Source organism: Eschrichtius robustus, chromosome X (assembly GCF_028021215.1).
Source record: "Eschrichtius robustus isolate mEscRob2 chromosome X, mEscRob2.pri, whole genome shotgun sequence".
NCBI lineage: Eukaryota > Metazoa > Chordata > Mammalia > Artiodactyla > Eschrichtiidae > Eschrichtius > Eschrichtius robustus.
In genome coordinates this window covers 60,130,896-60,202,984 of record NC_090845.1, presented here as the reverse complement: position 1 = coordinate 60,202,984, position 72,089 = coordinate 60,130,896, and the positions used below count along the sequence as shown (strand labels likewise).

Here is a 72,089-nt window from a genome sequence, read left to right as displayed (position 1 = left end):
ATTTATTTCTGACCTGATCTTTATAATTTCTTTCCTTCTGCTGGCTTTGGGGGTTTTTTGTTCTTCTTTCTCTAATTGCTTTAGGTGCAAGGTTAGGTTGTTTATTCGAGATGTTTCCTGTTTCTTGAGGTAGGCTTGTATTGCTATAAACTTCCCTCTTAGCACTGCTTTTGCTGCGTCCCATAGGTTTTGGGTCGTTGTATCTCCATTGTCATTTGTTTCTAGGTATTTTTTGATTTCCCCTTTGATTTCTTCAGTGATCACTTCGTTGTTAAGTAGTGTATTGTGTAGCCTCCATGTGTTTGTATTTTTTACAGATCTTTTCCTGTAACTGATATGTAGTCTCAGAGCGTGGTGGTCGGAAAAGATACTTGAAACGATTTCAATTTTCTTAAATTTACCAAGGCTTGATTTGTGACCCAAGATATGATCTATCCTGGAGAATGTTCCATGAGCACTTGAGAAAAATGTGTATTCTGTTGTTTTTGGGTGGAATGTCCTATAAATATCAATTAAGTCCATCTTGTTTAATGTATCATTTAAAGCTTGTGTTTCCTTATTTATTTTCATTTTGGATGATCTGTCCATTGGTGAAAGTGGGGTGTTAAAGTCCCCTACTATGATTGTGTTGCTGTCGATTTCCCCTTTTATTGCTGTTAGTATTTGCCTTATGTATTGAGGTGCTCCTATTTTGGGTGCAAAAATATTTACAATTGTTATACCTTCCTCTTGAATCGATCCCTTGATCATTATATAGTCTCCTTCTTTGTCTCTTGTAATAGTCCTTATTTTAAAGTCTATTTTGTCTGATATGAGAATTGCTACTCCAGCTTTCTTTTGCTTTCCATTTGCATGGAATATCTTTTTCCATCCCCTCACTTTCAGTCTGTATGTGTCTCTAGGTCTGAAGTGGGTCTCTTGTAGACAGCATATATATGGGTCTTGTTTTTGTATCCATTCAGCCAGCCTGTGTCTTTTGGTGGGAGCATTTAGTCCATTTACATTCAAGGTAATTATCGATATGTATGTTCCTATTCCCATTTTCTTAAATGTTTTGGGTTTGTTATTGTAGGTGTTTTCCTTCTCTTGTGTTTCTTGCCTAGAGAAGTTCCTTTAGCATTTGTTGTAAAGCTGGTTTGGTGGTGCTGAACTCTCTCAGCTTTTGCTTGTCTGTAAAGGTTTTAATTTCTCCATCACATCTGAATGAGATCCTTGCTGGGTAGAGTAATCTTGGTTGTAGGTTTTTCTCCTTCATCACTTTAAGTATATCCTGCCACTCCCTTCTGGCTTGCAGAGTTTCTGCTGAAAGATCAGATGTTAACCTTATGGGGATTCCCTTGTGTGTTATTTGTTGTTTTTCCCTTGCTGCCTTTAATATGTTTTCCTTATATTTAATTTTTGACAGTTTGATTAATATGTGTCTTGGCGTGTTTCTCCTTGGGTTTATCCTCTATGGGACTCTCTGTGCTTCCAGGACTTGATTAACTATTTCCTTTCCCATATTAGGGAAGTTTTCAACTATAATCTCTTCAAATATTTTCTCAGTCCCTTTCTTTTTCTCTTCTTCTTCTGGGACCCCTATAATTCGAATGTTGGTGCGTTTAATGTTGTCCCAGAGGTCTCTGAGACTGTCCTCAGTTCTTTTCATTCTTTTTTCTTTATCCTGCTCTGCAATAGTTATTTCCACCATTTTATCTTCCAGGTCACTTATCCTTTCTTCTGCCTCAGTTATTCTGCTATTGATCCCATCTAGAGTATTTTTAATTTCATTTATTGTGTTTTTCATCGTTGCTTGGTTCCTCTTTAGTTCTTCTACGTCCTTGTTAAATGTTTCTTGCATTTTGTCTATTCTATTTCCAAGATTTTGGATCATCCTTACTATCATTATTCTGAATTCTTTTTCAGGTAGACTACCTATTTCCTCTTCATTTGTTACGTCTGGTGTGTTTTGACCCTGCTCCTTCATCTGCTGTGTGTTTTTCTGTCGTCTCATTTTGCTTATCTTACTGTGTTTGGGGTCTCCTTTTCACAGGCCGCAGGTTCGTAGTTCCCGTTGTTTTTGGTATCTGTCCCCAGTGGCTAAGGTTGGTTCAGTGGGTTGTGTAGGCTTCCTGGTGGAGGGAACTAGTGCCTGAGTTCTGGTGGATGAGGCTGGATCTTGTCTTTCTGGTGGGCATGTCCACGTCTGGTGGTGTATTTTGGGGTGTCTGTGGCCTTATTATGATTTTAGGCAGCCTCTCTGCTAATGGATGGGGCTGTGTTCCTGTCTTGCTAGTTGTTTGGCATAGGGTGTCCAGCACTGTAGCTTGCTGGTCGTTGAGTGAAGCTGGGTCTTGATGTTGAGATGGAGATCTCTGAGAGATTTTCGCCGTTTGGTATTACGTGGAGCTGGGAGGTCTCTTGTGGACCAGTGTCCTGAAGTTGGCTCTCCCACCTCAGAGGCACGTCCCTGATGCCTGTCTTTTTTTCTTAATCACGGAGTGTTGGGTATCTTTCGTTTTTTGACATCTATTTAGATGATCATGTGATTCATGTGATTTTTGTCCTTTATTCTTTTAATATGGTATATTACATTAATTTTTGTATGTTGAACCAACTTTGCTGGGATAAATCCCACTTGGTCATGGTCACTCTACTTAATTTCAGGGTTATGGTCGTGAAGATTGTGTTGTATTAGCAAAAGGATAGACACATAAATCAATGGAACTAAACTGAGTCCAGAAGTAGATGACACAAATATGATCGATTAATTTTTGATAATGTTATAACAGCAATTCCATAAAGGGTAGTCTTTTCAACAAATATATTGGAACAATTAGATATCCATATGTGAAAAAATGAAACTTGACCTAAAACTGACACCTTATACAAAATTAATTCATCACTTATAACCCAATAAAGCTGGGAAAAAACAAAATTAATTCAAAATCTGTCAGAGAACTAATCAGAATTTCTTGACCCACACAAAATTGCCCCTGGTTAAGAACCACTGACCTAAATATAAAATGTAAAACTATACAACTTTCAGCAGAAAATACAGGAGTAAATATTCATGACCTGGAGTTATGCAAATAGGTCTTAGACATGTCACCAAAAGTACAATCCATAAAATTAAAAATTGATCATTTGGACTTCATCAAAATTAAAAATCTTTGCTCCATGACAGATACTGTTAACAGGATAAAAAACAGGCTACAGACCAAAAAGAAAACTGACAACTAAAAAATAAAATATCTGTTCCCATTGTCAAATATGCTGGACAAAACAATACACTGTAAAATTACATAGCACTTTATTACAAAGTGCTTTCACATACATAGTTCACTTAAGCCTCATGATGAACTCAGAAATAGGGATACTATATTCCCATTTCACATATGGGGAACATGTGACTTAGTGGAATTGACTCCTTCCAAATTGTTTATATATTATATATACATATAATACAATAAAATAAACAATAATATATGTATATATAGCCAGTCTATATATCATATATATATATGATATAGTCAGTGGCCAAAGCCAGGGTGAAACCCATTTTATCTGATCCACAGTCCAGAGCTTTGCCCACTTTTCATGCTGCCTCTTCCAACTCAGACTTCCAACCTTTTAGGTATGAAATCCAGGGCAAGTCACTTCACCTTAGTGTCTTAAATTGTAAAATGAAGATGATAAAGCTCACTTGACAAAGACGTAGCAACGTCTATTATGTTTTTTATTCCTCACGTCTCTTCCTATTGGGACCTGTCCCTCCTCCACTGTGTGATTCCTGACAGGTATCAATCTACAGGAGTCCATCTCCACCGCCACAGAGGGAGGCACTTAACCCAAAACAATCAATCGGATTGTTGCATTCCCCTGGACACAGTGTTCCAAGAGAGTGCAAATTAGCCAGGCAGGGTTCATCCTTAGGAGAGGACTGTTGCTGTGAGAGAGAAGGTCCCAGTACTTCAGAGAGATTGACTTGAGCCTGAACGTAGCCAGCCCTTTGGACTTCGAGTTAAGTGAATATATGTATAGCTTCAGTTAGTTGTTTTCCAGTTACTTGTAACAAAAAGTTTAAGGATATTGTAAAATTAAAGAGATTAGATATGTAAAATGCCTAGTTCAGTGCCTGGCACATAGTTGCCACTGAATGAATATGAGTCCTTTTTGTTCTCAATCCACCCCAACCACCTCCCCTAAATATACTAAATTAACAAATATAGATCAAAAGTTATGGAATTTTTTTTCTCTTGCTATTCACCGAATCTGAAGACCATATTTTGCTTATCATTTTATAACATCTTTTTGGAGTATAATTGCTTTACAACGTTGTGTTAGTTTCTACTGTATAACAAAGTGAATCAGCTATACATATACATATATCCCCATATACCCTCCCTCTTCAGTCTCCCTCCAACCCTCCTTATCCCATCCATCTAGGTGGTCACAAAGCACTGAGCTGATCACCCTGTGCTATGCAGCTTCTTCATATTTTACATTTGGTAGTGTATATAGGTCAATGCCACTCTCTCACTTCGTCCCAGCTTACGATACCCCCTCCCAATGTCTGCAAGTCCATTCTCTACATCTGCGTCTTTGTTCCTGCCCTGCCCCTAGGTTCATCAGAACCATTTCTTTGTTTTTTAGATACATATATATGTGTTAGCATACGATATTTGTTTTTCTCTTTCTGACTTACCCCACTCTGTATGACAGACTCTAGGTCCATCCACATCTCTAAAAATAACACAATTTCATTTATTCTTAAGGCTGAGTAATATTCCATTGTATATATGTGCCACACCTTCTTTATCCATTTATCTGTTGATGGACACTTAGGTTGCTTCAATGTCCTGCCTATTGTAAATAGTGCTGAAATGAACATTGTGGTACATGTCTCTTTTTGAATTATGGTTTGCTCAGGGTATATGCCCACTAGTGGGATTGCTGGGTCATATGGTAATTCTATTTTTAGTTTTTTAAGGGAGCTCCATACTGTTCTCCATAGTGGCTGTATCAATTTACATTCCCACCAACAGTGCAAGAGGGTTCCCTTTTCTCCACACCCTCTGCAGCATTTATTGTTTGTAGATTTTTTGTAGATTCTGACTGGTGTGAGGTGATACCTCATTGTACTTTTGACTTGCATTTCTCTAATGATTAGTGATGTTGAGCATCCTTTATTATGTTTCTTGGCAATGTGTATACCTTCTTTGGAGAAATGTCTATTTAGATCTTCTGCCTATTTTTGGATTGGGTTGGCTATTTTTTTTGATTAGCGGCTTGTATATTTTGGAGACTAATCCTTTGTCAGTTGCTTGGTGTGCAAATATTTTCTCCCATTTTGAGGGTTGTCTTTTCGTCTTTTTTATGGTTTCCTTTGCTGGGCAAAAGCTTTTAAGTTTCATTGGGTCCCATTTGTTTATTTGTGTTCTTATTTCCATTTCTCTGGGAGCTGGGTCAAAAAGAATCTTGCTGTGATGTATGTCATAGAGTGTTCTGCCTATGTTTTCCTCTAAGAGTTTGATAGTGTCTGGCCTTACACTTAGGTCTTTAATCCATTTTGAGTTTATTTTTGTGCATGGTGTCAGGGAGTGTTCTAATTTCATACTTTTACATGTATCTGTCCAATTTTCCCAGCACCACTTATTGAAGAGGCTGTCTTTTCTCCACTGTATTTTCTTGCCTCCTTTATCAAAGATAAGGTGACCATATGTGCATCGGTTTATCTCTGGGCTTTCTACCCTGTTCCATTGATCTATATTATTGTTTTTGTGCAGGTACCATGCTGTCTTGATTACTGTAGCTTTGTAGTATAAGCTGAGGTCAGGGAACCTGATTCCTCCGGCTCTGTTTTTCTTTCTAAAGATTGCTTTCGCTCAGTTCTAGGAGGGAAGTTTATAGCAATAAAATCCTACCTGAAGAAACAAGAAACATGTCAAATAAACAAACTAATCTTATCCCTAAACCAATTAGAGAATGAAGAACAATAAAAGGCCAAAGTTAGCAGAAGGAAAGATATCATAAAGATCAGATCAGAAATAAATGAAAAAGAAATGAAGGAAACAAGAGCCAAGATCAATAAAACTAAAAGCTGGTTCTTTGAGATGATAAACACAATGGATAAACCATTAGCCAGACTCATCAAGAAAAAAAGGGAGAAGAATGAAAGCAACAGAATTAGAAATAAAAAAGGAGAAGTAACAACTGACAGTGCAGAAATACAAAGGATCATGAGAGATTACTACAAGCAACTATATGTCAATAAAATGGACAAACGGGAAGAAATGGAAAAATTCTTGAAAAGCACAACCTTCCGAGACTGAACCAGGAAGAAATAGAAAATATACACAGACCAATAACAAGCAGTGAAATTGAGACTGTGATTTAAAATATTCCAACAAACAAAAGCCCAGGACCAGATGGCTTCACAGGCAAATTCCATCAAATGTTCATAGAAGAGCTAACACCTATCCGTCTCAAACTCTTCCAAAATATAGCACAGGGAGGAGCACTCCCAAACTCATTCTATGAGGCCATCATCACACCGATACCAATACCAGACAAAGATGTCACAAAGAAAGAAAACTACAGACCAATATCACTGATGAACACAGATGCAAAAATCCACAAGAAAATCTGGGCAAACAGAACCAAACAGCACATTAAAAGGATTATACACCATGATCAAGTGGGGTTTATCCCAGAAATGAAAGGATTCTTCAGTATATGCAAACCAATCAATGTGATACACCATATTAACAAATTGAAGGATAAAAACCATATGATGATCTCAATAGATGCAGAAAAAGCTTTTGACAAAATTCAACACCCATTTATGATAAAAAAAAAAAAAAACCTCCAGAGAGTAGGCATAGAGGGAGCTTACCTCAGCATAATAAAGGCCATATATGACAAACCCACAGCTAACATCGTTCTCAATGGTGAAAAACTGAAACCATTTCCTCTAAGATCAGGAACAAGACAAGGTTCCCGACTCTCACCACTATTACTCAACATAGTTTTGGAAGTCTTAGCCACAGCAATTAGAGAAGAAAAACAAATTAAAGGAATCCAAATCGGAAAAGAAGAAGTAAAGCTGTCACTGTTCACAGATGACATGATACTATACATAGAGAATCCTAAACACGCTACCAGACAACTACTACAGCTAATCAATGAATTTGGTAAAGGACCAGGATACAAAATTAATGCACAGAAATCTCTTGTATTCCTATACACTAACGATGAAAAATCTGAAAGAGAAATTAACGAAACACTCCCATTTACCATTGCAAGAAAAAGAATAAAATACCTATGAATAAACATACCTAAGGAGACAAAAGACCTGTATGCAGAAAACTATAAGACATTGATGAAAGAAATTAAAGATGATACAAACAGATGGAGAGATATACCGTGTTCTTGGATTGGAAGAATCAACATTGTGAAACTGACTATACTACCCAAAGCAATCTACAGATTCAGTGCAATCCCTATCAAAATACCAATGGCATTTTTCACAGAACTAGAACAAAAACTTTCACAATTTGTATAGAAACACAAAAGACCCCAAATAGCCAATGCACTCTTGAGAAAGAAAATCGGAGCTGGAGGAATCAGACTCCCTGACTTCAGACTATACTACAAAGCTACAGTAATCAAGACAGTATGGTACTGGCACAAAAACAGAAATATAGATCAATGGAACAGCATACAAAGCCCAGAGATAAACCCATCCACATATGGTCACTTTATCTTTGATAAAGGAGGCAAGAATATACAATGGAGAAAAGACAACCTCTTCAATACGTGGTGCTGGGAAAACTGGACAGCTAAATGGAAAAGAATGAAATTAGAACACTCCCTAACATCATACAAAATAATAAACTCAAAATGGATTAAAGACATAAATGTAAGACCAGACACTTCAAAACTCACAGAGGAAAACATAGGCAGAACACTCTATGACATACATCACAGCAAGATCCTTTTGGACCTACCTCCTAGAGAAATGGAAATAAAAAGAAAAATAAACAAATGGGACCTAATGAAACTTCAAAGTTTTTGCACAGTAAAGGAAACCATAAACAAGACGAAAAGACAACCCTCAGAAAGGGAGAAAATATTTACAAACGAAGCAACTGACAAAAGGTTAATCTCCAAAATTTACAAGCAGCTCATGCAGCTCAATACCCAAAAAACAAACAACCCAATCCAAAAATGGGCAGAAGACCTAAATAGACATTTCTCCAAAGAATTTACACAGATTGCCAACAAACACATGAAAGAATGCTCAACATCATTAATCATTAGAGAAATGTAAATCAAAACTACAATGAGATATCATCTAACACTGGTCAGAATGGCCATCATCAAAATATCTAGAAACAGTAAATGCTGGAGAGGGTGTGGAGAAAAGGGAACCCTCTTGCACTGTTGGTGGGAATGTAAATTGATACAGCCACTATGGAGAACAGTATGGAGGTTCCTTAAAAAACTAAAAATAGAACTACCATACGACCCAGCAATCCCCCTACTGGGCACATACCCTGAGAAGACCATAATTCAAAAAGAGTCATGCACCACAATGTTCATTGCAGCTCTATTTACAATAGCCAGTTCATGGAAGCAACCTATGTTCCCAATGACCGATGAAAGGATAAAGAAGATGTGGCACATATATACAATGGAATATTACTCAGCCATAAAAAGAAACGAAATGGAGTTATTTGTAGTGAGGTGGATGGACCTAGAGTCTGTCATACAGAGTGAGGTAAGTCAGAAAGAGAAAAACAAATACTGTATGCTGACACACATATATGGAATCTAAAAAAAAAAAAAGGGTCATGAAGGACCTAGGGGCAAGATGGGAATAAAGAAGCAGACCTACTAGGGAATGGACTTGAGGACAGGGGGTGGGGGAAGGGTAAGCTGGGACAAAGTGAGAGAGTGGCACGGTCATATATACATTACCAAATATAAAATAGATAGCTAGTGGGAAACAGCCACATAGCACAGGGAGATGAGCTCGGTGCTATGTGACCACCTAGAGGGGTGGGATAGGGAGGGTGGGAGGGAGGGAGACGTAAGAGGGAAGAGATGGGGATATATGTATATGTATAGCTGATTTACTTTGTTATAAACAGCAACTAACACACAATTGTTAAGCAACTATACTCCAATAAAGATGTTAAAAAACTAAAAAAAATTTTTAAATTAAACAAAATTTAAAAAAAAAGAAAGCCCAGAGAAAAACGCACGCACATATGGTCACCTTATTTTTGATAAAGGAGGCAAGAATATACAATGCAGAAAAGATACCCTCTTCAATAAGTGGTGCTGAGAAAACTGGACAACTACATGTAAAAGAATGAAATTAGAACACTCCCCAACACCATACACAAAAATAAACTCAAAATGGATTAAAGACCTAAATGTAAGGCCAGACACTAACTCTTAGAGGAAAACAGAGGCAGAACACTCTATGACATAAATCACAGAAAGATCCTTTTTGACCCACCTCCTAGAGAAATGGAAATTAAAAAAGATATAGAAATGGGACCTGGGCTTCCCTGGTGGCGCAGTGGTTGAGAATCTGCCTGCCAGTGCGGGGGACACGGGTTCGAGCCCTGGTCTGGGAAGATCCCACATGCCGCGGAGCAACTAGGCCCGTGAGCCACAATTACTGAGCCTGCGCGTCTGGAGCCTGTGCTCCGCAACAAGAGAGGCCGCGATAGTGAGAGGCCCGCGCACCGCGATGAAGAGTGGCCCCCACTTGCCGCAACTAGAGAAAGCCCTCGCACAGAAACGAAGACCCAACACAGCCATGAATAAAACAAAACAAAACAAAAAAAGAAATGGGACCTAATGAAAGTTCAAAGCTTTTGCACAGCAAAGGAAACCAAAAACAAGACGAAAACCAACCCTCAGAATGGGAGAAAATATTTGCAAATGAAGCAACTGACAAAGGATTAATCTCCAAAATTTAAAAGCAGCTCATGCAGCTTAATATCAAAAAAACAAACAACCCAATCCAAAATTGAGCAGAAGACCTAAATAGACATTTCTCTAAAGAAGATATACAGATAGCCAAAAAGCACATGAAAGAATGCTCAACATCACTAATCATTAGAGAAATGCATATCAAAACCACAATGAGGTATCACCTCACACCAGTCAGAATGGCCATCATCAAAAAATCTACAAACAATAAATGCTGCAGAGGGTGTGGAGAAAAGGGAACCCTCTTGCACTGTTGGTGGGAATGTAAATTGATACAGCCACTGCGGAGAACAGTATGGAGGTTCCTTAAAGAACTAAAAATAAAACTACCATACGGCCCAGCAATCCCACTACTGGGCATATACCCTGAGAAAAACATAATTCAAAAAGAGTCATGCACCACAATATTCATTGCAGCTCTATTTACAATAGCCAGGATATGGAAGCAACCTAAGTGTCCATCGACAGATGAATGGATAAAAAATATGTGACACATATATACAATGGAGTATTACTCAGCCATAAAAAGAAATGAAATTGAGTTATTTGTAGTGAGTTGGATGGACCTAGAGTCTTCTCATACAGAGTGAAGGAAGTCAGAAAGAGAAAAACAAATACTGTATGCTAACACATATATATGGAATCTAAAAAAAAATGGTTATGAAGAACCTAGGGGCAGGAAAGGAATAAAGACAGTGACATAGAGAATGGACTTGAGGACATGGGGAGGGGGAAGGGTAAGCTGGGACGAAGTGAGAGAGTGGCATGGACTTATATATACCACCAAATGTAAAACAGATAGCTAGTGGGAATTAGCCCCATAGCACAGAGAGATCAGCTCGGTGCTTTGTGACCACCTAGAGGGGTGGGATAGGGAGGGTGGGAGGGAGACGCAACAGGGAGGAGATATGGGGATACATGTATATGTATAGCTGATTTAGTTTGTTATAAAGCAGAAACTAACACACCATTGTAAAGCAATTATACTCCAATAAAGATGTTTAAAAAAACGATTGCTTTGGCTATTCGAGGTCTTTTGTGTTTCCATAGAAATTGTGAAATTTTTTGTTCTAGTTCTGTGAAAAACGCCAGTGGTACTTTGATAGTGATTGCGTTGAAGCTGTAGATTGCTTTGGGTAGTATAGTCAGTTTCACAATGTTGATTCTTCCAATCCAAGAACATGGTATATCTCTCCATCTGTTTGTATCATCTTTAATTTGTTTCATCAGTGTCTTATAGTTTTCTGCATACAGGTCTTTTGTCTCTTTAGGTAGGTTTATTCATAGGTATTTTATTCTTTTTGTTGCAATGGTAAATGGGAGTGTTTCCTTAATTTCTCTTTCAGATTTTCATCATTGGTGTCTAGGAATGCAAGAGATTTCTGTGCGTTAATTTTGTATCCTGCTACTTTACCAAATTCATTCTTTAGCTCTAGTAGTTTTCTTGTAGCATATTTAGGATCCTCTATGTATAGTATCATTTCATCTGCAAACAGTGACAGGTTTTCTTCTCCTTTTCCAATTTGGATTCCTTTCATTTCTTTTTCTTCTCTCATTGCCATGGCTAAAAATTCGAAAACTATGTTGAATAATAGTGGTGAGAGTGGGCAACCTTGTCTTGTTCCTGATCTTAGAGGAAATGGTTTCAGTTTTTCACCATTGAGAACGATGTTGGCTGTGGGTTTGTCATATATGGCCTTTATTATGTTGAGGTAGGTTCCCTCTATGCCTACTTTCTGGAGAGTGTTTTTCATAAATGTGGGTTGAATTATGTCAAAAGTTTTTCTGCATCTATTGAGATGATCATATGGTTTTTATCTTTCAATTTTTTAATATGGTTTATCACACTGATTGATATGCATATATTGAAGAATGCTTTCAGTCCTGGAATTAACCCCACGTTAACATGGTGTATGATCCTTTTAATGTGCTGTTGGTTTCTGTTTGCTAGTATCTCGTTGAGGAATTTTGCATCTATGTTCATCAGTGATATTGGCCTGTAGTTTACTTTTTTTTTGACATCTTTGCCTGGTTTTGGTATCAGGGTGATGGTGGCTTTGTAGAATGAGTTTGGGAGTGTTCCTCCCTCTGTTATAGTTTGGAAGAGTTCGAGGAGGATAGGTGCTAGCTCTTGTCTAAATGTTTGATAGAATTCGCCTGTGAAGCCATCTGGTCCTGGGCTTTTGTTTGTTGGAAGAGTTTTAATTACAATTTCAATTTCAGTTCTTGTGATTGGTGTGTTCATATTTTCTATTTCTTCCTGGTTCAGTCTCGGAAGGTTGTGCTTTTCTAAGAATTTGTCCATTTCTTCCAGGTTGTCCATTTTATTGGCATATAGTTGCTTGTAGTAATCTCTCATGATCCTTTGTATTTCTGCAGTGTCAGTTGTTACTTTTCATTTCTAATTCTGTTGATTTCAGTCTTTTCCTTTTTTCCTTGATGAGTCTGGCTAACGGTTTATCAATTTTGTTTATGTTCTCAAAGAACCCGCTTTTAGTTTTATTGACCTTTGCTACTGTGTCCTTCATTTCTGTTTTATTTCTTTTTGATCTGATCTTTATGATTTCTTTCCTTCTGCTAACTTTGGGTTTTCCCTGTTTTTCTTTCTCTAATTTCTTTAGCTGTAAGGTTTGGTTGTTTATTTGAGATGTTTCTTGCCTCTTGAGGTGGGATTTTACTGCTAGAAACTTCCCGCTTAGAACTGCTTTTGCTGCATCCCATAGGTTTTGGGTCATCGTGTTTTCATTGTCATTTGTTTCTAGGTATTTTTAATTTCCTCTTTGATTTCTTCTGTGATCTCTTGGTTATTTAGTAGTGTATTGTTTAGCCTCCATGTGTTTTACAATTTTTTTACAGTTTTTTCCTGTAATTGATATCTAGTCTCATAGCACTGTGGTCAGAAAAGATGCTTGATATGATTTCAATTTTCTTAAATGTACCAAGGCTTGATTTCTGACCCAAGACATGATCTATCCTGGAGAATGTTCCATGAGCACTTGAGAAGAAATTGTATTCTGTTGTTTTTGGATGGAATGTCCTATAAATATCAATTAAGGGCATCTTGTTTAATGTATCATTTAAAGCTTTTTTTCCTTATTTATTTTCATTTTGGATGATCTGTCCATTAGTGAAAGTGGGGTGTTAAAGTCTCCTACTATTATTGTGTTACTCTTGATTCCCCCTTTTATGGCTGTTATCATTTGCCTTATGTACTGAGGTGCTCCTATGTTGGGTGCATAAATATTTACAATTGTTATATCTTCTTTTTGGATTGATCCCTTGATTATTATGTAATGTCCTTCTTTGTCTCTTGTAATAGTCTTTATTTTAAAGTCTATTTTGTCTGATATGAGAATTGCTACTGCAGCTTTCTTTTGATTTCCATTTGCATGGAATATCTTTTTCCATCCCCTCACTTTCAGTCTGCATGTATCCCTAGGTCTGAACTGGTTCTCTTGTAGACAGCACATATACGGGTCTTGTTTTTGTATCCATTCTGCCAGTGTATGTCTTTTGGTTGGAGCATTTATTCCATTTACATTTAAAGTAATTATCGATATGTATGTTCCTATAACCATTTTCTTAATTGTTTTGGTTTTGTTATCGTAGGTCTTTTCCTTCTCTTGTGTTTCATGCCTAGAGAAGTTCCTTTAGCATTTGTTTTCAAGCTGGTTTGATGGTGCTGCATTTTCTTAGCTTTTGCTTGTCTGTAAAGCTTTTAATTTCTCCGTCGAATCTGAATGAGATCCTAGCTGCGTAGAGTAATCTTGGTTGTAGGTTTTTCCCTTTCATCACTTTAAATATGTCCTGCTACTCCCGTCTGGCTTGCAGAGTTTCTGCTGAAAGATCAGCTGTTAACCTTATGGGGATTCCCTTGCATGTTATTTGTTGCTTTTCCCTTGCTGCTTTTAATATTTTTTCTTTGTATTTAATTTTTGATAGTTTGGTTAATATGTGTCTTGGCGTGTTCCTCCGTGGAGTTATCCTGTATGGGACTCTCTGTGCTTCCTGGACTTGATTAACTATTTCCTTTCCCATATTAGGGAAGTTTTCAACTATAATCTCTTCAAATATTTTCTCAGTCCCTTTCTTTTTCTCTTCTTCTTCTGGGACCCCTATAATTCGAATGTTGGTGCATTTAATGTTGTCCCAGAGGTCTCTGAGACTGTGCTCAATTCTTTTCATTCTTTTTTCTTTATTCTGCTCTGCAGTAGTTATTTCCACCATTTTATCTTCCAGGTCACTTATCCGTTCTTCTGCCTCAGTTATTCTGCTATTGGTCCCTTCTAGAGAATTTTTAATGTCATTTATTGTGTTGTTCATCACTGTTTGTTTGCTCTTTCATTCTTCTAGGTACTTGTTAAATGTTTCTTGTATTTTCTCCATTGTATTTCCAAGATTTTGGATCATATTTATTACCATTACTCTGAATTCTTTTTCAGGTAGACTGCCTATTTCCTATTCATTTGTTTGGTCTGGTGCGATTTTACTTTGCTCCTTCACGTGCTGCATATTTCTCTGTCTTCTCATTTTGCTTAACTTACTGTGTTTGGGGTCTCCTTTTCACAGGCTGCAGTACTGTAGTTTTAATTGTTTTTGGTGTCTGCCCCCAGTGGGTAAGGTTGGTTCAGTGGGTTGTGTAGGCTTCCTGGTGGAGGGGACTGGTGCCTGTGCTCTGGTGGATGAGGCTGGATCTTGTCTTTCTGGTGGGCAGGACCGCCCCTGGTGGTGTGTTTTGGGGTGTCTGTGAACTTACTATGATTGTAGGCAGCCTCTCTGCTAATGGGTGGGGTTGTGTTCCTGTCTTGCTAGTTATTTGGCATGTGTTGTCCAGCACTGGGGCTTGCTGGTCGTTAAGTGGTGCTGGGTCTTAGCATTGAGATGGAGATCTCTGGCAGAGCCCTCGACGATTGATATTACATGGGGCTGGGAGGTCCCTGGTTGTCCAATGTCCTGAACCTGAACTTGGCTCTCACACCTCAGAGGCTGAGGCCTGACACCAGGCCGGAGCACCAAGACCCTGTCAGCCACACGTCTCATAAAAGAAACAAAAATAAATAAAGTAAAATAAAATAAAAGTTATTAAAATAAAAAATAATAATAAATAATCTTTAAAATTTTAAAATAAAAAAATTTTATAGTAATATAAAAAAGAAGAGAGCAACCAAACCAATAAACCAATCCACCAATGATAACAAGCGCTAAAAGCTATAGTAAGATAAACATAAAAATCAGAAACTAGTCTGTCGCATACAGCAAACCCCAAGTCTACAGTTGCTCCCAAAGTCCATGGCCTCAATTTTGGAATACTGTTTGTCTATTCAGGTATTCCACAGATGCAGGGTACATCAAGTTGCCTGTGGAGATTTAATCTGCTGCTCCTGAGGCTGCTCAGAGAAATTTCCCTTTCTCTCCTTTGTTCGCACAGCTCCTGGGGTTCAGCTTTGGATTTGGCCCCACCTCTGCATGTAGGCCACCCTCAGACCTCTGTTCCCGCACAGACAGGACAGGGTTAAAGGAGCAGCTGATTAGGGGGCTCTGGCTCACTCAGGCTGGGGGGAGGGAGGGGTACGGAATGCGGGTTGACCCTGCAGCGGCAGAGGCCGGCATGACATTGCAACAGCCTGAGGCATGCCGTGTGTTTTCCCGGGCAAGTTGTCCCTGTATCATGGGACCCTGGCAGTGGCAGGCTGCACAGGTTCCCGGGAGGGGAGGTGTGGATAGTGACCTGTGCTTGCACACAGGATTCTTGGTGGCTACAGCAGCAGCCTTAGTGTTTCATGCCCGTTTCTGGTGTCTGTGCTGATAGCCACAGCTCGCACCCATCTCTGAAGCTGGTTTAGGCGGTGCTCTGAGTCTCCTCTCCTCACGCACCCCGAAACAATGGTCTCTTGACTCTTAGGCAGTTCCAAACTTTTTCCTGGACTCCCTCCAGGTTAGCTGTGGTGCACTAGCCCCCTTCAGGCTGTGTTCACCCAGCCAACCCCAGTCTTCTCCCTGGGATCTGACCTTCGTAGCCCGAACCTCAGTTGCCAGCCCCCACCAGCCCCGGCAGGTGAGCAGACAAACGTCTCAGGCTGGTGAGTGCTGGTCGGCACTGATCCTCTGTGCAGGAATCTCTCCGCTTTGCCCTCCGCACCCCTGTTGCTCCACCCTCCTCCGTGGCTCGGAAGCTTCCCCCCCCCACCACCGCCCACCCCTCGTCTCTGACAGTGAAGGGGCTTCCTAGTGTGTGGAAACTTTTCCTCCTTCACAGCTCCCTCCCAGAGGTGCAGGTCCCATCCCTATTCTTTTGTCTCTGTTTTTTCTTTTTTCTTTTTCCCTACCCAGGTACGTGGGTATTTTCTTGCCTTTTGGGAAGTCTGAGGTCTTCTGCCAGCGTTCAGTAGTTGTTCTGTAGGAGTTTTTCCACATGTAGATGTATTTTTGATGTATTTGTAGGGAGGAAGGTGATCTCCACGTCTTACTCCTCTGCCATCTTGAAGGTCCTCCTCCCTTAAAATTTATTTAAACAAATATTTGTTACAGAGATTGCTTGCTGCACTCAATACCTAGTCCCTCTTCTTATTTGGGGCAGCAATTCACTGAGCTGAAAGAGTACATTTCTCAGCCTCCCCCACAGCTAGATATGCCTGTGTGACTAAGCTTCCTAGCGAGGAGATATAAGCAGAAGTGCTGTGTTTAAGTTCTAATAAGGTAGCTTAAAGGGAGCTGACTTACCTGGGAAAAAATTACTCTTTTATTTTCCCCTACTTCTAACTGCTGTCCGGTATGCAGATATAATGGATTGGGCTCAGCAGCCATCTTGGACCATGAGGTAACCTTCAGGAAGGAAGCTAATACTGAGGATGGTGGCACCAAGCAATTGAAGCTTAGGTTCCAGGTAATGCCAGGGAATCACCATACCAACCCCTGACCTCCCACCTTTAGACTTTTTATATGAGAGAGAAATAAGCCTCTATCTTATTTAAACCATTCTCGTCTGGGGTTTTTCTGTTATATGCAGTTGAACCTAATTCTAACTGATTATGTTCTCTAGAATCAGAGAGACCTGGGCTCAAGTCCCAGTTCTGCCACTTACTAACTGTGTGGCCTTGGGTAAATAATTTCACCTCTGAGTCTCTGCTTTCTCATTACTAAAATGTTGCTAATAATACATAGCTTGCAGGGCTAATATGAGGGAGGAGTCTATGAAAGCATACCCTAAACATCCAGCATATAATCTCTCCCTTACAGAAGAGCAGAAGGCTTCCCCCTTCCAGAGAAGATTGCTAACTTACAGAGTGAATAGCCTCATGGGCCACCAACTTCACCTCAACACACTGCTTGAAAACATCACATCCCTGGGCTCCTATAGCCTCTATTAACGTGCTTTTCACATTGTGGTTAGATTTATCTCTTTATCTATCTTTCTTATCTCTCCTCCCCTGTCCACCTGGGGTCAGACCTAACCCTACTCCTGTTTTCCTCCTACCTGGTCTTCTGGAATGACCCTCCTGAGTCTAAATCATTCAACAAATATTGAGTGCCTATCATGTACCAGTTTTCCAGCCAGGTTCTGCGGGTAAAAAGGTAAATTAGTCATGATTTTTGTCTTTTATATCTCATGATCTAGCAGAAAAGACAGACAAACAGGTAAGTATAATTCAACTTAATTCAGTGTAAAGTGCAGTGACAGATATGAACTTTACCACAAGAGAAAGCAAGAAAATGTCACCTCCATGAAGGCAGAGACTGTCTTGTCCACTTTAATTGGCACTCAATAAATATTTATTGAAGGAATGAAGGGTATTATGGTAGCACAGAAGAGAATACCTAAACAAGGTGGAATAGGGCAGGGGGTAGGAAGTGGGGAGGGTAGTTGACTTCCTGGATGAGGTGAGGCCTGGCTGATTTTTAAAGGAAAATGTGGGTATAGAGGGCACTGCAGAGGAGACAGCATGAGCAATGGCACAGAGGTGAGAAATAGCATAGTGCATGCTTGGGAACAAGTAGTTCATTGTTGCTGGAGCACAGAATTTAAGGCCAGGAGTCGTGTAAAATGAGGCTAGAGAGGAAATCTAGGGTCAGGTAACAGAAGTCCTTGTAATCCATGTTATAAAGAGTTTCAGCTTTGTCCTGGAGAAGATGGGGAGGCAGCGGAGAGATTTAAACTGAGGAGCGATGTGGTCAAATCTATACTTAAAGTAGGTAACTCTGGCAACAGTGTGACAAATAGATTTGAGCGGGGCAACGTGGAAGCAGGAGATTACATAGGGGTTTGTTGCTATAGTCCAAACAACAAGAGGACTGGAACCAAACTGTGGAAGTGGGGATAGAGAGGAAGAGATGGAGTTGAGCTAGGTTTAGTGAGTAAAACTAGCAGTATTGGTGACAATAAATATAGGGAAGTAAGAAGGGAGTTTAGGGCAAATTCTTAGATTTTTAACTTGGGTAACTGGGTATAATGGTAATTCTGTTCTCTAAACTAAGGAACATAGGAGGAGGAGCAGGCTTTGGGGGGCCAGTCAAGTCCAGTTAAGACATGATAAGCTTGAAGAGCATATGGAACTTTCAAGTGACCGTCTAGCAGGCAATTATTTCTATATCATGCTAGAAATCATAATCAAAATTCTGGACTGCAGATTTCAGAGCTATCAGAATTCCTGAAACTAATTATTGGCTCATCCATCCAGGAGTACAGCTTGTGCCTTCGGACATAGCTAGATTCAGGGCTCAAACATCCTGATATGTTGCTCAGCTGTCGGATTCTGTTTCTGTGACTCATTCTCTTTTGCTGCCTTCCTCCAGATGGCGAAAAAGTTGGCCACTGACCACCCTAGGCCTGTATCTTTACAACTCATTATCCAAAAGGAAGACAGTCTTTCCTACTAGTTCTAGCAAAAAAGACCTAGGGAGGCCTCTGATTAGGCCAACTTGGACAAATACTCATTCTTTCATCAATTACTGTGTTCAAGAAAAGGAGATAACATGATTGGCTCAGTCTAGGCCCCATGTCTACTCCTGTGGCAGGGAGGGTACAGAGCACCATGGATGACACCTCACCAGGACTGTATGGAGTAAGGGAGGAATTCTTCAAAAGAACTCGAAAGAGGATGGAAATGCACACCGAGCAAGCAAAAGCAATAGTTTGAATAGCCTATTGTGGTAGTTGAAATTATGAGAGTGGGTTTCACTATGTAGGGAGAGTTTGCAGATTGAGAAGAGCAGGAGGAAGAGAGAACACCTACTTTTGAAGGGCAGGTGGAGGAAGAGGAGCCCATTAAGAAGACATAGATGATTATGAGAACCAAGAGAGTTTGATGTCATGGACAACGAGAGGGAAGTGTTTCCAGGAGAGATTAGGAGTGATCGATAGTGTCAATGCAGTAGAGTAAGATAAGGACCTAGCAATTAGGAGTGAGAGCACTGAAGTGAGCATAGAAGCCAGAGTGCAGTTGGTTGAGGAGTTAAATGTGAGTGTACACAAGTTTTTTTGAGAAGTTTGGATGAGAAACTCTAAAGCTTAATCCACCAACTATATTCTGAATCACGGTCCTTTTCATCTCCTCTGGGGTGTTGCTCCCTCAATAAACCCTTTTCCTTGGAGCCTATGACTCTTTCTCAGGTGCTCCTTCCTTTTTCACTGTTAAATATGCCCCTATCCACTGGCCCAGAAAAGTGTTGGTTTTCTTTTCTTTTTCTTTTTTTCGCATTAGGTTATAGCCCTATTAGATACTCTACTCTCTTATGTTATAGAAAGAGCAGTGGACCAAAACTGAAGAAAGCTAGGTTTTATTCTGCTTCCTTCCAGTAACATTGGATAAATAATTTTCCCTCTCTGGGACACAGCTTTTCATTGGTAAAATGAGCAAACTGAATCAATTGCCTCTTAAATTCCTTTCATCTCTAATGTTCTGTGCCTGATATGACTCTACAAATAAGGAACCAATACCCAGTGCCTCTATCTCCTATGTAGTACCTCTGGAAACACCTTTAAAAAGTTTTTTAATGACCTTTTGTATCCAGTTATCTACTGACACTATAATGCTGCATACCAAACCACTCAAAATTCAGTAGCTTAAAAACAGTAAGTATTTAGTTCTTGAGTCTGTGGGTTGGCAACTTAGGCTGGGTACAGCTGAGCAGTTCTTCTAGTCTCAGAGGGCTCACTCATTTGTCTGGCAGGCAGTTGGTAGTGGGCTAATCTAGGATGGCTATGGCTGGGATGAGTGGGCTCTGTTCCCTATGTCCCCCAGGCTAATTCAGGTATGTTCTCATCTCAGAGATGGCAGAGAAACAAGAGAGACAAATGTAAACGTACAAAACCTCAGGTTTCAGGGTCAGGCCTTGCACACCATTACTTTTGCCACATTTTATTAGGCAAAATGAACCATGAGGCCCACCTAGAAACAGAGTTTCTGCCTTTTACTAAGAGGAACTCCAAAGTCTCATGGCAAAGGGCAGGGATACAGAGAGGGTTAAAATATTGGGACCACTAATTCAATCGGTTTACTTTTAGCCAAATTTGGCTAAAAGGTTTGGCTTTTAGCCAAATACATTTTGTCGGTTCTTATTTCTTTTCATACCCCCCCCACACACTTGGCATGTAATACCTACTTACTTACTACACACTTTTCTTTTAACTAATTCAACACATTTCCCCTGAATACCTACTTTGTGCAAGGCACTGGTCCCTAGGCTTTCAGAGTATAAAGTTTTTTGCAAAGGTAGCACAGCATAGCGGGAAGTGCATAGGCTTTGGCATTAAGACAGAGCTGTGTTCACATTTCAGCTCTGCCACTAACTGAATCTAAACTGTTTCCTCCTCTACAAAAATGAAGGTAACTACCTCATATGGATAGTGTAAGATGAAGGTAGCATGTGGAGATCCATGGCACAGAAGGTATAGCTTCATTCATTCCTTCCTTCTCATCTTTCTTTTTACAGCTCTGCCCCCTAGCAACTATGGTTGTCATCAAGACTGAGACAACACATTCTCTCAACATGCATCACATCTGTCAGTTCAAATCTACATGTCTAGGTATGACTTATACCGCTCTCCAGACTGCTATTTCCAGTTGTCTCCAAGATATGACCACTTTGATAGCCAAACTCAGCACCTCCACAACTGTTCTCAGAAACACACCATTTTTCCAGGCCTATGGGGAGAATCTATTGGCACTCCTTTCTTCCCTCTACCCTTCTCCCAATCCAATTTCTCACGTTCTCACTTATTCCTTTGAAGTCACTTTCATCAAGATATTCCCCTGCTCCAGAACTTTTGGAGACGACCCATTTCTTACCACAATAAGACCTAGTTTACAATTTCCTAGTTTTCAGTACTTTAAATACTTTGGTCTCGCCTTATCCAACTAACATCATTTCCCCAATTCAGTTGAATTCACTTCGGTATGTTAGTTGTTAGAAAAATAATTGTATTAACACAAAGAACAACTTTCCAGTTGTGTTCTTGAGAACTGGCTTTGTAACCCAAGGCATATTACTTCACTTCTCTGAGCCTATTTCCTTAACTACAGAATAAGCTTAGAAGTTTTACCTACCTCACAGAGTGAAATAAGATGTATAAAGGCAGCTAGAAAAGTGTCACGAAGCACTGTGATTGTGTACAGGAAAATGTGCTACACTCTCACACGTGCACACAACTGGCTTTACAGGCTTGCCTGCTCCCTCTCAGCTTTGCTCATGAGTATTCTCTGCCATTTGGAGTGCCCTTCCTCCTCTCCTCTTGGAAGATACAAACATTCCTAATATTTCAAAGACTTTCTCCTGTCCTTACTGATCACTCTGGCATCTTATGTGGTACCAAAAATAAGAACCACAATGTATTTCAACTATTATGTGTGTCAGGGGAGTAGGGAATATGGTATCTTCATGTAGATTGTAAACTGAGAGTGGGAACAGGTAGTCTCCAGCACAAAGCTGAAAACCCAGTTTCCCACCAGTTTCTCTTAAGCTGCCTGATTGACCTGGCTTAGTTTCATTTGAGTGGGTAGACATATTTTTAGTTGGACAAGAAACTGATATAGGAGACTATGGAGCCATAGAACCTGAGTTTCAATCCTGGTTGCGCCACTATGTCACTTTGAGCAAATTTTTTAACCTCCCTGAGTCTCAGGTTCCTTGACCGTGAGATAAGGATAATACCACCAACCTCAAAAGGCTGCTGTGATTAGAGATACTGTTACAGCAGGCAGGGAGCTAGATATGAGCAGAGAAATGGGGGCAGGGGCCAGGTGGCAGGAAGTCACGCATCTTGTAAACAGCGAGGGTCCATGGGCAGACAAAGAAAAGCAGGAACCTCCAGACTGACAGGAAACCACATCTTTTAGGTGATAAGTGTCCTGGAAGCAGACAAAGAAAGGTGGGGAAAGACAGGAATCTCCTATGTCTGAATGTGACCTGTTGCTCATTATGCTCTCATTACAATAAAATTAGCCTTACAGATAAGAAGTACCCATCATGCACTGACACCATGATACTTCTGACCTAAGCTAAATAAGGACAAAAATCCCTCCTACCCTCGGGAAGATGGAGCTGGGACGAAAATCAGGGAATACGACCCCCAAACCCCTCCTTCCCCAGTGAATATTCTGCCCCTTCATTTGTATGCCCCTCATAACCAGCTCACCAGAGAAACCCAGGACAGCAGCTCCTCACCTGTGTGCTCGCTCTCCCTCTGAGAGCATATTCTTGCTTAAATAAATTCTCACTTTACTTTCTTAACCTTCCTGCTTCATCTCCAAATTCTTTCACAACGAGGCAAGAACCTTAAATTCACCAGGAATATATTGGCGAGCCAGCTAGGAGAATTTGGTAAGCCTTAGCCTCTTTCCTCCCTTGCGCTTGAGAGGCGTTAACTTACTTCCCGCCATTACTCTCCCACTCTCTCCTACTCGCTCCCTTGCTCTCTCTCTCTTTTGCTTTCTTACTCTCTGTCGCCTTTTCAGACTTAGCCTCTCGCCTCCCTTGGGCTTGAGAGACACTGCCTTACTTCCCGCTGTTACTCTCAAGAGGGAGAGGCATGGCCTTACTTCCAGCCATCTCCATCTCTCTTCCCCACTCTGTCTCTCTCCCTCTCTTTCTTATAGTTTGTCTCATCTTCAGACCTATTGCCGCAAAAATGTGGGTGCAAGACGAGTAGTTAAAGGCCATCAGGGTGCTCGCTATGAAAAAGAAGTCTCCTGTGAGAGGAAAAGTGGGTCATGGAACAGACTAGAGAGATGCTACGTCTGCCTGCCCACCTCAAGGCAATTTCCACGCAATGATTTCAGGCACACAGTTAAAAGCATAACACCACCTCCTCCTCGCGGCTACCCTCATAGGCTTATTATTGGTCCACCTATGCCTATCCATCCTTATCTCAGCTCTGCATCCGTACCTCACTCTTAATTTCCACTCTTATCTAATGCCTTATTCTGCTGGAAATGGGGAAAAAGAAATCTGCCAGGCATTTTCCAACCTTGCTGCTAGGTCTTCCATTTCTTATTGTTACATATGCACAGGGCATGTCAGGGAAAGTTTCCAGCCATCCTCACAGGCAGCTAGGGACCTAAACCATAGGATCTTTGCCCTCTGGGTTTGCCTTATCCACCATTTAATTAACTGCCAACAGATCCAATTGTGTAAAAATATGAAATACAGCCTTACTTAGAGTTTGTGCCATGGTTATGGTGGCTGCAATCTCTTTGGGAGCTCCCTCACATTGTAGGTGGTCTGTGCACATACCCCCGGGTGTTAGGAGGGGCATGGTCCTGCGTCACGTGGTTGGGACTCATGGCGGTGGGACCATTGTTCACCATCCGCCTCCTGGTGTTTGGCCAGCCCCCTCCAGGGTCTGCCCTGACCCCACCCCCACCCTGCCCTGTTAGGGCAGGGCAGGCAACTCAAGCTGGGTGGGTCATGCATGTGGCCGTGCCCTGGGGATACATGCCCGAGCAATGACCTCCATTTGCTGTGCTTACCTCCGCCAGGGTCACGCAATTGGAAGTGTCCTTCCAGGGTCGCGGGGCCCGCCATCCGCCTAACTACAGTCATGGTGCCTCCACCTCAGCTGCCATATCCACCCCTGCACCCAGCCGCACTGCCCGCTGGTCGGAGCATGTGTGGGAAGGGGTGAGGGTGAGAATGGCACCAAGGGCCCAGGGGTGCCACCCACAAAAAGGAAGGGTAAAGAGAGGGTTTTTTTCCTTTTTCACAAACCATCTCCCTTAATGGCCAGTGCCTGTTTTCTGAAACTTACCACCTTTTTAGAGAAAGAGTCTGGGACTTAGATGGGTCCTAGGACCATGAGGATGTCCGTTCCAGGGGAACATATCCAGGAACACAGGGATTAATCTATAGAGAAACCTTCAGGAAGGTCACTCATCCTGGGTACCACAGATGCCAGGATAGGACACAGGCCCCACGACGCTGGGGCCAACAGGACTGCCACATGGGGGAGTAGCTAACCCCCATTGTTGATAAAGTCGACAGGGCTAGGTGGACGGGGACGCCTGGAACCAGTCCTGTCTTAGAGCGCCCCCACAGGACCTCCTAATGCTAGTGCTCCTCTCTGTTACAGGAGCGCCCTCTCCCTGAAGGAATGATGGGAAACACCTCCTCCATCCCCAAGGACTCACCCCTTGGGTACATTTTGAGTCACTGGGACAAGTTTTCTCTAGATTCTTTAAAACGAAAAAAGCTCATTTTCTTTTGTAATGAAGCCTGGCCCCAGGATAAACTTGAGGACAATGAGGCCTGGACAGAAAGTGGGAGCCTCAACTATAGCTAGACATCTTTTGCAAAAGGCAGGGGAAATGGACAGAAGTTCCTTATGTACAGGCTTTTATGGTCCTAAGAGAAAACTTGGAGCTATGCAAGTCCTATGTTAGGGAACCTTGCTGGCTGGGACCCATTCGGGCTGCACAAAAGCCCCTCTCTAGTGGCACCCCTGGAAGAACAGGAGCCCCAGACAGAAGACACAAGCCCCAACACTCTTCCACCATCTTCAGCCTCTCCCCTGCCCTATAAGCCTCTTTACCCTTCCTTACCAGAAATGCAGCCAGAGCCTCTTTGCCCCCCTCAGGAAGTAGTAGGTGGGCCTTAGGGAATTACCAGAGTCCGCACCCCTTTTTCCTTGTCTGACAATGCTGCACCTGCTTAGGCAGATTCTCGGAGGACCCTAGCCAGTTCACCAAAGAATTCTAGGTACTGACTCTTTCCTTTGACCTTACCTGGAAGGATGTAAATATTGTCATTTCTCACTGCTGCACCAGTGAGGAAAAGCCCCATATTTGAGCACAAGCTCAAACATATGCTGATGGATTACATGTTGCCCAAACACACTGACACCTTGTGGGCCTGACAGCAGTGCCTCTAATGGATCCCGATTAGGACTACCAACAAGGCCAAGCTGGTATCACTAGTAAGGATCACATGATCCTTTGCCTCATTGAACGGATAAAACAATGCATGATTAAACCTGTTAACTATGATAAGGTTAAAGAGATCACCCAAGGCCTAGATGAGAATCCAGCCCTATTTCAGGCCTGATTGGTAGATGCCCTCAGAAAATATACGAACATAGACCCAAATACTTTCAAGGGACACATTGTATTTGCAACCCACTGTATTAGCCAATCGGCCCCTGACATTCATTGGAAGCTTCAAAAGCATGCCAAGGGGCCCCAAACCCCTCTCAACCTTCTCACTGACACAGCCTTCAGTGTTTTTAACAATAGAGACCAGGCTGAGGAGGAAAAGAAGGAACAGCATGACTTAAGGAAGGAACGACGGCAAGCCAGGCTTTTGGCAGCTGTCATGACAAGACCTAACCCACCTCCTCGTCACTCCAAAAGTACCCCCAGACCTCCACCAAGGAAGGGAGCCTGTTTCAGCTGTGGGAGTCCCAGACACTGGAGCAAGGAACACTCAGGAAACAGGTCCCAGCCTACATCCAAAACACCATGCCCACTCTGCAAGAAGATGGGCCACTGGAAGAAGTAATGCCCCCAGCTCCGAAGGGAGCAAGGAAATTCCCCTATGCCAGTCATGGCAGTGGCTGACTGACAGGACCCGGGGTCTCCCAAGGCTCCTGAGAAGACAGTCATCATCACACGGGAGGAACCGCAGGTGACCTTTGACATGGCAGGTAAGCTTGCCCAATTTCTAGTGGACACGGGAGCCACTTACTCTGTCCTGACTTCTCATGCTGGGCCCCTTGCCCCTGAAACCTGCTCTATTGTCGGGGTCAAAGGAAAGCCAAAACACAAACATTTCACCACCCCTCTAACTTGCACCTGGGGAAAGACTCGTATGACTCACAAGTTTCTTGTCATGCCTGAATGCTCCAGCCCATTATTCGGGAGGGATTTTCTCTCAGCCTTGGGGGCAACTCTTACTCTCCCTGAAGACCAAAGCCAAGGAGTGTTTTTGGCTGAACTATGTATTATACAAGACATGGACAGTCCAACCCAAAATATTCCCCCAGAAATTGAAAAACTTATAGATCCGCAGGTCTGGGGTCAAGGAATCCCAGGGAAGGCAAAGTTTGTCACTCTTATAAAATCACCTTAAAGGAAACTAATAACTTCCCTTCCAGTTGCCAATATCCCATAAAACCAGAGGCTCGATGAGGTCTCCAACCCCTAATCTCAAAATTCATTAAATAAGCGCTTTTGGTGCCATGCCAATCTCCCTGTAATACTCCAGTCCTACCTGTCCTCAAACCAAGTGTGGAATATTGAATGGTCCAAGATCTTCAAATCATAAATAAAGCTGTAATTCTCCTCCATCCAATTGTTCCCAATCCTTACAATCCTTACACAATCCTTACTCAGATTCCTGAGGACACAGCCTGGTTTAGAGTCCTTGATCTTAAAGATGATTTCTTCTGTATAAGTGCTCACTCTGATTCTCAATTCTTTTTTGCTTTTGAATGCACTGACCCAGACACTAATGAAACCAAATAATATACCTGGACTGTTCTTCCTCAGGTGTTCCGGGACAGCCCACACCTGTTTGGCAATGCCCTAGCTAAGGAACTAAGGGAACTAAAATTAGAGAGAGGGGCATTATTACAATATGTAGATGACTTCCTTATCTGCAGCCCCTCAAAGGAAGCCTCAGACCGAAACACTGTACAGATCCTTAATTTCCTGGGCTCAAGGGGATAGAAAGTATCCCCATGGAAAGCCCAAATTTCCTCCCAGAGAGTCACTTACGTGGGACACGTTCTAAGCCCAGGGAAGCCAGCATAAGCAAGCAATCCTCAATTTACAACCACCACGTACAAAGAAGCAGCTCAGAACCTTCTTAGGAATGGCTGGGTTTTGCAGGATTTGGATCCCCGCGTTTGGTCTCATGGCAAAACCATTATATGAGGCTTTGAAGGGAACAGACATGGAACCTCTAGGTTGGACAGGAAATTTACAAAGAGCATTTGATCAGATTAAGACTGCCCTGACTAGCACCCCAGCCTTAGGGATCCCAGATCTTAACAAGCCCTTTACTCTATTCACCTCAGGAAAACAGGGAATAGCCCTGGGAGTTCTCACCCAAAAAGTAGGGCCAATTCCATGGCCACTGGCATGTCTCTCAAAGCAACTGGACTCAGTGGCCTCAGGATGGCCAGACTGTCTGAGAGCTGTGGCAGCCACAGCCCTGCTGGTTGAAGAGGCCACAAAACTCACCATGGGTCAACCCCTGGAAGTATTAACCCCACAACAGGTACAGGGGTTATTAGGAATTAAGGGACATCAATGGCTGACTGGAGGCCACCTCACAAAATATCAGGCCCTCCTTCTCAACTCTCCTGAAGTAACCGTTAAAGTATGTCAGACCTTAAATCCAGCCACCCTTATGCCAATAGAAAACCCAGCGGTATTATCTCATTCTTGTACTGAGACTATCGAACAGGTATACTCTAGCAGACCTGACCTTAGGGACCAGCCCCTCGAGGACCCTGATGCTGTCCGGTTTACTGACAGAAGTAGTTACATACATGACGGCATCCGGAAAGCAGGGTATGCCATAGTAGATTTACATGGGATCATAGAGGCTGGTGCCCTGCCTCCCCAGACCTTGGCATAAAAAGCTGAGCTTATAGCCCTAGCTCGAGTTCTAAGGCTAGGAAAAGACAAGAGGATCAATATCTATACGGATTCTAAGTATGCATTTTTGGTGTTACGTGCACATGCTGCCATTTGGAAACACAGGGGACTCCTGACAGCACAGGGCTCCCCAGTCCAGCACTGCCAGGAGATCTTAGAACTCCTGGAGAGAGTACAAGACCCTTGTACTGGGACGTGGCAGTTATCCAATGTAAGGAACATCAGAAGGGGAATTTGGACACAGTAAAAGGAAATAACCTGGCCAACAAAACGGCAAAGAGTGCAGCTCTTAAAACCCCTTCAACTCAGGCTGCCTTTCTTCCCCAGGTACCAACCCCCAGCCTGCTTTCGCCACCCCAGTATACAAACAAAGAAGTAAAGTGGGCTAAAACTAAGGGATATCAAAAGGGCCCCATTGGATGGTGGATTAAGGAACAAACAGTAACGCTGCCCAGAGCATTACAATGGAAAAGTTCAAAATCACTCCATGACTCTTCTCGTCTGGGGAGGGATGCTTTGACAAGCCTGGTGGAAAAAGTTTTTTCCTGGCATAGGCCTTTCTCAAACTATCTTAGAAATCCCGAATGCCTGTAATATATGCTACCATAACAACCCAGGGGGAAAACTTAGGCCCCCACCCCTCCTTCAGCCCATCCAAAGAAGAGGAACTTATCTGGGGGAAGACTGGCAAAAAGACTTTACCCAGATGCCATCCTCCCAGGGACATAAATACCTCCTGGTTTTTATAGACACTTTCACCAGGTGGGGAGAAACCTTTCCAACAAGGACTGAGAGAGCTCAGGAAGTAATAAAGGCATTATTAAAAGAAATAAACCCTCAGTTTGGGCTTCCACGGTCTTTACAAAGTGATAATGGCCCCTCTTTTGCGGCTAAGGTAACACAACATATCTCTACTGCCCTAGGCATTTGCTACCATCTCCACGCTGCCTGGAGGCCTCAATCATCAGGAAAAGTAGAAAGGGCAAATCAAACTTTAAAAAGAATTCTGGCTAAGCTTTGTCAAGAGACATCAGAACCTTGGACAAAGCTTTTACCCATAGCTCTCCTGAGAATCAGGGTGGCACCTAAAGCAGGAATAAAGCTCAGCCCCTTTGAAATGACTTATGGCAGGCCCTTTTTATCCTTTGATATTCTAGTGGACACCGAAAACAGTGTGCTTATTAAGTACCTAATTAAGCTGGGACTAGTCCAAAAGGCAATTGCAGAATATGGAAATCAGGTTTTGCTGGCCTCCAGCCAGAAAACGGGCCCCATTCAGGTTCGGCCAGGAGATGTGTCCTCTGAAAACATGGAGGGAAGGGTCCCCCTCTGATCAGTTACTGCCTAAGTGGAAGGGGCCTTACCAGGTCCTTCTCAGCACTACTACGTCAGTAAAACTACAGGGGATCACTAGTTGGGTAAACCTTTCTAGAATTAAACCTACCCCTCCCCCTGAGTCTTCACAGGGCACAGAGGACCTTGGACAGCCAGAAGAGTCTTACCACTCAGGGTACTTGGGGACCAGCTCACCCGCCAGTGGACCAGACCTCAGCGGCCGCAACCAAGACCATTTTGTCCCTGGTCTCCTCCTGATGCGGACGACTGGCCAGAGTGCCCCGACTGGGTAAGGAACAAGAGACTTTATTGACCTCTTTCCCATTCCCTCTCTCTTTCCTCTTTTCAACCCCTCCTATCTTACCCTTTTTTCTTCTGTCCTGGTCCTGGACACAGGAGTCTGGTTGAAGGGCCTCAGCCTGATCTGAGGGTCAGAGCCTGATCACCTCCAGTGAGCAGATAATTCGAATTCTGCTCTGGTATCTGGTATCTGGTTTCTGGTTTCTGGTTTCTGGTAGGGCCGAGTTCCCATCCTCCCTTCCTGGAAGCCCAGGGAAATGTCCCCGTAGTGCCTGGGCATCTGCAGGTGGCAGGAGACGTCCGTAAGGCCACCCCTTTTGTCCCTCCTCCTTCCCCTCTTCTTTCAACCTGGCCTCGTTTCCTCCCTTTGAAAGCTTTGAAGACCTGAGATATTTCTGTTTACTCCGTTAGTACTCAGATCTGAAGTTTTGTGTCTCTGTAGGAGGTTTTCTGAGAGACTGCAATCTTGTATTTAAGGGAGTGCCTGATTAGGACAGCCAGGGCTCTGTGTGTTTTATACTTTGTGTTCTGTGTTGTGATTTGTGATGGCCATTCTGCCTTGTGAAATGGGAAATTCTGGTTCTGTTAAGCTATGAGATCTCTGGTTGTGTTTGTCTGTATGTCTGTGTGCATTATATATATGTCCTTACCTTATGGTAAGGTATTATCAAATACCTTTATCAAAGGTATTATCAAATACCTTTGATAATACCTTTAGGATGGTATTATCAAAATTTGTCAGTGAGCTCTACTTAATTGCCTTAGAGGAAGTTAAGTGCTTATATAAATTCTGGAAAATATACAATATAACTGACTGGCCAGAATTAATTTCATGTTCACGTGAACGGGAAAACATTCAGCAATAAATTAATACCTGGTGTTAATGTTTAAGTTTGTTGATCTAATTAATATAGACATGTCTTTATAGAGTCATCAACATTAACTGTAGTACCTTTATTGTGCCTAGGTTTAATATAAGCTAAACAAAATCTTGTTATATCTGTTATAAATTTGTCAGCAAGGAAAGTAACTCAGTGTGAAGAAACTTTTAAGGAAAGAAAATGCAAATGAGATAAGAGCTTTGGGTGAACTTTTTAGGAATAATTATGTTTTAGGAATTGTCTATCTAAAAATAATCTCTCCAGATATTTGACAGCTTGAAAGTTAGAATTGTGCTAAAAGAAGTTAAGTGATGGAAGGTTTGTGGAAAGTGGACCCCAAGAAAAGAGTTTTGTGCACGGTCAGAACTGGATAAGTTTAGAATAAATTTAATTGAGTAAATGAATTTTAAAAGTAAACTGGTACAAAACTTGAATTTGGCTTTTCTTTCTGTTAAGAGGACAAGTTTTCTTAAAACGTTGAACTGCCTTTGATAACGATTTTAAGTTTCTTTAAAGTAATCTGTTCCGCATTTGCCTTTGAAATCTCTTATTGTTACTTTGGCTAAGTAGAATAAATATTGTTTCACAGTGACCTATGATCCTATCAGACTGAGTGTTCTAAACCCTTTTGATATTTTTCTGACAAATTTCCCAAATATCAAATTTTAATTACAGCTCCTTTGACCTCCAGCTAACTTTGAGATGCTTTAGAAGGCCCATGAGGCATCTCAGAGAGAAATATTTAATTAGTATGTTAAATTACATGCAGAGCATTATTACATGAGTGATAATAAACCTTTTAAAAATATTGTATGGTAAATGTTATTAATATAGATAGTCTAGAAATTATACGGAGTTCCTAAAAATCTGATATGTCCCGGTAAAATGTTATTAGTCATAATTTTAGTTATTATCTGAAAGTGTTGTATGTCACAGCAGTAACCAAGTTACTTTGTCAATTGCATTGTAATTAGATTTAAACGTGCCTTCTTAAGTGTTTTGTCATTGTAGACAGTTATGGTTTCACTCTGATGCCTTTGCAAAAATGCTTCCTCTTCAAGAAGTTTTATAGAAAGGACTTTTGGATAAATACAGGTTTCTGACTTTCAGACCATAATGCTGAATTGGGTAAGAAATTAAAGAATCTTAATGAAAAACCCGATGGCTTCATAAAAAGTTAACAAGAGGATTAGTTACTGAGTGAACTGGTGAATATGGTTATAACTTTATGGTTTCTATCTGAAACATTACTAGCTTTTAACCTGTGTTTTCCAGATATAAAGAATCCCTTCCCCTCAAACTAATTATGACTTAACAGCAATTTGGTAAATTACACCTTTATAAGCAGAATTGAAACATTTCTCTTTTCTCTCTACCTGACCCCTCCAGAGATTGGAAACTCTTAAGATTCCCAGCAGCTTTACCATATGAATTAGGAAGGCCCCCTCCTAACAGGTGCAGGAATCTGAAGGTATTTTGTGGACCTCAAAAAGGGAGGAAATCACTTAAACCTGTAAGGCAAAATCTGTGACAAGCCCTTGGCATGGCTTTCCTGGTCCAGGGAAGCCTTTTATGAATTAATCAGACTTACTTTGCAGACAAATTAATCTTGATTTGACTATATTTAATAACATGAGGGTAATTTTATTTTATTTTTTTTATTTTTAAATTTTATTTTATTTATTTTTTTATACAGCAGATTCTTATTAGTCATCAATTTTATACACATCACTGTATACATGTCAATCCCAATCGCCCAATTCAGCACACCACCATCCCCACCCCCCCGTGGCTTTCCCCCCTTGGTGCCCATACATTTGTTCTCTACATCTGTGTCAATGAGGGTAATTTTAGACAGAAAGAGATGTTTCAGTGGACATCAAGATCTAATTCTGTCTGTATTCACTAAGACTCACTTCTCAGATGGTTCCTTGCTGTTATGTTATATTGTTGTAAAGTTTAGTTGAACTATTAAAAGGACACTCTTAAGTTTGTTTCTGAAGCTCATCTCAGTAATCTATCTTTGGATAAAAATCAAATGACCTGCAACCAGGAGAATGTGCATACTGGAAAAGACATAAGTTAAAGGACTATCTCCAACCTGGATGGAAAGACCCTTATCAGGTAATCTTAACTAGCTCATGCACAGTGAAACTGAAGGGAATTGACTCTTGGATTAATTTCCACTCACAAAGGGCCCCTGCACTGGACTGGCCTATGGAGAGGATGGCTGACCTCAAAATCACCTTAAAACAATGCTCAAACAAAGGAGAAACTACACTCACACCAGGGCAAGAAGAAGACAACAGCAGAAGTAGACAGCTTGCCCAAGATCTTGCGCCTGACTCATATGATCATTTATAATGTTTTCTTGACTTCTTGGACCCTTGCATATGAATCAAATGTTTTCCCATCATGGGCACGATCCTATGCTTGTTTTAAAAAATCAATCCAATTGTTGGGTTTGTGGCCAATTACCTGTGTCTAGTACTTCTGTGTTACCTTGGTGGATTTCTCCACTTGAAGGCTCTAATTGGTTGGCTCTCAGAAAATTTATTCTAGAAGAAAGAAATTATAGTCCTGTTTAGGCAACTAGTGATATTACTAGGTGGGATCCCCTCACCTAGCCAATTAATAATACCTGCCCCGACTCTGGCCATAAATATGAATTTCCCTCTATTACTCAGGCTCAATCAGAGCAACAACCAAAATTTCAGCCAAGGAGTAATACCTCCCACAATTATGGGATGGATTTATGTAGTTAACACCAGGCTATGGTAATTTAAGTTTAAAGGCTCCTCTATATTGGGGACAATTAAACCCATACTAGGGATAACCAGCCTAGTAACACTAGGAAACTGGGCTGGGTGCCTTATGGACAATGCCAATATATAATTTCCCTTAAAGATAAGGATCGGTACAGAACAAAGCAAGTCAGACGACCTGGGATATACTGGGTTGCACCTAATGGAAGTTCTCGACTTATATTCTTACTTATGACCTTACTAATCTGCTAGCTGTATTGTTTTTTATATTGCCTGTTTTACAAAATTGTTGTTTCTTACATTACCAAATGTGTGACTGAGCCTCTGATAAAATGATGATATATAGTTTCATGTAAGATCAATGATGGTAATGATGTAACTCTAGATATGGGAAGAAGCGACAACAGCGAATATTTTCCTGGACCATAAGAGACTAGTAAGACAGGTGGTCCAGAGAGAGACTTTTGGCTACTGTGGATAAGGCTTAGTCCAGTAATAGCGCATGGAGTGACCCAGCAGCGAAATCTTCTCCAGACCTGGGAATGAGCATTCCTGGCACCATGGGATGAAATGGTCATGAAATGCCCCCCAAACCATGGTCAAGTTTATGACCCTGAAGGGGCCCTGCCAACCGAAAACTGACACTTGCCATCTGCCTCTGCAAGGATTAGGTCAATGGGCACGGCAGCCACGGGCCTTCAACACCCCCTGAAAGGAGCTCAGGGTGGAGATCAGGAATGAGGCACTCTGTGCTCTGGGAAAAACTGGCAGAACAGGTCTTCAGATAGTTAGATACTTTCAGGAGAAGCTTTTATGACCCCAAGTTCTTGCATCTTCTCATATCTAAAAAAGCACTAACATCATTAACGGTGACATCTGCTTTGGCCATTAAGGAGAGAAATGCAACCGAAAGTCAAAATGGAGTAGCTGTGGTTCAGACATCCAAGGAAATAACTAGGTGACACTATGGGTGTGATTTCAGACAAGTCAAGTCCTTGTATTGCTAAGAACTTGAGTTTTCTGAGCTGTGTCAGACTTGGATGCCACCAGCCAATCTCAAAACAATGTCCGCTGGCAGCTGGTAACTGCAACCTTACTTTTTAAAGGTGTCCTCTTGTAACTATTACATTTTTAGACAATGAAATTGCTTTAGATCATACATTAACAAAAAGAAGAAACATGTATGATGACCAATAGCACCTGTTATCTATGTGTAAATACCACATTAAAAGTTAAAACCTACTTAGATAAAACTAGACAACTGGTCACCTGGCTACAAGGCTCCCCAAAGCTCCAGGTCCAGACTGGGTTTCAGGCTTATTCTCCTGAAAAGAAATGAGATTTATGTTGTCTATTAAAATTCCAGTTGTCACTCCTCCAACTACTTTTAATTGGGTCTGTTACACCAAAATGGCAGACCAAGGGATTGAGATTTTAATCATATGAGACTAAGATCCAGGACTTGGAACTCAGAATTATTTCCAATTCAGTGTCTGTCTATTCTCCAAACTGAGGCAGCACTATGCCCCATCTTAGCAGGAAGATGCCAGAGCCGTCATTGCCCAGTTCCCTGAATTAAAACCGAGCAGGACTTTGTGGGGCTCCAGAGTACAAACCCTTTCTGTGTCCCCTGTTTTCTGTTTGTAGGATATAGACTTCATTCAGCCTCCTAGACCTTCCCTGAGTTCCAAAGGGCAGATTCAAACAGTTTCTAATCAGGGAAGGGAAGGGATGCAGAAACGGGAGGAGCAGTCAAATGGTGGTGCAGCCTTGGGGCAGGATCCTGGTTCCTCCTCGAGAAATATGCATAACAATACCTTTGAGTTCTTCTGCAGAACTGGGACCCCCACTCAGGTGGAGGATGGTAACTTCAGGCTGAGCACAAGATTCCTGGAGCACCACCCTGTTACCATGCCACCAACCAATCAGAAGAAAGTCACACACCCTGCAGTCCACATCCCAAATTTTGCCTTCCTTTTCTGGGCCTGGTGATGACCATCCTGTTAGGCCTCTTGTTTGGCCCCTGTCTGTTTCAACTGCTTACAAGGTTCATCTCCAACAGGGTCCAACAGTTTCAAGCTAAATTGTTACTACAAGGGTGAATGCCGGTTCCCCTGGTTTCGGGCACAGAATAACTCGATTTAGGTCAGGTGGAGAGAGACTTCTCCTCTACTAGGCAGGACTATGCCCACTCTCAGCAGGAAGTAGTTACAGAAGAAACAGACCTCCGCCCCAATTCCCAAGAAGTATCTTGAGTATGAAGTCTCTCTCAGGGGGGAGTTGTTAGAGGAAACACTGACTGAAACCGCCCACCCTGGCCAGCACTACAATAACCACTTGCATGAGTTATTTTATGACAGGAGGTCCTGGTAAGGAACATGGAACTAACAAGCCACCACCAACAGGAAGAATTCTGGAAACGTCAAAAAGAGACACCAGTCCGTATGTCCTACCAACTTCCCAGAATCCGCCTTGCTGGAATTCAGCTTGGCTGACTGATGTGTGCGCCACCAGGAAGGACCCTGAGTCAGAATGATTGGCCAGAGACAACCTGAAAACTAACCCCACCATCATAAAACCTGAGACTGCGAGCCACGTGGAAGAGCAGTCCTCCTGGGTTCCCTTGCCTTCCTGGTCTCCACCCAAGTGCCCCTTCCCAATAAAGTCTCCTGCTCTGTCAGCACGGTGTCTCCTTGGACAATTCATTTCCGAGTGTTAGACAAGCCCACTCTCAGGCCCTGGAAGGGGTCCCCCTTCCTGCAACAAGTCCAGATGGATGATCAAGCCTCTTCAGGACCTGAAGCTTTTATTCAACAAGGACAAAGAAACATCACAGATCCAAGAATGCAACAACTCCAGCTTCAAATGATGCTACGCCAGGGATTTCAACCCATCCCACCTGACGAAGGGGACCATCAACACCTGCTGGACAAGGTTGCTGCTTCCTTCTACTCCCCACTCTCCACCTCTGTCAACAATCCCAAGATCCCTATCTCTGACAGATAGTAAGGAGATCTGGACCCACAGGTAGGGACAACACCCAGGCTCAGCTTGAAGCAGTTACATAAGATGGACCGTTGGTCCCTCTGCCTCTTAAAAGATTTTAAGGGTCCCAGACTCCTTGAGAGGGGAATGTTACAGCAGGCAGTAGCTACATATGAGCAGAGAAATGGAGGCAGGGGCCTGATGGCAGGAAATCACACATCTTGTAAACAGTGAGGGTCCATGGGCAGACACCACAAGAATATACAATGGCGAAAAGACAGCCTCTTCAATAAGTGGTGCTGGGAAAACTGGACAGCTACATGGAAAAGAATGAAATTAGAACACTCCCTAACATCATACACAAAAATAAACTCAAAATGGATTAAAGACCTAAATGTAAGGCCAGACACTATAAAACTCTTAAGAGGAAAACACAGGCAGAACACTCTATGACATAAATCACAGCAAGATCCTTTTTGACCCAGCTCCTAGAGAAATGGAAATAAAAATAAAACTAAACAAATGGGACCTAACGAAACTTAAAAGCTTTTGCACAGCAAAGGAAACCATAAACAAGACGGAAAGACAACCCTCAGAATGGAAGAAAATATTTGCAAATGAAGCAACTGACAAAGGATTAAACTCCAAAATTTACAAGTAGCTCATGCAGCTCAATATTAAAAAAACAAACAACCCAATCCAAAAATGGGCACAGACCTACATAGACATTCCTCCAAAGAAGATATACAGATTGCCAACAAACACATGAAAGAATGCTCAACATCACTAATCATTAGAGAAATGCAAATCAAAACTACAATGAGGTATCACCTCACACCAGTCAGAATGACTACCATCAAAAAATCTACAAACAAATGCTGGAGGGGGTGTGGAGCAAAGGGAACCCTCTTGCACTGTTGGTGGGAATGTAAATTGATACAGCCACTATGGAGAACAGTATGGAGGTTCCCTAAAAAACTAAAAATAGAACTACCATACGACCCAGCAATCCCACTACTGGGCATATACCCTGAGAAAACCATAATTCAAAAAGAGTCATGTACCACAATGTTCATTGCAGCTCTATTTACAATAGCCAGGACATGGAAGCAACCTAAGTGTCCATCGACAGATGAGTGGATAAAGAAGATGTGGCACATATATACAATGGAATATTACTCAGCCATAAAAAGAAACGAAATGGAGTTATTTGTAGTGAGGTGGATGGACCTGGAGTCTGTCATACAGAGTGAGGTACGTCAGAAAGAGAAAAACAAATCCCGTATGTTAACACATATATATGGAATCAAAAAATTAGTTCTGAAGAATCTAGGGGCAGGACAGGAATAAAGACGCAGACGTAGAGAATGGACCTGAGGACACGGGGAGAGGGAAGGGTAAGCTGGGACGAAGTGAGAGAGTGGCATGGACTTATAAATACTACCAAACGTAAAATAGATAGCTAGTGGGAAGCAGCCGCATAGCAGAGGGAGATCAGCTCGGTGCTCTGTGACCACCTAGAGGGGTGGGATAGGGAGGGTGGGAGGGAGATGCAAGAGGGAGGAGGTATGGGGATATATGTATATGTATAGCTGATTCACTTTGTTGTACAGCAGAAACTAACACACCAATGTGGAGCAATTATACTCCAATAAAGATGTTAAAAAAAAAAAAAAGCAGGAACCTCCAGACTGACAGGAAACCACACGTTTGGGATGATAAGTGTCCTGGAAGCAGACAAAGAAAGGTGGGGAAAGACAGGAATCTCCTATGTCTGAATGTGACCTGTTGCTCATTACGCTCTCATTACAATAAAATTAGCCTTACAGATGAGAAGTACCCATCATGCACTGACACCATGATACTTCTGATCTAAGCCAAATAAGAACAGAAATCCCTCCTCCCCTCAGGAAGATGGAGCTGGGATGAAAATCAGGGAATACGACCCCCAAACCCCTCCTTCCCCCGTGAATATTCTGCCCCTTCATTTGTATGCCCCTCATAACCGGCTTGCCAGAGAAACCCAGGGCAGCAGCTTCTCACCTGTCTGTCTGTCTCTCCCTGTGAGAGCGTATTCTTGCTTAAATAAATCCTCACTTTACTTTCTTAACAACTCCCTGCTTGTCTCCGAATTCTTTCGCGACAAGGCAAGAACCTTAAATTCACTGGGAACAGTACTGTTTATAAAACGGCTATTATAGCATCTGGTAAATGTTATTTGCTCAGTAAATGTGACTTCCTAACTTGCTACCTGTGCAATGCTACACAGCATTCAATATTTTCTGATGACAATATATCTGAAAACAGTATGCAGGAAATATCCCATGCCTTTCAGCACAAGAACAGGCACATGCAAATTCTCCTTTTCCAGCGTTTTTTATTTGCACATTTAATATTCACAAATCATTTTACAGATTTATTCTTTTCACAGGTTCTTTATTTACAGGAAAGATCAGGATTAAAACAGAGCATCGAAGAGGACCAAGAAATTACCAGCAGAGATGGTGCAGAATACAAAGGCTCTAAAAGAGAACAGAGTGAACAAGAGCAGCGTGTAGCCACTTCCTACCAGGCTGGAACACTGACTTCATTAAGGCAAAGCCTTTATTTACTGTGTTATTTCTTCACCCCACCTAGTTTAACCCAAATAGAAAGGCATTCTATTGTCACACTACTGCTCTCTGAGGTCTTAGGAATATAGCTGGTACTACATGTGACCAGAGGCATCCCTTGACTATAAACACCTGAACAGACACGTTAAATTTTGATGTGTTAACCATCCCTCTGGGAGAATCTTAAAGAAAGAGGCAGAAGCTGCTTGATTCTTAAGACTTTGAGAAAAAGGGGAGGGGTGTATGTGTCTGGTGGTGGGAGGAGGGGAAAGAAAAGGGGCTCAAGGAGGAGTGAGGGCAGCAAACCTAACTCTTCCCAATGTACAACCACTCTTGTGTCTTTCTCAGATGCTACTAATATAGTATTCTCGTACTCAGAAAAAAACGAGTTATTGACCTCCAGTGAGCTGTACGTTGTAATGGCTAGTAACAGGGAACATGCCCTGGGGAGGAGGTGTATTCATTTCATGCGTATAACAATGCAATTCAAAACTGTGTCCTACTATGATCTCAGTTAACGTGTTTTCCTATTTTAAATCAATTCACTGTGTGACCCTGGGCAATTTACTTAACCTTTCTGTGCCTCAATTTTCTACCAGTGAAATGAGGATTGTACCACTTTATGTTGAAGATTGGAGGAGATGCATGAAAAGCACTTAAGAATAGTTAGTGCCTGGCCAAATCCATAGAGACAGAAAGCAGACTGACGGTTGCCAGGGGCTGAGGAAAAGGGAAAAAGGGGGTGACTGCTAATGGATATGGGGTTTCTCTGTGGAGTGATGGGAATGTTCTAAAATGAGACAGTGGTGATAGTTGCACAATTACATGAATATACTGAAAAATCACTGAATTATATATTACTTTAAAAGGGTGAATTTTATGGTAAAGTGTATCCCAATAAAGCTGTTACAAAAAATTCTTAAAAAAATAGAATAGTGTCTGGCACACAGTAAGTGCCCAATAAATGTTAGCTATTATTTGTAGTAATATTATTGTCACATTACTATTTAGCCATCTTATGACCTAAGTAAATCCCTAGAAATTCTTTATTTTTCATAAAAGCCCACAGAATCTAAAAAAGTATTTCTAATTTACATATATGCATTAACATTCACACATTTTTTTCTATCCAAATTGTCTCAGAAATGAACAGTTTAATTAAGAAGCATAATTTCAGTATTTTACTCTGGAATAAAACAACTGCATGCAATGGATGTCTGATCATATCATGATAGGCTTTAGATAAATTCCAATGACTTGATGTTATCCAAGAATTGGAAATGATGGGAGATTTTCATTTTCATCTCCAGGAATAAACAGGAAGTTCAAATACAGTAAGTACTTAGATTATATAACGTACACAATTAAACCTTCAAATATAGGCTTGTTAGCCTTCTAATCACATTTTGGGGGACACTTTATAAAAAGACAAATACAGTAAACAGTAAAATGCTTACTAGCCCCATGCCCTGTGACCCCCTCACCTTGCCCAAAAGAAAATCCCCACCACAATGAAAAGATACAACTCAACTCATGTAATAAACCACTTAGGAGGCAAAAGACTTGACGATTAATGATTGACTTTTAAGACTACACTGCAAAAAGATGTTCACATCAATTGAGTATTTATAATCTGAACAGCAATTAAATCCAGTCTTCACCTTTCCTATTGCTAAAGAATATGACAACGGAGTCTCAATCTCAGAAGCAGGAGCAGCAAGTGATAAGCCACGATGGCAGTAATGCACATTAGGCAATGATGCTCACATGCTTGAATTTCATCTGAAGTGTGAAACCTTCCAATTCCCGGAACAGGGTTTCCTTTGTTGGAGTCCCCTTCCCTTCTAGTCTTCCTTTCTATAATTAGCCACGTGCCTCTGCAGCAAATCAGGGAAAGCTGCGTTGAGGGTTACAACTTCCAGATACTCAGGTCTTCTGTGACAGAAAGCAATGCACTTTTTTGCATATATTAAGAAAATATTTATTTATACCCTCAAATTGACCACTCATTTTCAGAAAGATAATTAAATCTCCATTTCACCCGCCTTCATTTACATCAAATAAAACCATTCCCTAAGTCACCCAAAAGCAACAGATTAAAACACAGAACAAGTTGCCTTAACACCCAATATGTATAACACCCCCCTCACACACACACAAACCCCACCAAAGTTGTGGCCTTAGGAATTTCTGACCAAATATTTAGCCTGAGTAAAATTCAGTGAAGATTTAATTCCCTTTTGAGAAGCATGATTATTTCTTTAATTTTACATTATAATCATTGGGATAGATTACAAAACAACTTTGGAAGAGAGATGTTTTTCGTGGGAAGTTAGAAAACTTCAGACAATGGAAATGGATGATAATTTAGGACCAATTTCAAAATCAGAACCAGTTTCAAAATATTTTCTTTATCAATTCAAGACTGAAACATTGGCTTTGTCCTAACAGGGTTTATTTTGAAATTTAAAAGGGAAATTGAAACAAATACAAATACATAACCAAAATATCTAGACAACGCTGGGACAGAGGGGACCAATTTTGTAATGCTCTGTAACTGAATATCATTCCAAGTACTCATTTGTCCTAGTATTGTTCATTTGGTTAATCTGGGGATGGAGAAAGTATATTTTAAAAATTACATATCTATGTGTAGGTCATCTTTAAATACCAGTGAATAAATATTTAAATTCCATGATAAAGAAAAAATGTGGAATAAGAAATTCCTATCTTTATAAGTAACTGTATATTTACAATGAATGTTTTCTGCCTGACTCCTAATCTTTGTCTACTAAAGAGTTTTTCACTGTGCAATTTATAGAAGGCAGCAGCTCATATTACCTTAAAAGAACCCTGATTAGCTCAGAATCAGCCTGTCCCAGACACTCTTCTCCCTGAAAAGCCTTCACACTTGTGTGCATAAATAGCTGAGAATACAAGTAGGTGCACATGTGCAAAAAAGTACTTCTCTAAAGGAGAGCTAATTGGCTTTACAAATAAAGTCTAAAACCAAGAAAATAAATTGCTATCCCCAACCCGAAAAACACACCTAATGAAAAAACTGCTAAGCCCACTATGAAAAGGCAGCAGCTGTAAACTCAACTCATCCTACCTCATGCTCTTACGCATCTAGTTGTTCTGTGAAATCAGCCATTAGAACACTAAATCCCTCCATGTTTACATGGTTAAATGCAGCCTTTGATTTAACTTTACTTTTTAGTTAGAGGCCAGACTACACAGAACAGCAAGAAATTCCTTACAGCTATGCTGTATCCAAACTGCCTCATTCTACCCTTAAGAGAAGGTGCCCACATGATAATATGCATTAGGGACCTACCAATCTAAATTTCTGAGGTCTTCTACTTGGGTAAGTTCAAGCATTGGTCCACTGAGAGCTTCAGTCAAAGGAAACTTACAAGTTGACTGCTAACACCTTAGCTTGCATATGCAGAACTGGGGAGTAAGATTAAAAATTAAGAGTGTCCAGCCATAAAAATGAAACGAAATTGAGTTATTTGTAGTGAGGTGGATGGACCTACCTAGAGTCTGTCATACAGCGTGAAGTAAGTCAGAAAGAGAAAAACAAATACCGTATGCTAACACATATATATGGAATCTAAGAAAAAAAAAAAAAGGCCATGAAGAACCTAGGGGTAAGATGGGAATAAAGACGCAGACCTACTAGAGAATGGACTTGAGGATATGGGGAGGGGGAAGGGTAAGCTGTGACAAAGTGAGAGAGTGGCATGGACATATATACACCACCAAACGTAAAACAGATAGCTAGTGGGAAGCAGCCGCATAGCACAGGGAGATCAGCTCGGTGCTTTGTGACCACCTAGAGGGTTGGGATGGGGGGGTGGGAGGGAGGGAGACGCAAGAGGGAAGAGATATGGGAACATATGTATATGTATAACTGATTCACTCTGTTATAAAGCAGAAACTAACACACCATTGTAAAGCAATTATACGCCAATAAAGATGTTAAAAAAAAATTAAAGAGTGTCACTGAGCTGCTATTAAGCATGGCAGAAAGGTGACTATACAGAAAGACTAAAAAAGCCTATGTTTTAGATGTCCTTTGCTTTTTTTTAAGCAACAAGTGCGGAATTTTCTCTAATCAAAATCTGAATCTTGCTTAGTAGATGTTTTCTCCTCCCACATCTATGAACCCCTTTCCCAACCTCTGTCATTGTCTTTTTAAGCTTAAGAGAAGTAAAATAGACTATCCCTTATTATTTATGAAAAGAGAGGCATATTCTAATAGTCATAAGGCAATATGTTTAAGAGCTGCACCTGAACTGGTATTCTCAAAACTGAAAATATAGTTACCAACTCTATTCAACTTGCAGGATGTATCCATGTGCTTCCCGAGTCATTGGTTGTCACCCAAATGGACCACAGTGACCCCATCATGCCTTAAGGAGGCATTATACTGTGTGTACTATGCACACATATTTTAAAGAAATAACATTAAGAAGGAAAGGACGGCCTTTCAAACATCAGTTCCTTACATAAATGGTGACGGTGCTTTATGGTTCCCTTTTAATCTCCTCATATACCCAGTTACCAAATACCTCCAAAATTAGACAAGAGGGCCAGAGGCAAAACTCCACGGTGAATTGCATCTTTGAAATGAGCTTTGAATTCCTTGGTTTTTAATTTCCATTTCCTGATTTACTGAGGAGTGAAGGTGAGAATCATCCAACTGATGACAAAGTAAAACAAGAAAACAGGATAAACAGCAAGGGCTTTGCGGTTTGGAGGCTGGCTATCAGCAAGGAAAGCTGTAGAGGCTAAACAAAGCAAAACAAGACAATAAAAAGGAATATTTAATACCATAAGACTGTCACAACTACTAACATTTACTAAACTTGAAGGGGCCTGGCATAGTCTGGGACACAGAATTATATACTATAAGTTCAGTTACATTTGTGATCCTCAGAGAAAAAGGCATTTGGCAGCAGAGTTTTCCAGACAGCTGAGGGCTACCTGTTTCAAGTATGAAAGCTTTGAAAGGTTTCAACCATTTAAGATGGAAACCTTTCTAAAAGGGGTTTCTTACCCTTTTCTGAGAAGTTACTGAACTGTGCTAAATAGGCTTACAAAACTCCTATGGCAAATGGCCTCACACTGCTGTGTTTTTTGAGTAATTGTTCTTAATAAGTTATCAGCTCTTTTAGATGCCAATCCTCTTGTCCGTACAGGAAACACCTACTCATCTTTTTACTCATTGATAATCACCCTTCAAGGAAATCTTTCCTGAACAACCATCTGGTATCCTGCCACCCCAGGTAGAACTGCCCACTTACCTCTTCTGTGTCCCCACTATACCCTGCATAGAGTTCCATTGCCCACCTGGAAAACTTTATTGCCCTTAAGTGTTTACATGCCTAGATTGTGAACTCGGAGGATAGAGACCATGCCTAGCACAATGCCTGACACACAGTCTGTGCTTAATACATATTTGCTGAATTACAGGAACTTCTCTCTCATCTAAGATTCTACTTGCTGAACCACTGTGGGCCTGGACACTTGATAACTAAGCTATTCAGAACTACATGTATGGTAAATTATCAGACTCTAAGTGAGGGAATGAGGGGCTCTTCCATGGGTAGTTAAAGCGCCCAAGCTTAATACAGTGCTTGGAATATCAATTCTGGCATTCTCAGACCTTACTTTTGGATTACTTCTTGGCTTTTAACCATGTTCCAGAGCAAAGAGATGTTATTGCACATAAAAATATTAGGCAGTCTGTCTATCCCATTAAAAAGAAGCTAGTGAACACTTCCAGTTTAAGGTGGAATTTTAAGAGAATTTTAGGAAAGTACAAACAATGAGCAAATAGCCTTCATTGCCGCTGCTACAGGCTCTCACTAATCTTTAGCAGAATTTTCTACTGAAGCAGACAAGTACTATGATACTTAACAACCTATACTGGGAGGTAGTATAGTACATTTCTAAACAGGTACATGATCTGCTCGGGTTTGAAACTTGATTCCTCTATTCACTAGCTATGTGTCCTAGGGCAAGTTGCTTAACCTCTCTGGGTCTGTTCCTCATCTATAAAAATGGGACCAATAATAACTGTTTTTATTTATTAGGGTTGTTGTGAGGGTTAAATGAGATAATATATATGAAGTACTTATGACAGTGCCTGGCCTACAGTAAGCAATTGGTAAATGCTGGCTATTATTATGATTAATTTGTCAGGAAAAGGCTCAAGTCATTTCTCAAGTCACCTATGCCTCCTATATGCCAGGACTAAGCTAGGTCTAGTGTAATCTCCTTTTTCAATCCTATCCATTATTTAAGGATTGGAAAAAAAAAGAAGACGTGACTCTCCACATCTCGGAAGTCCAGACAGCCAACTCAGATAAGATGAACATTATCCCTACTGAGAGAAGACGGTTCTATGGATGACACTGGCAAGAATCATATCACTCATATGTAACTTAGAAGTTACACTGCTCCTCATCTGGTCTTCATCTCTAACTCATGTTTCGGTCTGCTCTGTTACTGTCGAGATAAGTACGTTCTTACCTACTATAGACCAGGCAAACATCACGATCACCACAAAAAGCCGGACCATGAAGTTTATTGGTCCTGGCTCGGCCAAAAGTACCAGCCGGCAAACCAGCATTGCCACCGTCAGGGGAAGTATACAGTAACCCAGCACACAGAGGCTCTGAAAAAAAGATCTAAAAAACAACATACATCCATAAAGATCATAAATACAGCTGATCTGTATCATGATACAGTTTATTACACAGATTTCTATGTATCACGGATCGTTACCTTCCTTCAGATACATAATACCTATACCCTAATGTTGATTTTATGAGGATAGGCCTCTGTATTAAACATGTGCTTTAGTTTCGCTCTCCCCATACTCTCCTCCTCTCTGCTTAAACTCTTTAAGAGTCAGCCATCTAGGATCTAGATGATCTGCTCTAATTCCTAGAGACCTCCTTCTCCCACTGAACCTCTAAGAATGGTGTTTCTTAATCTTTTCTGGTTTACAGACCTATTTCAGAATTTGTTGAAAACTATGGACCATCTGTTCCCAAAGACAGACATAATCTTCTAACACAAAAAATTCTGCCTACGCTTTCAGGGGCTGGAGAGAGAGCACTGAATCTTATCAAAGGACCCCAGATAATTTAAGGTAATTTAATTCAACTAGGTTATCTCTGTTCAGTGGTTTTAAGAGAACTTTCTTTTTGGCTCTCATTTATTTTGATTTTTCTTTTTGAAAAATACATAACTAGCCAGACTTCCTTAAAAATCTAAGATATGCAACCTGGCAAGGGAAAAATGATGCATTTTAATAATACTCACATGTTTCCTCCAAGAAGTTTTGAGTTGAGGGTGATGGTAACTGCACCAAACCAGACAATGACAAACACTTCTGCAAACTGGGGCCCTCCATCTTTTTCGCTATCTACAGAGCCTCTCTGAAGCATTCTGTGAAAAGGAAATGGCATGAGAATTGCCTAATCTTTTATTTAGAGCAACAAAGTTACGGCATGGGTTCTCAAACTTTGAATCAGGGAGCTGCCCTAAACCTCACCTGAAGATCTATAATAGGTAGGCTGTACAAAAGGAAAATGCCTGAAGTATATGGCAAGGCTCCCTTATTTCAAATTCCAAATGCCTCAGGACTAAAAGAGGTGCTCCATTTGACCTCATGGGAATGCTTAAATGGATTACCAAAGACCTTTTTTGGTTAAGCAGAGGGTATAAACTGAAGGGCTAAATGTGGCTCATAGACATGAGGTTGTTGGTCCATGCAATACTTAAAATGGTCTTAAATTCAAGTTGATGTTATTTTAAAATTGGGAGGTATTTCTGGATTTTCTTGAAAAATCATAAGAGTTTCTAACACTGGACCTGCATTCCTACATGGCAACTCTCAGGTGCAGCTGACACAGCAGCAGATTCCTTCACAAGGGCTTCTGGTAACCAATTCGCAATGCATGCATGTACACATTTGAATTTGTGATCCTTGGGTTAAGGTTCTAGTTCTGGCATTTAAAAATGGAAACAGTCTATAAACCTATTTAGTTGTTGATTTTTAAAAATCAAAACATACAGATTATCACGAAAAGGCTTTGCTTTGAAACTGAGTAACTGAACAGTCACTTATATCCTCTCCAAAAATTTTACAGATGTAAACTGTTTTGAATTTTGGACTCAGAACACTTGTACTCTGTGTCATTTTTTCCAGTAACGGAATAAGTAACATCAAACTCACAACCTCTACACAGTAAGTCTTGTCCTGCTATGCTATTTGCCAGTACAGGCTTTTGTATTCTATGGTTCTGCATACTCCATTCCAAGTCCTGACAATCTAGTGCAAAGAATGCTGGCCCTCATCACTTGTTGTCTGGAACTCCTATTGCTTCAGCATGGTATGACGGAAAGAACATTAACTGGCCTGAAAGGCAGGAGACTCAGATATTGATCCTAATTCTGTCACTAGATATGGAAACTGGAGCAGATCACTTGATGTCCTGGGACTCCAATTTTCTTCTCTGCAAATAAGTGGGATTAAACTCCATAATCTCTAAGGTTAATCTTCCAAAACTAAAAAAGTATATGCTCAGAGCTTCTAATATAAACCCTTTCATCAAGGCACTGGATTGTTTCCCTTGATATGGTTATTAAAGGCATAAGATGGAGCACTCCACGTTTTTACCTAAATTACCATGTGCTTGACTTACGTTTAAAAATGGGTAAAGAAGCCAGTTAAGAAACTTGAATTTAAAATCATAAAAGGTTCGGCCTGGAAAGGACCCTCAACCATCTCCTTTTATAGATATGGAAAAGGAGACCCAGAGAGGTTAGGTGGGAAGAGATGTGTAATAATTGCAGAGGTAGAGAATGGGCAGTCAAGGAAACCTGAGGTTGAATTCCAGGTCTACCACTGAATATGTGACCTTGGTTCAGTCCTCAATCTCTTTGAACCTGAGCTTGTTTGTCAAAAGAGGAAAAATATTCACTTCTTGTTATGAGGATAAGAGAAGGTATTTAAAAGTTTTCTGTAAGCTGAGAAAAATCATTATACAAATTTTGGTTATTAGCGGCCGAAAGTCACTCTGCTGATAGCAAAGTTAGGATGAGAACTCAGAACTGAATCCTAGTGCAGTATTTTTTCCACTCTACCAGTGGTTATATTCCCCTCTCCAGCGGAACTTTGCTTTCCTTCTTCTGTCCTTTCCCTTTACATACAATGCATATGGAAAACATAACACTTTGAAACATGATCTTGCTTTGAACTCTACCACTTCTACTCTAGTTTATTCTCACTTCTACTTTTAGTAAATTTTAAAAGAATTATGTTTGCAAATAAACAGTGCTTAAACCTACAGATACTTAATTCACTTAGCTTAATGAGGTACATGAGTGTGAATAAATGTTGAACAGAAATGGCTAAAACAGGATAAGAAGTCATTGGTAAATGAAGGTGGGCATAATTTTCACATCTTTAAATTCCATCATTCTTTGAATTGATCTAGAAAACTACCTGACTTTTCAGATTTAAATACATAAGGAGTACAATATGTCACAGAAGTCCTAAATGAAATATTCAGTCAAAATCCCCTTCAATTTTGAAACTCCATGAAAAAAGTCTAATCTATCGCAGATGACAAAGAAAGGAAATATAAGTACTTACAATGCAAGCGTCACACAAAGGATCAAAGGGCCCCATAAATCCCCTACAAGAAAAGACAGAAGACTGTTAAGACACAACCATGTATAGTGTTTTCTGTCTTTACTCCAATATGTACCTCTCCCACTCTTGGAATTCAGACATCAAGGCTCTCCCTGTCTGCCCAAGCCTTCCCACCTCTGCTATCCCTCTGCTGGCCCTCTCTGCTCCCCAATTCTGAATGCCCCTCTTCATATATCCTTTAAATTTTGTTCACTTCACATCCCACAAATCACCCCTCTCCCCACCTACTAAGCCACATTCCAGCAGGCTATAGTTAAAGACCAACGAGCAAGGAGTCAAAAGACTTAAGTGCCCTACCCTGCACCGTCAAAAAGAAGACTAAAGCCAAGTCACTTTACCTATCTGAGACTACATTAGACAAGGCAAGTGTAATCAGGTTTACCTCACAAATATGAAAACCAAAGCTGGGAAGAAGTGACGTGCCCAAGTTTCCGTAAACAGTTAAGTGTGGGGGTGGGACCAGAACCTAGAACCAAAACCAGAATCTTCTGATTCCTACTACAAAGTCCTTTCCACTCTGCAGTACTGTTTCCCTTTCGTAATTACTACATTGAACTAGCACAGAATTGCTGTTCTTATAGGTGAAAAAACAGCCCAACACTGGTAATTTCATAGGGTTAAGTGTTAACAAACAACACGAAAACTTTTTGAAAACTATAAAGGCTCTGTCAACATTAGGTCTAATCACTGTGGTTCTCAATCAATAGCTGTTGGGTGATTAATAAACCAACAGTTCAGTAACATACAGCTTAAAGCACAATTATCTTCCTCAAGTAATATGAAAAAAGGTACATATACCACTTCTAACTTTCACCTCACTTGTACATAACTTTACTTGAAAGAAGTGTGCATATGTACATACTTAACGTCTTTTCTTTTAAATAAGTAATTTTGACACCACTGTGGAAAGTTTGTTAAAGATGTAAAAAAAGAAAAACCATAATCCTAACACTCTAATAAACTATTGTTTATTAAGTAAACAATAAATTGTTAAAATTTATCAACTGAAAAGCTGAATTCAAGTACAATTGACATTAATATGCTCTTTGTTTTTAAATGCAGTGAAGGTTGTTTTTAATTTGTAAAAGATTCAGAACAGTATTTTAAAACTATTCTTATTCTTGTGAAATACATAAAACACAAAATTTACCATTTTAGTCACTTTTAACTGTACAGGCACGGAGTATATTAATTGTTGTGCAAGCACCAAACCATCCATCTCCAGAACTTTTTCATCTCCCAAGCTGAAACTCCAACCCATTAAACAATAACTCCTCAATACCCCCTCAGTCCCTGACAACCATCATTTAACTTTCTGTCTCTATAAATCTGACTACTCTAGGTACCTAACATAAGTGGAATCATATATGTCCTTTTGTGTCTGGCTTATTTTACTTAGCATAATGTCTTCAAGGTTCATCCATGTTGTAGCATGTATCAGGAACTTCACTCCTTTTTAAGGATGAATAATAATCCATTCATATATGGCATATACCATGGTATATATAACACACTTCGTTCACCCATCCATCCACTGATAGACGTAAGAGTTGTTTTCACCTGCTGCTATGAACACGGGTGTGCAAATACCTGTCTGAGTCCGTGCTTTCAATTCTTTTGGGTATATACCCAGAAGGAGACGTGCTGAATCATGTGGTAGTTCTATACTATAAATTTTGTATACTATAAAATTATGTGGTAATTTTTTGAGGAACCACCATGTTGTTTTCCACAGTGGCTGTACCATTTTACATTCCCACCAGCAATGCACAAGGGTTCCAATTTCTCCACATCCTCACCAACACTTGTTATTTTCTGTTTCTTTGACAATAGCCATCCTAATGGATCTGAAGTGGTATCTCACTGGATAAGACAGCTTTTCTGAGGAAGAAACTTCAACCTCAGAAAAGTTAACTGTCTTATCCAAGATCACACGCTATTCAAACACTGATTTGCCCATGCTCTTTCCACTATATACGAGCTGTAGCAACTCATGTGTCAGCTTCAACCCACAATGTACTATGTTGAAAAAGATTCTGACGCTGCATCCAACTGCCACACAGTGATGGCACATTTGCCACATATTTGACATCCTTATGTTACAGCTGAAACGCTGCCAAAGTAGAACATACACTCATGTACAACATCATTGTTACTATTCTCAAACAACAGATTCAATTTTTTTCTGACAAAGCGTACTAAGAAAAACCAAGAATGCTTGAAAAGAAAAGGTCTAACAATTTTAAGAATAAAATCTAAATAACAGCATAATTTTCTGCAAACACTGTTTTGGAACTCCTAAAGAAAGCAGTCAACAGACTAAATGATCATTCTGAAAATAGAAATGTCAATAAAGTACTATTAATTTGTTAAACCTTTAATGGGTATTAGCTATTATACTAATTTAACATTTACACATTTTGCCTTTCCCTTGGAAATCATTAGCTCTTTGGTTGAACAAAGTCCCTATGTCTTTGCCACTTCCAGAAATATTCTTTCCAGTGTCTATTATAGCAGGTGAGAATATACAGTCTATATTTATTGATGAGGATAATATATTCAGCAAAATCTTCCAATCTCTGAAATTCCATCCTAAATTTTTAACTTTTTTCAAAAACTTCATTTATATATTTTTTCATCCTGCAAAATGACATCAGTTTTATCACCACAGAGCCTTTGCCTTATAAAATACTTATGATAAGGTATGATGAGAAACAGCAAAGCCTCAAAATCCTTATATACTTACAATCTCTCAAAAGAGTATTGCTTTTCCTTGGGTACAAAACATGCATGAATTTTTTCCCAACAGCTTTTAGATCACGCATCTGAAAGACATAAACAACTTGTACTGTGATGACCAAGGTTGCCAAGCAGCTCCCTCACTTAATTTGCTAAAATTTCTTATATTTCAATCTCCTGGGAGCCCTTCATTGAATTTTAGAGCTATAACTCCAGTTTAATTCCTTCACTATACAAACAAACCAGAAAGGTGGGGTTTTTCTATTAACTCCTTTTTCTATTAACTTTTCCTATTAACTCCTTAAGCCAACATCTAACTCTTTACCACATTCATCAGTTCTGTTTTGATTGTTTAAACTCCACAAAAGAGAAATATAGCCCTCCTAATGTGTTACTTAAAGAAACGAAAATAATAGCACTAGTAAAATCTGCTCTGCAAAACACAGCACCTAACTTTCAGTTCATACATGATGAGGCCACAAGGGGCAATCAGCCTGCTCCCAAGCTAACACATTCTTCACAATATGTAAAGTCAATTAATTTTCAACATTCTCATACATTCTGGCAAATGAATCCTAGAAGCCAGATTTTTAAAAATCAAGACATTTAAAGAAGGGTGCAGTCATATAAACATAACCTCTCAAAATATAGTTGAGGTAATTCTGTCCTAATTTTTTCAACCTAGAAATTTCTTCGTGTCATTAATAGTTCTTCGTAAACATGACTTTTAATGGTTGTTTACCATTCTACCACATAGGTGTAACATAATTTACTTAACAGATTACTCTTCTTTGCAACTTTCCCCCATTATAAATGTTGCTGTAACAAACATCTTTGTATAAATATTTTTCTGTATTTTTAAAAATATTTTTGTATTAAAAAAATTTTTTCCTTATACCTAGAGAAGCGGAATTATCACCTCAAAAAGACTGGACATTTTAAGTTCCTTAATATCAATTACAGCCAAACTGCTTTCCAAAAAGCTGTACCAAATTATTCTCTAGGGGAGAACCTTAAATTTCAATAAATAAAATACACTGAAAACCAGGGAACCAAACAAAAATATTACAAAGTGCTATTAGCTATTTAGCCCCATGACACTGAACAGAAGTTCTCTCAACTCGTCTAACTTACAATGGTATTCTGAACAGACTCATTCAATGTGGAGCTGTCAAATTCCCGAATGCGAGATCTCATGGGAATGGTGATTTCTCCTTCCACAGGGATGTCTTGTGAGATAGATATATCTGAAAGGCCTGCAAACTGAGAAGAGTTAGGGACAAAAATTTAAAGCCTGTAATAAACTGTAGGATTCCCCCAAAGACATCATCATTTCCCAGAAAGCAGGACTATGTCTTTTTGTAGGGTTTTATACAGTTTTTAAAATAAGGTGTTAGCTCACCAGACATCGAACAATGCAGTTAGCTAAAATTGTCAAATGCTTATTTCTTTTAACTTAAAGAAGGAGATGGCAAACAATGGAAAAAATTATAAAGTAAATGGCATAGACTTTCTTGCCCTCAAATATTTGGTTTCTTTCAAGCATGAAATCTTTTTTTTTATATCTTTACTGGAGTATAATTGCTTTACAATGTTGTGTCAGTTTCTGCTGTACAACGAAGTGAATCAGCTATATGTATACATATATCCTCATATCCCCTCCCTCTTAAGCCTCTCTCCCACCCTCCTATCCCACCCCTCTACGTCATCACAAAGCATCAAGCTGATCTCCCTGTGCTATACAGCAGCTTCCCACTAGCTATCTATTTCACATTTGGTAGTGTATATACGTCGATGCTACTCTTTCACTTCGTCCCAGCTTCCCCATCCTCCACACCCGTGTCCTCAAGTCCGTTCTCTATGTCTGCATCTTTATTCCCACCCTGCCACTAGGTTCATCAGTACCGTTTTTTTAGATTCCATATATGTGTGTTAGCATACGGTATTTGTTTTTCTCTTTCTTACTTCACTCTGTATGACAGACTCTAGGTCCATCCACCTCATTACAAATAACTCAATTTCACTCATTTTTATGGTTGAGTAATATTCCATTGTATATATGTGCCACATCTTCTTTATCCATTCATCTGTCGATGGACATTTAGGTTCCTTCCATGTCCTGGCTATTGTAAATAGTGCTGCAATGAACATTGGGGTGCATGTCTCTTTTTGAATTATGGTTTTCTCAGGGTATATGCCCAGTAGTGGGATTGCTGGGTCATATGGTAGTTGTATTTTTAGTTTTTTAAGGAACCTCCATACTATTCTCCACAGTGGCTGTATCAATTTACATTCCCACCAACAGTGCAGGAGGGTTCCCTTTTCTGTACACCCTCTCCAGCATTTATTGTATCTAGATTTTTTGATGATGGCCATTCTGACCGGTGTGAGGTGATACCTCATTGTGGTTTTGATTTGCATTTCTCTAATGATCAGTGATGCTGAGCATCTTTTCATGTGTTTGTTGGCAATCTATATGTCTTCTTTGGGAAAATGTCTATTTAGGTCTTCTGCCCATTTTTGGATTGGGTTGTTTGTTTTATTGATATTGAGCTGCATGAGCTGTCAAGCATGAAATCTTAACAGGATATAAGCTAGTAAGATTGCAGAACTTTTAGTGACCTTTCAGTGATCACATCTTAGCACAGCCACAATTCTGTTGCACTTCTGCTCCTTAGTGGGCTCCAGTGGCCTCTGCTGGCTAAAAAGGAGCATTATGTGAAATCTAAAGGGGAACTGGGAAGAACATGGAAATAGCAAAACACATCATTATTTATACTCTTTTTACCAGATTACTGGCAACCACTGATCAAATAACATTTCCAAAGTGAACTGCAAGACTGCAAACTTTTAAACTCTTACGTTCATATGCCAAATTTGATTACTGTGACTGAAACTCTAGAATCTTCCAGTTCCTAAGAAAACAGAAGCAATCCCTTCTCATATGGTTTTTGGCCCAATGTTTAGTGGGCAATAGTTACAGGTAAATGAAATACAAGACAGTATACTAAAATTTTAGGAAGAATAAGGTTGTTCAAAGAACTTATGAAAAGCAGCTTGTCAATCACACTCTTAATAAGGGAAATGCAAATTAAAGCTACTTGAAAATTATTCACCTGTTAGACCGGCAAAAATCCAAGTTTGACAACACATTCTGCAAGTGAAGCTGAGGGGTAAAAGCACTCACACACTGCTGGTGGGGAGGCAAAATGGTACTAGGCCCTATTGAAGATGAATCTGGCAATATCTAGTAAATTTATATATGGATTGCTCACCACTTTTAGGAGTCTAAAGTGGTAAAAATACAAAAAGACATATATATATATATATATATATATATATATATACACACAAGGCTCTTCATTACAACACTACCTGTAAAAGTGAAAAACCTGAGAATAGCCCAAATGCCCATCAACAGAGAACCAGTTGAATAAAGCATGGTATGTCCACATAATGGAGTGCTATGCAGCTGTAAGAAGGAACGGGGATATCTCTAAAGAACTATTATGGAGTGTTAAATTAAAAAATAATGTTGAGGAAAGTCTGTATACATGCTACCACTTATCTGAGAAAAGAGGGGATACAAATATATATACATATCTGAATATCTTTTAAATATAAGAAATAAGTCATGTAATGTGACCTGTCACATGTAATGTAAGAAATGTCATAGGTTTTTTTTAAAAGAGGCTTCCTAATTAGGAAAGGAGGGAATAAGGTGGAGGAAACAAGTAGAGAAGTTAGTCTTCTTGGAACACACATTGTTCTGTATATACAACTTGAAATCATATAAATACTTCACAGAATTATGAGACAAAATTAAAATTTAAAAGCAGTCCCCAAAACTGAAAGAATAATGAAACAAATGAACCTACTGAATTAAATACACAACCACACAGAGAGCAACTATTTCAAGTGACTTTACAACACTGTAATTTGACTTCCAATTAGGATGCAGAAAGCTGGAATGAGCATCCCATCCACTAGAACAATGAGAAAAAGCTAGATTAACTACAAAATCGTAACTTTCCTTGAATCCATCAGAGAGCTGAGGTTGTAGGGCAACCAAGCAGCATGAATGAAATCTAAGGAAAGACAGGCACTTACTTCCAAGAAGAGATGGGACATGAGCAATGGCTCATCTGTAGCAAAGCACGAGAAGACAACACTGGGCATCACACAGATGGTTAAGAATTCAGCTAAAATTTAAAATGAATTGCTAAAGACCAAGTGTTGACTGGTATGAGAGTACAGCGTCCCTGGAAGCATTAGACACAGGAGGCATTCACACCTACTTGCAGGCTCTTCTCCACAGACTTCCATTGGTCCAGGAGTGAGGGGAGTAGCTGCCTCTTCTGAGAAAAGCACAGAGACCGGCTCAGACCCTTCTCCCCTACAGAAAAAGAGCCTTAAAGCTGCTGGGGGAAGATCAGCAAACTCTGTTGTCTCCAGAGCACATGTGAAAACCCACTGTGGCTGGGGAAAGGGAAAAGACAAACCTCACTACTCCTGGGGGAGGGGTGGGAAATCATCCTGAGGCCAGACTATCAGAGTCTCCCTTCAGCTGGGGGAGAGACAGGATCACTGAGAAAGTCTCACCCAGGAAGACTCAGGGACACATGACCTATCTAAGGCAGAGGCTGGACCAAAACAACAAAGAATCTCCACCTCCCAGGTACCCACCACAAGGCTAGCAAGTATGCAGTAACAAGCAATAGCAGTCTAGTGCTAAGGGAGGGGCTAGAGCTTGGAGAGAAACCCACTATTTTATGCAGGGGCAAAGGGAATGCAGAAAACTAAGCATGGAGGAGGAACATTAAGCAAAACACTGGGAAAACCTAGTGCCCACCCTAAGCACAAGGTAATAGGAGAGGAATTTGAAGCTGATAATCCATTGAAGGGTCCCATATCAAGTACAAAACCCAAATACAGTTCAACTCCTTACTATATTGACTTAACCCCCATAGTAACAACTTAGCAGAAAAGATGTGCCATTTCCAGGCAGTCTCTACTGTTATACATGATGGGCAGTGATCAATAAAAATATCACCCCTTCCCCATAAACACACACACACACACACACACACACACACACACCCACACACACACACACGGGAAAACAACCTTCTGTGACAAGACAAAGCAATTAAACCAGACTCTGAGGTGACCCAGATGTTAGAATTTCAGAAGAAAAATTTACCATGAATACGATTAATATGTTAAAAAGGCTCTAGTAGAAAAGATATATGCATGAATGATGGTGAATTTCTGCCAAGAGATGGAAACTCTAAGAGTCAAATAGTAATGCTAGAAGTAAGTGAATATAGTAACAGATGAAGAATGCCTTTGACAGCCTTAACAGCAGACTCAACAGAACCAAATAAAGAAATCGGTGATAGGTCAGTGAAAATTATCTAAACAAAAACAAAAAGAGAAGAGTTAGAAAAGAAAAAAATTACACACATCAAATCATTGTATTGTACACCTTAAACTTGTACAATGTTATATGTCAATAGTATCTCAATAAAACTAGAAAAAAACAAAAAAAGAACACCCCAAAACAGAACAGAGCATGCAAGAACTGTGGGTCGATATTAAACAGTCTAATTTGTATATTATTGAAATCCCACAAGAGGAGAGAGATAATGGATCTGAAAAAAATATTTGAAAAGATAACAACTGAATTGTTTTCCAAAAATAATGAAGACATCAAATGACAGATCCAAGCCCAGAAAACCCCAATCAAGATAAATACCTAAAGACAAAAGCAAAAATCCACAAACCTAGACACATTCACACGACTGAAAACCAAAGATAAAGAGGAAAACCTTAAAGGCAGCCAGAGAAAAAAGACATTGCAATCAGAGGAAACAGGTAACAGACATCTCACCCAAAACTACATAAGGCAGAAGAAAATGGACACACCTTTAGAGTGCTGAACAAATAAAACTGTCAACCCAGAATTCTAAACCCAGCAAAAATAGCTATTAAAAATGAAGGCAAAACAATTTTTTTCAGATGAGCAAAAGCTGAAACATGCACTACAAGAAATGTTAAAGGATGATCTTCAGAAAGGAATATGATATCAGAAGGAGATTTGGATTTACACAAGGAAATGAAGATATCCAGAAGTGGTTTAAATGAAGGTAAATATAAAAAATATTTTTTTATTTTTAATTATTCTAAAAGATGATTGCCTAAAGCAGAGGTCACCAAACTTCTTCTGTGAAGAACCCAAATAGTAAATATTTTAGGTTTTGAGAGCCAAATGGTTTCTGTTGCAACTGCTCAACTCTGCCACTGTAGCATGAAAGCAATCAAAGACAATACATAAAAAATTATGTTTGGCTGTGTTCCAATGAAACCTTATTTACAAAAATAGGTAGTGGGCCAGACTTTAAATTATAAAAATATAACATTTAGGAGATAACTGGAAATTTGAACACTGACAAGATATTTGATATTAGGGAATTATTGATTTTTTAGATGTACTAATGATATTGTGGTTATGTCCTTTAAAAACAGAATCCTTATCTTTTAGAGATACATATCAAATATTTACTAATGTAATGATGCTGGGGATTTGCTTCAAAATAGTATAGAGGGAAGTGGGTAGGGCTATAGAAGAAAGAAGATTGGCCATAAACTGGTAATTATTATTGAAGGTTGGGTACCTGAGGGTCCACTTTACTATTCTACTTTTGTGTGTTTGAAATTTTTCTTAATAAAAAGTGAAAAAATAAACAAAAAATTCCTAATTTTAGGGACCATCTAAGTTCTTTTTTCTTTTTGCCTCCCCTCCCCAAGCCAAAATGAATCTAAATATAATCAAGCCTCTATATCTTAGAGTTTACAGGAAATATGTGGACAGAGGCACATACTAAAAATACCACAAGGATACAATCAGCCAAATACAGAAAGTGGAGAATTCTACAAGAGAAATGACTGAATTTAAACAAATAAATTACATTAAAAAGAGGAGAACACATATATTAAAAGAGACTTATTGGGACTTTCCTGGTGGCTCAGTGGTTAAGAATCCGCCTGCCAACACAAGGGACACGGGTTGGAGCCCTGGTCTGGGAAGATCCCACATGCCGCAGAGCAACTAAGCCCATGCACCACAACTACTGAGCCTGCACAAGCCACACCTACTGAGCCTGCATGCCACAACTACTGAAGCCCATGCGCCTAGAGCCCGTGCTCCGCAACAAGAGAAGCCACCACAATGAGAAGCCTGCATACTGCAACAAAGAGTAGCCCCCGCTCGCCGCAACTAAAGCCTGCACGCAGCAACAAAAACCCAACACAGCCAAAAATAAAATAAATTTAAAAAAAAAAAAGGAAAAGAAATGTTCCTTTAAAAAAAAGAGAGACTTACTAACCAAATGCAATTTGTTGACCTTGTTTGGATCCTGATTTGGACAAATTGTAAAAACACATTTTTTTTTTAGAAAATTGGGAGGTGAACAGAGATTAGATGATATTAAGGAGTGATTATTATTATGCTATGTGTGATAACAAAAAAAAGTCCTTACCTATTAGGGAAACATACTGAAGTATTATGGGTAAAGTGATATGTCTGGGATTTATTTTAAAACACTCACAAAAGATCATGAAAGACAAGGAAAGACGGAAGAACGATTACAAACTGAAGGAAACTAAGGAAAAATAACAGCTAAAGGCAATGTGAGATCCTGGATAAGATCCTGGAACAAAAAAGGACATTCGTGGAAATCCTGATAAAATTTAAATAAGATCTGTAGTTTAATAGTGTTGTACCAACATTAACTTCCTGGTTCTGATCACTGTACTATGGTTATATACAATGTTAACACTAGAGGAAGCTGGGTGAGGGGTATACAGGAATTCTCTGTACCATTTTTGCAACTTTTCTATATGTCTAAAATTAGTTCAAAATAAAAAGGTTAAAATAATACTCCAGAAAAAAAATATGGTGGGGAAATAAATGAAATAAGAATAGCAGAATGTTGACAGATATATGGGATTCGTTATACTACTCTTTATTTTATTTACATATTTGAAAGCTTCTGTAATAAAATGGTAAAATACATCACTTCCTTGTTTCTGCCATTCCCTCAAACTACTCTCCTTCCTCTCCTCTTCTCTGGTCAAACTGCTCTTCACTCTCCCACTCTCTTAATCCTTTGTAGTCTACACTAGTCTTCCCACAACTTTACTGACATTGCTAATAGTGACCTCATAATCAAGAAATACAAGAATCTGGGGACTTCCCTGGCAGTCCAGTGGTTAAGACTCCATGCTTCCAATGCAGGGGGTGCGGGTTCGATCCCTGGTGGGGGAACTAAGATCCCACATGCCGCGGGGCATGGCCAAAAAAATATAAAATAAATAAATGAAAGAAAACCTGCAAGCAAAAAAAAGAAAAACAAAAGAAATACAAGAATCTTTCCTCAGTTTCACCCTTTGAATATTCTTCAGCACTTAATGTGTAAACCAACCTGTTTTGAAGTCATTATTCTCCCTTTACTACTATGACACTGCCCTTTCAAGCTCCAGGATTGCTTGTTTTGAGCTTTCTTGCTGCCTGCTACTGCTAGGGTAGACAGGGCAGTGCAGAAGGAATGGGCTTTGAAGCCAAACGGGCCTTTGCCCTCCCTTGGAAACAACACTGCTACAAGAATTAGGTAACACCTGCATGTCACCTAGCACATAGTCAATGCTCAACATGTGGTATCTGGAGAGCCTTGGTTAAGAGTGCAAGCTCCTGGAGGCAGGCAGCCTGAGTTCAAATCCTAGCTCCATCACTTACTACCTGTGTGACAATGAGCAGGTTCCTTTTCCTCTCTGTGCCTCAGTTTCCTCACCTGTAAAATTGAGATAATCGTACTATCATCACAGGGTTGTCCTGAGGAAGAAATATATTAATACAAGTAAACCACTTAGTAGCAGGCTCACAGAAGGGGATAGATACATGTCAAGAGCTCAGGTTCAAGATTCCCAGGGAGTCAATTCAGGTTCTGTCACTGCTGTAGAATAAAGTATTTGGCTAGCCTTTGTCCTTTGCTCCTGGGAGGTAGCCTCTAAACTCCTGGGATTTCCCAAATGATAGTAATATTTTTGTTATTCATAGTGGGCCCTAATAGTTTAGCTAACAGGTGAGCCCTGGTAGACCGCTAGTTTATGTTAATGAGATGACAGCATGGTGGCTAACCACTGCTAAAAGAGCAAACACAAGATTAGAGGATTGGGGGTTTGAGTCCTGTGATACAAACCTGGCCTCTTGGAAGCGGAGGAGGCAATGATCCAGTCAACCACACCTACATAATGAAACCTCAATTAAAAACTCTAGATATGTGGGTGAGCTTCCCTGGTTGGCAATATTCTGCATATTGTCACACATCGATGTATCAGGAGTGTAACAGTGTCCTGTCCTGACTCCACAGAGAGAAGACAAGGACGCTTTCTGTTAGGGACCATCTCAGACTTCAACCTACGCATCTCCCCCTTTTGCTGGTTTCTGTTGTATCCTTTTGCTATAATAAAAGTGTAATTTTAAGTACAGCATTGTCCTGAGTTCTGTGAGTCATTCTAGTGAATTACAGAGCCTGAGGGGATCACGGGAACTCCTGAATTTGTAGCCAGTAGGTCAGAAGTGAGGGTGGTCCTGGTCCTGCAGCTGGTATCTGAAGTGAGGACATTCTTATGGAAGACTGTGCCCTTAACTGGGGAAGTTTGGCCTAACTCCAGCTACTTGGTTTCAGAAGTCACTGCAGTCACTAAAGTGCCATGTGATTCCCACTCATCCCCCATCCCAACCCTTCCTCAGTATCTCTTCTCCAGAGAATCAGTGACATTGCTCAGCGAACTGAGCCAGGATCTGTGGCTCTCTAGCCCCATATATGAGACAATACCACCAGGACCTCAGCTAGTGGACCCTGCTCTCTGACTAGCCCCTCAGTGGGGATGAAAGGTGACTTGGACCCCATGTCCCTCCCCTTCCTCTGTGCAGGCAGCCTTGTGCACATACATACACATGTGTGCACATAAACACATGTGCACACTTTGCTGCCTGGCTTGGGCTAACGAGGGGAGGAGATAGAGGCAGGGCCAAAAACACACAGTAAAAGCAGGGACTGCAGCCTTAAGAAAGTGGCTGGGAGCAGATGGCTCATACTATTGACCAAAATCCTGAAGAGAGAAAGGAGTCAACAAGGTGGAGGGAGGGGTGGGGTGGATCAAGCAGGAAACAGCTCAGTCCAAGAGGTGGGGGTGGGGGCTTAGTGGCATGGTCTCTAGCCAGCACCTTCACCTGGGACCAGCTTCCTTCCAGACCCCAGGCTACAGCGATTATTATGGCTCTTTTTCCTGCTCCTTAAACAGACAGGCAATAGACAGGCATTACCCAAGATTCTGTATTTTCAACTCTATGCAGATGACTCCTAAATCAACCTTTCTAGTCCTGACCTCTCGTGAGCCCTGACGTCCAGATTTCAGTGTCCAACTACCTGTTGGATATCTATTGGATGGCCTGCCAATATCTCAAACTGAACATTTCCAAAAGTGAATTAATCAACTTTTAGGGCCCTCATTCTCCTCTTCTGTATTTCTGTTCAGGGTATCACTTCCTCCCATTTGTCAAAATGTGATACTGGGAGGAGCAGCAGCAGCACCACCTGCGAGCTTATTAGAAATGCAGAATCTTAGGCCTCATCCCAGACCTACTAACTCAGAATCTGCAATTTAACAAAATACCCCAGATGATTGCTCTGCACGTTAAAGTTTGAAAAGCACTATGTAAGACACATGCTCCCTAGCCCTGCAAACCCTCAAGGATTCCACCTTACTCAAATCTGCACATCTGCCACTGCTGTAGTCCAGACAGTCATCACTTCTTCCTGGAACTACCGCAACAGTTGCACGGGTATCCTAGATTCCAGATACTCCCCATGGTAACTCTTCCTCTGTTATGTTGTCCAATTCATGATTTAAAACCCTTCCCTCCTCAAAAATTTCCAGTGGCTCCTTGTTGCCTATTAAACCTCCCGGCATAGTAGTCAATAAGAAGAAATAACACTACATGATTAGTATGTGCCAGGCACTCTACCAAGTGTTTTAACTCATTTAATCCACCAAACAACCCTGTATTACTTTATCTCCATTTTACAGACAGGGGAGCTGAGGCACGGAGGGGTTTGGTAATTTCCCCAACATCCCACAGTTAGTTAAATGACAGAGCATGGAACCAAACCTAGACAACTTGACCCCAGAGCACACATCCATAACCACTGTTCCATACTGCCTCCCTAATTTAGTAGCCTTATCTTTTAAGGTTTACCTTCTACTACTTCCCTGTGCTTCAGCCAAAGTAATCTCTCTGTTGTTCTACAAATGCATTAGCACCTCCTAACCTCTGTACCTTCACCAATGAGAGGCTGTGTAGCATTACTAGAAACAGTCTTGGTTGCAGAAGCAGACCTAAGTTCAATTTTCAGCCTAGCCATCCTAGGGAAATCATCAGATCTCTCTGAGTCTCATCTCCTCACCTGCAAGTAAAACATAGTTCAAAAACCACCTAACTGAAATAGTTGCTGTGAAGTTTAGAAAATATACAGAGGATGTTTAGCACAATCCTGGCACATAGCAGGTGGTCAATCATTGATAGCTCTTATGCTCACCTGCAATTCAAATCCCACCCATCCTCTGAGGCCCCCTCAAATATAACTTCTACCATGTAGCTTGCTTCATCACCCCAACTAGACATGACAGCATCTTCTTTCAAATTTTGTTAATATTTTATGTGTAACTTTCTTATATAGTGTCTTATTTTAGCATTATACATTTGTCTTATCCCTACAAATTAGACTGTAAGCACCATAAGGACAGGCCATTTGTATTTCCTAAAGCAACTAGCATAGTGTATTACACACTGTGGGAGTTCAATAAACATTGTTGAATAGAAGTGGGCTGGATACTGAGTAATGAGTAACCAGAACCACTAAAATTAATTGGGGGAAAGCTTCATAAAAGAGGAGTGGGGCAGTTTAGATGAAAGACAGGAACTAAAAACACCTAAGCACCTGTAACTACGTCATACCAGGCACTATGCATATATTAGTTCATTTAGTACTCTAATTCTGTGGTGACTTACTAGCCTCATTTTCCAAATGAGGAAACTGGGGTTCAGAGTGACTTCCTCAAGGTCAGAAGTCTTCCATGAGAACTTGGACCTACTCACTCTCTTTCACTGTTGTATCTTCAGTGCCTAAAAGAGTGCCTGGAACATAGTGGATACTCAATAAATATCTGTCAAATGAATGAAGTGATGAACAAATAGAGCTAGTAAGCAGAACCAATACTAGAATCAGTTTCACCCGACTCCCAGGTCAGTCCTCTACGACGTTAAGTTGCCAATTTAAAACAGAGAAAAGGGATGTACCATTTATTGAGCAACTACTATATAACTAAACACTATTTGGTATATAACTAAACGTTGTTTGGGAGGAGGGATTGGGGGACAGAATGTTGAGCTGACTACACTCAGTTATGGCACTGATTGTATTAGACACTTCACATAATTTGTCATTTCAACTTTGTAAAAACTCTTTGAGGCAGGTATTTTTATCTCCATTTTACAGATGAAAAAACACTCTCCATGAAATGACTTGCCCAAATTCACACAAGCGGCAGAGTGGGTGATAACTTTAACTCCAAGTTAACTTTAACTCCAAAGCCTGTGTTCTTAAATACTTGTCCAGGCTTTGGAATTGTAGTATTTGCAGTAGAAATCCTATCCTCTGCAGAGACAGGAGCAAGAGAGCATCATGAAGAGGACTGCAAGGAGCTGCGACAGGGAGGGCAGGGATAAAACCAAGACGACTGGGGGTCACTGAGCAAATCAACAGTCAAGTTATAACGTCCCATGGGAAGTAATCTCTCATTAATCCCAGAATGCTGCTACTCCAACAAGGGCTAGTGACAAGTCTCCATAAAATGAGGGGACAGCAGATGCAAAGATACTTAAATCGCCTAAAGCTCAGCATTTAACAAAATGCAGCGGACGAGGATGAAAAGGAAAGTGAATGAAAGTTTCCCAAGAAGGCGTGGAAACAACGCGGGTGGGGGGAAGCGGTTAGCCCAAAGAACAGGCGCAGTGTTGGGACCTGTTCTGGCATCGGGTACAGGAAGGACCTGCCGTGAGGAAGGGATTCCGGCTCTTTCACGCCACGAGCCCGTCGCCCGACTTCCTTAAGGGGCATCTGCCTCACCCTCGGTCCCTTCTGTCGCAGAACCCAAGCTCACCAGGGGCCTGGGCGTTGCTGTCCCCGGGTCTCCTGGAGACTCCGCCGCTTCCGCCATCTTGGCCCTCCTTCTGCCGGGTCGCTCCCACAGGCCTTTGCGGAACCTGAGACGTGGAGGCCGCGGCCCGTCAGCGCGTCTGCGCGTGGGGGTTGCGTCACCGAAAAGCGCCTAGCAGCTGCTAGCGGCCCCGGTCCTCGGCCCTCCTCCCTCGTCCTCTGGGTGTTGGGTAGGGGTTCGCGTCGCCTCGCTTCCCTTCTTCGGGGCCACGGGTCTCGCTAGACACCCTCCCTTTTTAACACTCCACCCGGATTCTCAGCGCACTCCCGTCGGCCGCGGGGCCTCCGCTTCCTTCTCTCCCCCCTTCCACCTCTTCGCGCCCCCCGCCCCCGCCAGCGTCTGCTTCCGGCTCTCTGGAGGAGGCTCGGGGTGCCGCCTCCCACCCCAGCACTGCACCTTAGGGAGAAAGCCTGCCCCTCCCCCAGCGGCCGAGAGATTTCCTTTCCCAGTTGCTGAATAAAGGGATGAAGCCCACCTTAACAACTGCTCCCTCCATTGTCGCCCTCGCCTGGATGATTCCCTGCGCTTCTCATTCCGCTACCTAGCAGCTTCCCACTTACTGGACTGTTATAAGCTTTCATACTGTCTCCACACCGACCTCCAAAATTGCTTTTCTCCCTCACCCCCTTGGGGGCGGGGGGGGGGGGAACTTCTCTGTATACATTGGCCAACATTTTAATCCCACCACAATTTACAAAGTTGCTAAGCGATTTAGGGCAAGTACTGAAGATGTTCAAGGCTGAAAGAGGGCAATTATTGTAAGAATAACTTTTTAAAGAAAACTCCTGCATGCCCCTATCTCGTTCTCCTGTCCTATCTCGGGACTTTCTCTGTGTTTCAGACTCCAGTTCACCTCACCTCAGGCTAAAATGAGCTCAGGCAATACATCCACTGTTGATGCAAGCAATATGCAGGGTACTGAGTGCCCACTGGGGCAAGTAATTACCAGTTTTCCACTTTTAACAAACAGGGTAGGGGATGATGTGAACTAGCCTTATTTTTTTGGATGGGCAATCTAGGAAAGCACACAAGTAGTAAAATTAAGAAGAAAGAATGTGGCTGTGGTGTGAAGAAATTCCCAAACTAATGAGATGTGTGTGTGTGTGCTTGTTGTTCTGTTTTGTTTAAATATTCTTATAATTCTCCTTCTCAGAGCAAGCACAGTTTCAGTACTTGTTCAAATACTGATGGGAATAATATTAATATTTAGGCCAATAGATATGAAACTTTTTTTAATGTTACAAGAGATTATTATGTATTGAATACAATTCCCCAGGCCCAGCCTCAGCTTCCCACACCTGCTCCACCCCTCCCACTACCATTCCCACCCTCAAGGCCACCCCTACCCCTGTCCTGACCTCAGCACTCATTATCAGATTACCAAATCCGTTCCGGCTTCCCTGAGGCCATTAATAACCTCTTCTATTTCCTTGCCAACCTCCAAAATTAGTTATCTCTCCCCAACTGAAAACCACAACTTATACCACCCAGCCTCATCTCTTGGCCTCTTTACCACTCATTTCAAGATGGCCTTGATGCTGGCTTCAGAGGAGGACAGGCCATAAAACAATTGTTGAGGCAGTCAGTATTTGGCTTACCTAGGCATTATTTCAGTCTAAAAATGCCAGTTTTCCTTATTTAACTAATAGGGTACAGGTTGAGTGTGAGTTAATATGTTATGAAGAGAAACTCAGGAAGGAAGGTTATAGAGGAAGGGGTGGCATAGGGCTAAGCCCCTAAAATAGTAATTATTTTATGTTTTTAGTTGCAAGTATATCTCAGAAAATTGCCAAACTCACTCATCATTCTTTAATACACTACAATCATTACCCTCTGTTAGACTATGAACATTTACCACATAGCACGACTCACGGGACTTGCCCAAAATTGCTTAGAAAGTTTGTGTTAGAAGAGGGATTAACATTTAGACCAATAGGTATGAAGAACTTTGTTAGTTGTTCTAAATTACAAGACAATATAACGTACAACTCTGAAAACAACTGGAAAATATTGAGGAAACAGGCAGTTTCCTGGAGAAGTGTTCAAAATTAACTCAAAAAGGAAGCAGGGTATTTCGTTAGGACAAAATTTTGGAAGAAAACAGTATATAAAAAGCAAGGTGCAGAACAGTTTATATTGTATGCTACCACCTATGTAAAAGAGTAGAAGGGAATATATATCCATACACTTGAATATTCACAGACTACGTCCCAATGACTACACAAGAAGCTGGTAACAGTGGTTGCCTCTGGGGGAGAAACTGAGGGACTAGCAATAAGAGATGAGAGGGACTATTTATTGACTTTCAAGGGAGGGCTATTCATTGTATGACCTTTCATGCAGTTTGAAATTTTTACTATATACATGTGTTACTTTAAAAAAAAAAATTTGCCAAAGAGCTATCCTTCCTTCCCACCCCCAAGGTACTGGATGGTTTCCAAGGCTATCGTCAAGGAAGAAGAAATTTTCCTCTACCCATCTACATTCTTCTGGCTTGTCTAAGAATTAAATTGACATGAGAAAGATTAACAGGAGAAAATCAAACAAGATTTAATAACGTATACATGGAAGAGACCCAGAAAAACTGAGTAACTCACCAAAATGGCCAAAGCCCTCACCTTAAATACTATCCTCAGCTAAAGACAAAAGAGGATTTTGAGGGTGGGGAGCGTCAGTTATGGGAGGTTACCAGGAAAAGCACAGTAAACAAGGGTGATTATGATGCAGATTTAAGTCATTCATATTTATGACCATGGTCAGAGGAAGTATGATTGATTGGCCAAGTGAAGGGGTCCCATCTAGCAATAACAAAAGTGGCTCGAACAAAACTATAACTTCTTTCTTCTAGAATAATTTTCCTAAGGACCATCCAATTAGAGCCTTGGAGAAATCCACCAAGAAGTACTTGACATAGGTAATTGACCATAAATCCAACAATTGGATTAATTTTTAAAGTCTACATGGGACTTGTGCCGATGATAGAAAAACATTTGAGTTATGTGCAGAAGTCAAAGAAATGAAAAAACACAATAAATAATCATATGGGTCAGGTCCAGCATCTTGGGATAGCTGTCTCGTTCTGATGTCTTCTTCTCATCCTGGGGTGGGAGTAGTTTCTCCTCTGTTTGAGCATGGTTTTAAGGTGAGTTTGAGGTGAGCAGTCCTCTCTATGGACCAGTCCAGTGCAGGGGCCCTTTCAAGTGGGAAATACGAATCCAAGAATCAATTCCCTTCAGTTATGCTGTGCAAGAGCTAATTAAGAGTATCTGACAAGGGTCCTGTAATCTAGGTTGGAGAGAGTCCTTTCAATGATGTCTTTTCCAGTGTACATCATCTCCTGGTTGCAGGCCATAGGTCACCTGATCTTCATCCAAAGATAAATCGATGTGATAAGCTTCAGAAACAATCTTAGTATGTTCTTTTAATAATTCAATTAAACTTTTGTCATAATGCAACATAGTAACAAGAAGCCATCCAGGAAGTGAGTCTTAGGCAGTAAATACAAAACCTCAAAGACAACAACACTAGAACCCAACATCTACAGAAACAATCTTTTTCTCTCTAAAATTACCCTAATTTCTACAAAATATAGCCAAGTTGACTAATTTGCCTGCAAAATAAGTCTGGTTTCAATAAACTTTGCCTGATTATTTGCATAAGGGTAATCGATCATACAAGCTCTTTTAAATTGGCTGTGCTGGAACGTTTCATAAGGAATCTCAGATTGAGCTTTAAAAGGCCTCTCAAGGCCAGTAAAGCCACGCCAAGGGCTTGTCATCAGATTCGCCTGTACTACCTATATATAGATTGGGTGAATGCCTCCCTTCTCAAGGTCCTCAAAATATTTCGAGGTTCCTGGCCCGCCAGGAAGTGACCTCTCTTATTTACCTGGTAAGGCTGCTGGGCTCCTTGTAAGCAAGGTACCAGATTGTTTTTCCAAGGGGGTTTACGGCTCCATAAAGTTCACCTTAGTTCTTTAAAGCTATCTGGTCATATCTGATTCTGTGCAATTTCTCAAATATGACATTCCAGTCAAAAACATGGTAATATAACCAATGTTTCCAATATGTCCTGTTATAAGAACAGACTCTTATCGAACTTATGCAAATAACTACATTGCCATAAAAATAAGAATACTCACTGAGTTCCCAAATTCTGGAGGAATCAAGTAGTGAGAAAAGATGAATGTTACAATTCTGCTTACAAAGTTATAATTTACCAAATTGCTGTAAGTCATAATTAACTTAAGGTGAAGGGTTTCCTTATATTTGGGCAACCAAGATTAAAAACTAGTACTATTTCAGACAAAAAGTTATACAAACTAACATTCAGCCCTATGTAACTAATTCTTGTTGATCATGATCTTCTGTTAACAGTTTTATGAAGTCATCAGGGTTTCCATTAGAATTCTTTAATTTCTTTTTTTTTTAATTGGGGTATAATTGTTTTACAATGTTGTGTAGGTTTCTACTGTACAGTGAAACAAAGTAGAGTTCCCTGTCCTATACAGCAGATTCTCATTTGTTATCTATTTGTTATCTATTTTATACATATTAGTGTATATATGTCAATCCCAATCTCCCAATTCATCCCACCCTCCCTTCCCCCCTGGCATCCATACGTATGTTCTCTATGTCTGTGTCTCTATTTCTGCCCTGCAAACAGGTTCATCTGTACCATTTTTCTAGATTCCACATATATGCGTTAATATACGATATTTGTTTATCTGCTTCTGACTTACTTCACTCTGTATGACAGTCTCTAGATCCATCCACATCTCTACAAATGACCCAATTTCGTTCTGTTTTATGGCTGAGTAATATTCCATTGTATATATGTACCACATCTTCTTTATCCATTGGTCTGTCGATGGGCATTTAGGTTGCTTCCATGAGCTGGCTATTGTAAGTAGTGCTGCAGTGAACATTGGGTTGCATGTGCCTTTTTGAATTATGGTTTTCCCTGGGTATACGCCCAGGAGTGGGATTGCTGGGTCATATGGTAATTCTATTTTTAGTTTTTTAAGGAACCTCCATACTGTTCTCCATCGTGGCTGTATCAATTTACATTCCCACAAACAGTGCAAGGGGGTTCCCTTTTTTCCACACTAGGAAAACTGGACAGCTACATGTAAAAGAATGGAATTAGAATACTCCCTAACACCATACACAAAAATAAACTCAAAATGGATTAAAGACCTAAATGTAAGACTGCACACTATAAAACTCTTAGAGGAAAACATAGAAAGAACACTCTTTGACATAAATCACAGCAAGATCCTTTTTGACCCGCCTCCTAGAGTAATGGAAATAAAAACAAAAATAAACAAATGGGACCTAATGAAACTTAAAAGCTTTTACACAGCAAAGGAAACCATAAACAAGAAGAAAAGACAACCCTCAGAATGGGAGAAAATATTTGCAAATGAATCAACGGATAAAGGATTAATCTACAAAATATACAAACAGCTCATGCAGCTCAATATCAAAAAAACAAACAACCCAATCAAAAAATGGGCAGAAGACCTAAATAGACACTTCTCCAAAGAAGACATACAGATGGCCAAGAGGCACATGAAAAGATGCCCAACATCACTAATCATTAGAGAAATGCAAATCAAAACTACAATGAGGTGTCACCTCACACCAGTCAGAATAGTCATCATCAAAAAATCTACAAACAATAAATGCTGGAGAATTCTTTAATTTCTTAACCAGTTCACTGGTATGAGCTGAAAGTTATCAGAAACCTGTATGTGTCAAAAGGTCCTTTCTATGAATCTTCTGGAAGATGAAGCATTTTTACAGAAGCATCAGAGTACAAAAATAAGTGTCTATAAAAGACAAAAGACTTAAAAAGCAAGGTTAAAGACCTGTTTACAAAGCAATTGTCAAAGAAATTTGTTGTTTTAGTGGCATACAATCTTAAAACAATTATTAGAATTATGACGGATGACATTACACGAGGACACATTTAAATTTTAGAAATTTCACATAATTTTTAGAACATTTATATTAATGACATTTATCTATACTATACAACCTAAGAAGGTTTATCACCACTCATTTAACAATGCTTCCCATGTAATTTAACATACCAAATAAGCCTAATTAGTTTAATGTCTTTCTTTGATAAGGAGAGAAAACAAATCTTGAGGTGCTCGGGGGCATTCTGGAAAACCTCAATGTTATCTACAGGTCAAAAGAACTTCATTTAGAATTTGATTTTGGGGAAGTTTGTCAAATATATTAAAAAGGTTTTAAAACACTTGGTCAAATAGGATCATAGGTCACTATGTAACAGTACTTAGTTATCCACCCAAGCAAAGTGACAAAAGATTTCAAAGGCAAAATACAGAAAGTTACAACAGTTTACTTAAAAGGTAAAAAATCTTTACTACCTCTTATCAAGAGCCTATCAATATCCCATTAAAACTTTGTGCTCTTAACAGAGAGAAAACCAAATTCAGGTTTTGCACCATCTTACAATTTATTCTAATCTTAGCCAGTCTTGATCACATACAGAACTCTATTCTCAAGGTTTCTTTTCCACAAAACTTCTATAACTTACTTTTTTTTAACCTTTAGATTTTTGTCCTATGTTTTCCTTTTCTCTCTCTCTCTCTTTTTATAAGATTTCATTTTACTTTAATTTTTTTATTTTAAAAAATTTATTGTATTCAAGTATAGTTGATTTACAATGTTGTGTTAATTTCTGCTAAACAGCAAAGTGATTCAGTTTTATATATAGTCTTTTTCATATTCTTTTCCATTATGGTTTATCAGAGGATATTGAATATAGTTCCCTGCGCTAGATAGTAGGACCTTGTTGTTTATCCATTCTATATATAATAGTTTGCATCTGCTAATAAAAATATAGAACGCTTCACAAATTTGTGTGTCATTCTTGCGCAGGGGTCATGCTAATCTTCTCTGTGTCATTCCAATTTTAGTATATGTGCTGCGGAAGCCATCATTCTCTCTCTCTTTTAAACCTATCTTTAGGACAAAATTACTTTCTCTTCCCTGAACTAAGTGTATTTCCATTCCTTATACCTTCTTTTTCCTTGCATACAAAGATGTTTTCCTTATTAATTTTTAGTGGTTTTAATTGCATATTTTAATTAGAGTTCTCAACTCTTAAAAGCCTTCATTTGTAGCAAAAACTAAGAAGTAAGCAATTATGAACTGTCTTTTACATTAGCATTCTGTAGACTGGCAAACTTCTAAATACCATTTATAATTTTTTTAAAATATGTGCTTTCTTATAGAAAATGTCTCCATGTGGAACCAAACATATTTATT

The 72,089-nt window shown here is 40.4% G+C and overlaps 1 protein-coding gene and 1 non-coding gene across 2 annotated transcripts; both read right to left on the bottom strand.

The window, feature by feature from the left end:
* Positions 1 to 38,708: 38,708 nt before the first annotated feature.
* YIPF6 (Yip1 domain family member 6) lies at positions 38,709 to 65,022 on the bottom strand. Its single transcript, XM_068533135.1, has 7 exons — positions 64,729 to 65,022; positions 52,576 to 52,704; positions 51,449 to 51,527; positions 48,643 to 48,685; positions 46,305 to 46,430; positions 45,507 to 45,664; positions 38,709 to 43,759 (listed from the first exon to the last, which is right to left on the bottom strand). The coding sequence occupies exons 1-7, from the start codon at positions 64,783 to 64,785 to the stop codon at positions 43,641 to 43,643; spliced, it is 711 nt and encodes a 236-aa protein (XP_068389236.1). The 5' UTR covers positions 64,786 to 65,022; the 3' UTR covers positions 38,709 to 43,640.
* A 6,632-nt stretch (positions 65,023 to 71,654) lies between these two features.
* On the bottom strand, positions 71,655 to 71,757 carry LOC137757576 (U6 spliceosomal RNA). Its single transcript, XR_011072415.1, has one exon. It is a non-coding gene; the product is annotated as a U6 spliceosomal RNA (small nuclear RNA).
* Positions 71,758 to 72,089: the final 332 nt, after the last annotated feature.

Excerpts from the sequence above, each read along its gene's own strand:
- YIPF6 (XM_068533135.1), bottom strand. The coding sequence starts at position 64,785 with ATGGCGGAAGCGGCGGAGTCTCCAGGAGACCCGGGGACAGCAACGCCC. Across the intron at positions 46,431-48,642 it reads CTTTGTGTGACGCTTGCATT|AATGCTTCAGAGAGGCTCTG; the intron begins GTAAGTACTTAT and ends TCCTTTTCACAG. Across the intron at positions 45,665-46,304 it reads AAACTTCTTGGAGGAAACAT|ATCTTTTTTTCAGAGCCTCT; the intron begins GTGAGTATTATT and ends GTTGTTTTTTAG.